This window comes from Dipodomys spectabilis, unplaced genomic scaffold (assembly GCF_019054845.1).
Source record: "Dipodomys spectabilis isolate Male_0828 unplaced genomic scaffold, ASM1905484v1 ptg000063l, whole genome shotgun sequence".
In the NCBI taxonomy this organism is placed as follows: Eukaryota; Metazoa; Chordata; class Mammalia; order Rodentia; family Heteromyidae; genus Dipodomys; species Dipodomys spectabilis.
Window position 1 is genome coordinate 5,986,007 of NW_024870740.1, and position 65,963 is coordinate 6,051,969.

Sequence of the window (65,963 nt, forward strand, 5' to 3'; positions counted from 1 at the left end):
TCAAAGGTCCAGCAACCAGGGGAATCCCCAGACAACAACAAGGGACACATGGGGCTTGGCTCAGTGCTGCTGTATATTTTGAAATTTGCACAACTGATCATTTTTGGTTTGGTTTCTAACATGAAAGTAAACAATGAGAGATATGATTTCAGGATCACCAAACAGGTGATGGCCACACAGAGCGAGAGACATGAGTGACAGGCCCACAGGCCTGAGGTGGTAGACTGAAACACACATGTGGCCAAAAGTGCCCACACGGTATAATTGCTAAGTATTGTTCTTCTTCATTTCTACAAAGTACGTCTCCTTCAAGAGTTTAGTCAACTAGACAGTCACTAAATGGCATAAGATACTCCTCTACACATACATCTGCACATCTGCAAGTGAGTAAATGTGCGCATGCGCGGACACACACACACACACACACACACACACACACACACACACATACACACACACACACACACACACACACACACACACACTTCAGAAAAAAAGGTCTGCGGATGTGATTAAGTTCTTGTTTGACACAGTCATGTATAACTCTGATGCCATCATGCTGAAGGCAGAGACAGCAGGATCTTGAGTTTAAGGTCAGTCAGAGCTATGTACTGAGACCCTGTTTCTCAATTAATTAATCCACTAATTCAGAATCTTCAGCTTAGGAAACTCACTTGGATTACTTAAATGAGTTTCTAAAGGCCATCACAAGCCTCCTTATAAGAAGAAGCCAGAGGGAAAACAAACATGTTGGCGCACACTTATAATCTCAGCTACCTGGGAGGCAGAGGTAGAAGGATTGAGATTTAAGGTCAGCAAGGAATATCCAATTCGAAAAACAAACTGAAAAAGTGAAAGGTCTAGGAAGTGACTCAAGTGGTTCAAACCCCACTAGTGAAAGAAAGAAAAGATTAGAGGGAGAACAATGTTTACCCTACAGAACAGAGACTGTGTAAGGATAGAGTCAGATTGGAGTGATAATGACCAAAGCCAAGGGATACTGGCAGAAGCCAGTGGAAGCAGTAACAGGTAAGGGATGGATTTTCCCCTAGACCTACCAGAGAGCACTTCCCTGTTAGTTGTTTCATTTAAATCCAGCGGTAATCAAATTTAGATTTCTGGCTTCGGGGGGAACAATGTGAGAGAAAAATATCTGTGTGTAAGTCACTAGTTTGTAATAATTTGCTCCAACAGCCGTAGGAAATGAATACAGATTATGATCTTATGCAAATATGATTATCTATAGCTGGGCACTGGTGGCTCATGCCTAGAATCCTAGCTATTCAAGAGGCTGAAATCTGAGGATTATGTGAAAGCTAGCCCATGCAGAAAAGTCCATGAGACTCTTCTTTCCAATTAACAACCAAAAATGCTTCAAGTAAATCTGTGGCTCAAGAGGTAGAGTGCTAGCTTTTGGCAAAAAGGCTCAGACACAGAATCCAAACTCTGAGTTCAAACCTCAGGATTGATACACTACACACATACAAACACACACACACACACACACACACACACACACACACACACACACACACACACACACAGAGGATTTAGGGAAAATCTGAACCAATATGGATGGGACTGCTATGGTACCCACAAAGGTTGGCTAAAAGCAGCAGCAGAAAAACAACAGCAACAAAAAAACCCACAAAAACATGCTCCTCATGTAAAGTAAATATGGTCATGATGAAGGCCAGAAGGTCAGTTTGTTATGTGATACAATGGTACTATAATCAGTGCTCTTTCCAAGTAAAGCACTTCAGTTTGTGTTCAATTTGCTCATTTTTAATGATTCCTTCTTTCTTTACTCTTTTCTTTTCTAGTTTTCCTTCTCCTCCTCATTCTTTCTCTTCCTCATTTTTTTGTTTGTATTAGAAATAGAATCCAGGATATTCCTTATGCTAGACAAGTACACCATTAAAAAAAAATTAAATTTTGAAGCTGGGCGCTGGTGGCTCACGCCTGTAATCCTCGCTACTCAGGAGGCTGAGATCTGAGGACCATGTTTCAAAGCCAGCCCAGGCAGGAAAGTCAGTGAGATTCTTATCTCCAATTAATCACCAGAAAACCAGAAGTGGCACTGTGACTCAAATGATAGAGTGCTCACCTTGAGCTCTTCAGCGCAAGGATAGCATCCAGGCCCAGAGTTCAAACTCCATGACCCACCAAAAAAAATAACTAAATAAATAATTGAGACAGGGACCCTGGTTGGTCCAGCCATTTTTTTTCCATGCCTCTCTTCACCAAGGCATTAGAGCCACCCTGTCTGTATCATGAAGAGAGTTGCCAACATCTGCGAGTGTTTGTACACAGGCAAAGAGGGTTTAGATTCAGAGTTCACCATCCTCCCTCCAGATCCCTTATGCTCCCCCCTCACTTCTTTCTCTGGAAGCTTCTTTCTGCTTCAGGCTGTCTAGGCAGCCTGAGACTCAGGCTTACTGCATCTTTGGATGAGGCCAGCCCTTTCCCGTGTACTTTTGGACCTGTGCATTTGGCTCTTGGCTTCCCCTCAAAGGCCAGCTGAGGTAGGTCACCTTCTCTGCAGTGCAGCTGGCATACTCACTCACGTGTCCTTCACCTGCTGTCTGCCCCATTTTGCTTCCCTGGCTCTTGGTGTTCCGGGAAGACCTGGAAAGGTTCCTTTGGTTCCTCAATTACTAGGAACAGAATGTCTTGTTCCCTGGAAAATGCAGGAGGGCTTTGGGAGGGTGTTGTTTGTTTTCTTTCTTTATTTTGAGACAGAATCTCATTTTATGTAGCCCGGACTGGCCTGGAACTTAGAATGTTCCTACCTTAGCTTCTGAGTGCTGAAATTATAGGCATGTACCACCATACCAAGCTACAAACTATAATTTCGAAGACTTTCGACCTTCTCTTTTCTCTGTGAGCAGCCATCCCATGCCCTGAGAAAAGCACCTGCGTTCAGTGGTTTTTCTGAGTTAGTCCTTCAGGGTGTAGCTAACTGCTTGAAACACGGTTACTTCCTTAAATTCACTATTTGAACCACAGAAAGATTCCAGTTCACATTTGCTGAGCCTCTGATTTCTATACAACCTCAAAAAAAGAAAAATCCCACACATTATGTCTATGTAATCAAGTTAAAAGGCATTTCTAAACTTGTACTAATTATGATCAAATAATCTGTACTTGCACAATAGTGTGTCATACCTGAGAGTTCCAGGAAGCCACATGGGAGGGAAGTTACTCGTGGAAGGACCTGGCACTTGAATCTGCATATTATGTGGTGGCAGCACTTACCTTGACAAATGCAGCCTGTCAGCTTCTCCAGGCTCTGAGAGGATTAGCGCGCTACAGACGCCATGTCTCATCACCTCACGAATGCTCCCTCCAGGCCACTACCAGGGCCTGTTTATAGCCTTGGCCTCAGAAGACAAGGCAGAAAGCAGACATTTTTAATGTGGAACAAAATATTATGGTTCTCAAACTGAATCAAATATGCAAAAAAATGCCAGAAATGAACATTGGTAAACTGGCATTTTTTTAAACAATTAGGTGATAATATCACCATAGCCAATTTTAGAACATTCAAATTTAAGTGACAAAATATTAAACAGAAACGTGTGACAGATTTTGACGTTTTCTCTCAGTAAAAAGTTAATTGCTTTTTCATTTGTCTCTTACAAATTTGAAAGGCTATCAGATACACATTTTGATGATTTCTTTTGCCTGCTACCTGACTTGGTCTGAGATCATTTGTTTTATTTTTTGCCTCCAATTTGTTGTACAAGGGGAGACGACAATTTAATAAGTCCATTTATATGTCCAGTGCACCTTGATCAGTCAGCCCTTCCATCATTCTCCACTCACCTACCCCTCCCCCACAGTCACATCGTTTCCCTCTTTTTTTCATATTATATACATTAAATATTATGACTGTATTCATCCACTGTTCTTTTTTCATTCATCTATTCCTCTCCATTCAACCTTGCTTTAGTTTCCTAATATTCATTTGATTAAGCTTATGTGTGTGTTCATGTGGGGGGGGGGGAGGGGCAGTGCATACATATGCAGGTCCTGGAGCCTGAACTTAGGGCCTGGGCACTGTCCGTCCCCCAGCCTGTTTTGCTTAAGATTGAGCAAAAGAGTACAAATAAAAAAGAGCCACAGCTCCACTTGCAGCGCTTTTTTTTTTTTTTTGGTAGTTTATTGGAGATAAGAATCTCATGGAATGTAGAAGACACTATGTTGAAAAACAAACTTTACAATTTGGGTGGGGTGGGGGGAAGTGTAGTTGTAGTTGTGGAGGCTGGAGGGAAGGGATGGTAGGGGAAAAACAAAGGAGGAGGCAACAATGCTGGATAAGAAATGTACTCATTACCTTGCTCATGTAACTGTAACCCCTCTGTACAGTATTTTCACAATAAAAACTTATTTAAAAATACATACATGAATACATAAATAAAAATAGAGATGACTTGAAGTCATTTTAATGAACAAATAAATTAGTGCACAAATGGGAAAAAAAAATCTCATGGAATTTCCTGCCCAAGCTTGCTTTGAACTGCAACCCTCAGATCTTAGCATCCTGGGTTACTAGTATTACAGGTATGAGCCACCAGCACCCCGTTCCTTTTATTAACCTCTTAATTGTCCCAAAGGTTTGCTTGATGGAGTGTCAGTCCTTTGTAAACTATATTTTAGTTATCTTGATCACGTGCAAAGGCTTATGCCCTTGTATGTGGGTGTATGGGAGGTTGTGGTCACTTTTTTAAAACCAAGCATTTAAATCAAACTATAGAAGATAGGACTAGGCATCATGGTATATGCCTATAATATCAGCATTAGAGAAGCTGAAGTAGGAGGATCAAAAGTTTAACGACAGGCTTGAGATACACAGCAAGACCTTGTTTCAAAGCCACATGTATGAGCACATACACAGTTAGTTTAAGGGAATTAGAGTCAGATGAGCTTGTGAAGGGCTGTATGTTGAGTATATACTCCCTCTAGTGGACAAAGAGAAAAGAAATGATGTGATTCCCTCAGAATTAATTACGCTTTCAATTTCTAAGGAGAAGAGGAGAGATGTCCCTCCTGAAATGTTATACTCAGTTATATTTAATTTACTAAAATTCTATCATTCTGATTTTTCTTTGTAATTTTCTTCACTACTGTATTTTTTCCTGTGCTGATTTTTTTGTCATTGCAGCCTTTCAGCCAACAAATATTTAAACTCTATCATGTCAGATATGGCTGGAGGTATCAATGACACAACAATGATTAAACAAAATAATTTAAAATCTTGCCATGAAGACACTTGAAATACTGCCAGATAATCCGTCATGAGGTGTTTTCTACCAACCAGATTGTGCTTAGAGATTCACAATTAATATTAATGTTTTCTTTTCAGTACTGAGGTTTGAACTCTGGGCCTTGTGCTTGCTGGGCAGACACTCTACCACTTGAACCAGATCTTCAGCCTTTTTGCTTTTATTTTTCAGAAAAGATTTTATGCTTTTTTCCTGAGCCACCCTCAGACCATGATCCTCCTATCTCCTCCTTCAAAGTAGTCAGGATTTTAAGCATTAACCATTGTAATTATTATTTCTCTGAATCATCCCAACAACTTTATATGGTTGAAGACAGTGAGGGATAAGACTGTCTCAGAGCTTCCCAACCACCCAATTGCTGTTCTCCAGTAACTTGGTACCTTGGAGGCCTGTTTTGATTTTTGTCATTATACCTCTCCCACATCTACCCTTCCCCTGCCCCAGCTGTCTGTATTGTCCTCCGATTCAAGTACTTTCTTCATGAGACCAGGGCTGGGTCATCTTCTTCTTTTCTGCAACCTCAATAGTCAAAGCCTTCTATTGCTGTCTTTCCAGATACACTTTACCAAATGATGGGTCAAAAATAAAACACATGAGTGGAGAATTGAACTCAGGGCTATTTGATGCCAAAGTCCCCCTCATCAGTGTACTCTACAGCCTCCACAGGTGGCTGTAGAGGAAGGAAGGCCAGAATTGTTGGCTCAGGGAATTAGTTTAAAACTGTAGGTTCATCTTCTTAAAGAATAGCTTAAACCGGGTGCTGGTGGCTCATGCCTGTAATCCTAGCTACTCAGGAGGCTGAAATCTGAGGATCTCGGTTCAAAGCCAGCCCAGGCAGGAAAGGCCATGATGACTCTTATCTCCAATAAACCACTCAGAAAACCAGAAATGGTGCTGTAGCTCAAGTGGTAGAGCGCTAGCCTTGACTGAGGAGCTGAGGGACAGCGCCCAGGCCCAGAGTTCAAGCCCCTCTTAGACTTAAGAGTAGCTTAAGTCTACAGTGAGTCCAAAACAAAATCTGATTGAGACTCTACACCTTTGAACAAAGTCTCATTTGCCATCTTTCCTAAGTTTCACCACCAGAGGAAACAGGGGAGAGTCATAGTGGCCTTCATTGTGTTTCAAGGACTTGCCTTAGAGGGCTGTTGATTATTTGAGGGTATTGAGGCTGGCAACCCTTTGTGCCACAGATCGTGCAAGGGGCAGAGTCTAATACCGATACTTGGGAGTGTCAGTTATTTTCCAGAGTTCTTCCATCTGCTTTACAGTACTTATTTCCTTAGTCATTATCTGCCCAATACCACTATTTGCCATCCACCAAGTGATTTAGGAACGGGAGCGCCATTGCCCACATCTGTTAAACTTTCTGTGTGTGCTTGAAAGCGATTAAGGGTGTTCTAACCTATGTTGCCAGTTGTAGAATAGTAAATATTCAAAGAATAATCTTACCATGTGAAGTACTTCTGGCTGGGTAAGTGCTTGCTTAGGTTGCAGCACTGCCCAGGTAACTACCAGGTAATAAGGCAGGATCGTTTGCCTGTGTTGGGACAGAATAGGCAAGAAAAATTACTAGATGCAGAGTAGGTTCTATTGGGCATCTCTCAACTTGTCTTAGGTTTTTTGTTTGTTTATTATTCTTAAAGGGAAATGCCAGTGTGTATTCCTCTCACACAAGCCATAAAAGGAAAGCTCAAAAGAGGTTATTTCAGGACAACTGCTATAGATTTTTTATTTTTTATCCAACATTTATTATATCCAGGCTTGCTTCATATACTAACCCATCTAGTCATCATAAGAGTCACATGAGATTACTTTTTTGTGTGAAAATACTGTACAGAGGGGTTACAATTACATGGGCAAGATATCGAGTACATTTCTTATCAAGCACTGTTGCTTCCTCCTTTGTTTCCCCTTCCCATCCCTTCCCATCTCCCCACCCTCCACCCGATCCTCTCCCCACACCAAAGTTATAAAGTTCCTTTTTCGACATAACGACTTGTACATCTCATTGTTGCAATGGGTCCACCTGTATCCCTATTTAAACGATTTGTTTTTTCCCTTCCCCTCCACTAATTATACCATCATCAAATACAGTGAAAGCAGGGGTTACACCATGGGGGAGGAACATACAAAGCAACAAAGAAATCATCTTATAAATATGTTAGAAACAATTGCATGAAAGAAAAAAAATTTGAATACTTATCTTGGGGTTCATTTCCCTAACATCAACTTATCTGACCTTTTCTGCTTGACTCAGACATACACTGGTTATTGATATAGTTTTTTTTTAAAAAAATAAACAAACAAGTAGAGTTTACTGACTATCACGAGAGGATTGTCATCTACACTTGGTTAAAACCATAGTTCAGAAAATGAAGGATGAAGGATGCACATAGCATGCTTGGCATCAATCCTCAATATCTGGTAGAGAAGATCATTGGGTTGCAAATTCACAAGCATCAGTACTGGAAAGAAGAGTGCTTTGGGCTTACAGATGCTTCAAATTCAACCTGAGAGAGTTGTCCTTGCTGAATTTATTAAAAATAAAGATTTCAAGTACGTCCATGTTGGGGGCACTTGACATGAGGCTGATGGGTACTGTAATTGATTGCTACAAGTATCTGAAGCCTTTGTACAACAGCTATCAAAAAATCAAGAGCCAGAACCGAAATGGAGAGTGTGCACTGATGCGTGTGGATGAGTTCAATGATGAACTAGTGCCCAGTAGGAGAGTCTGTGAGATCATTCTTGCTCAACTACAGAAACGCTGTGTGCTAGAGGAGGCTGAGCCACGGGAACCTCGAGTGAGTTTTCTAGAAGATGACATGGATGGTGTGGAGTCCAGTGAAAAGGAGGAAGAAGAAGAGAAACTGGAAAGAGTGCCACCACTGATCGCTGCCAGGCCTGGACAAGCTATGTGGCATCATCCAGAAATTAGTCAGTCACCCCAAAGAAGAAACCCCGCCCCCACCAAGAAAGGCATGGGAGCAAGAGTCCAAGACAGCGCCCAAGCAGGTCCCCAGGTTCCACACACACATCCTGCTCCAAATCCCCTGGTTGTCACCATAGTCACAGACATAGGAGCCCCGCAATGTCTCTTGAAAGGTGCAAGAAAAGCCACAAGACACTGAGTAACAGATTCCATTTGGTTTTAGTCCAAATGGGCCCTGTGGATCTGAGGTTATCTGTTCAGACGGTGAGATTAAAATCTGCTCTCCAGGCAGCTATAAGAATATTTTAAGTTTTTTCTTACCAGGTTTTTTTTTATGTTTTGTCATTTTCTATTTTTTTTCTGGACAAAAATACTGTTTTTGTTTCAAATTTTTTATTGTGATTAAGTGGTTACATAATTTCCCAAATTCCACAGTATTGTGGGATAGTGAAGCTTAGTTAAAGTTACAAACACATTCTGACCTTCATAGGACAAATTGTCTATCATGGTCTATACCATTTATGAGTTCTATGAGCTTTGCAATAGTTATTTCTTCCACATTGGGTGGGATGTACATTTCTTTTGTTTTGCATAGCATCAGCTGTTCCCTCTTTCCCACTTGTTCCCTCCCTCCCATCGCTGCCATTGAGTTGCTTAGTTCATTTTGTTTTGTCGTTTTCTTAAATGAAAGAGGGGCTGAGTTTTATTATCTCTTTTTCAAGAGTAATCAACATCTCTGAGGGATGTTTCCTAAAGTCAGTTTTTGACCAAACCAGCTGGGACTCTGTTCGAACTTAGGAGGGTGGAACGGCTCTGGGGCTTGGGGATATGAATGAGAAGGAAGGGATGTGGCCATCCGGTGGCCCTTTCCCTTTTTGCTATTAAACTTATTTGCCCTTTTTTCTGTTTTTTTGTTTGCTCTAACGTAAGAACTGCTTTGAAAATTCTGGGATTTGTGCTACTGCTGGATGTGTGGCTCACGTGGTAGAATATCTGCCTACCAAAGGCAACAGTCCAAGTTCAAACTCCAGTACTGTTTAAAACAACAACGACTGCCAAATGTAATTAATTCTTAATTGAAAACTGGTTAGGAGAAGTTTTTCAATAATATAATATTCAAACAAGCATAGACTTCTTCCGGACTTAATTCAATTTCATTAAGTAGTTAAAAAAATAGGACTTAGCAGCCTTTACACTTTTACTTACTTTGTGGCTGGGGATTGAACCCAGGTCTTTGTGCTTGCTAGCTGAGCACTATACCATCTTAGCACCCTTTATGCAGTACATTTTTATATAGTACCATTTGTTCACTCCCATAAGACTTGAATTCAAGCTTTAGATGCGCAGTCTTTATTCTACAAGTATTAACATCCAAGCCCAGTTATTCTTGGGTTTTGATCTGAGTTGCTTAACAGTAGTGTCATAACATCATAAAATATTATATTAGGAAGAGAAAGCTTTTTTTTAGAGAGGCAGAGAATGAGGGTTCTGGTGGTAATGAAAATGATGTATTAAGCTTAATAGGTTTGAGACAGCTATGGTGTATGATATAATTGGATAAATCTCAGAGAGTCAGCAATAGGGACTAGAACTCAGCATAATAACCTAAGCAAGACTATGTTTAAATAAATAATATTTATATAAAATAGCTCAAGGGATGTAGGTATATGTGTGTGTGTGTGGAGAGAGAGAGAGAGAGAAAATAGCACCATAGGCAATATTTTTGATAAGAACAAGTCAACTATTTAATACTGGAATGAACCATTCACAAAGGTAGAAGAATTAGGAGTGGGTAAAAGCCAAAAGATTTAAAGCCCTATAGACACTGATACTCAAGAGAACATTAATGTCTTAGCAAAGTTTCTTTGCTGTAAACACAATTCCTCATTTCAAAATGGGGGAAATGGTTGAATGATTTCCTACAACTCTGGTTCTAGGAGGAAATCATTGGATTGCCAGGTGTTCTATTTGATCTAGCTTTTTGAGAAGTCTTATCTGGTCATAGAAAGAACATGTTTGTTGCTTATTACTGAACGATAGACTTTTGCAGCAATATTTAAGCAGATTTTTTAAAAAAATCTATTTGAACTTTCATGTTTTTCAATTATTTCTAATACCTGAATAAAAATTACTGCCAAAAATTCATTTTATACAAATACTTCCTGCTTCTTAAGTCTTTTATATTTGAAGAGTTCTGTAAAATAAGTTTGCTGGTTGGTTTTATGCACATTTTGTTTGTTTGGTTGGTTTTGTACAGGGGATAGAACTTAGTCTCCTGATTTGCTAGGTAAGTGTTCAATTACTTGACCCTTATCCCAGTCCTTTTGCTTTTAGTTTGTTTATCAGATAGGGTTCTGCTAACTTTCCTTGGGACTGACCTTAAACCTTGATCCTCCTGTCTCTTTCTTTAGGCCAACTGTGGGCCTCTGCACAGTACTTTCTAGTATCCAGATTGTTTGTCCTCCACAAATCATAATTGTCATCACTGATAATTATCATCTTGAGAGGTCAAGATTCTAATTTCTTCGTCGCTATTTTCATTTTCAAGTGGACAGAGACACACTTAAGCAAGTTTAGTGTGTAAAGTTTCCATACTGTTAACCCTATCATCAGAAGCAACAGTGCACAGATACCTCCTCCCCATTATCCCACTCCCAGATGGAAGCCATTCATTTTTGGCAGTGTCTCATTATGTAGCCCAGGCCTGCCTGGAAACAAAGCTTGAGAGCCTTCTGCCTCTGTTTCCTAGGAAGCTGAGATTATAAGTGTGTATTACTCCACTGTAGGATATTTAGTATTATAGGAACTAACATGTCCAGGTTTCTATGTTCCAGCGTAGGTATTGTTTGTTTGGTTGTAGTACTGGGGATTGAACCCAGGGCTTCACATATGCTAGGCATATACTTGACTATTTGAGCCATACCTCCATCTATATTGTGATTTGTTTGTTTTTGATATCAGGTCCATTAACTTTGTCCAGGCTGGCTTGAACTCATAATCTTCTTGCTTCTTCCTCTGGAGAAGCTGGAATTACAGATGTTAAAAAGTATGTCCTGCTCCAATGTAATGATTGTTTATCAGGCTCTGGGACTCCTTGGTGGACTAAAATGACCCATTGCTATTTAATTATTATAAGATTAGACATGACTTAGGTTTCAGGTCAGGTAAACACGTGTGACAAGCAACTATCCTAAAAGAGAAAACCCAGACAACTTAGTGACACCACTGAGCCTCAGTTCTGGTTCCTAACAGGGAGAGTTGCCTTGAGCTGCAACTCCTTATGGCTTCTTGAGGTCTTACTGAGATTTGCCGAAGGTCGTCTCACTGAAAGGTACTCTGAGAATGACTAGGAAGAGGAAAACAAGGTGGGGAAACCTGGTTTTTCCAGCAACACAGGACAACAGTATGTCCCCAGGTTTAATTTACCCTGCTCCCACAGGCAGGGCAGACATAGTACCCACAGAAGGGCAGAAAGGGCAGAAAGGAAATTGTGCCTTTGGGAATGTATCAGAAAAATCTAGGGCCTTGTTTATTACCAACAATCACAATCTATAGCCCCTATGCTGTTGTGGATATTAGCCTGCAAGCAATGGACAAGACAGGAATTAATGGAGAAATAGCACAAAAGAGCCAAAGGAGTGCCCACCTAAACATCCGCACAGCTGTTTCTAAGGAATCTTTCAGCTGCCATAGGGATCTGAGTGTAATGAAGGGAAATATAAAAGTAAAATTGCTTTTAGATAGAAAAATAGTTTCTCTCCAATAAATGAGAATAGCTCTCTAATCACATTCACCATCTTAATCCTAAAAATCTCATTGTTCACATAAACACACACACACACACACAGAGAGGTCAGCCACACAGGTTTTCACTCTGCACCAATTGCCAATACTTTTTGTCTACAGAAGCTGAGGGCAACAATTACTCACATATTTGTCTCGTTATCTACCTGCATCTTGCCATGTTATAAAAAGGACTAAGATAATCTGAGTGGATATGTGACAAGAATTTAAATTAGAAGTAGTGGGGAGGTGTCCAAGAAGATACAAAATCAAACAAGAAAAAAGACAGGAGCTGGAAGAGTGACAAAGCCTAATGCCTACAGATTCCTGCTAGTCACCACAGATTTTCCTGTTTACTTCTGACCAAATCAGACTAGAAGCCCACTCACTTCCATAATTTCCATCTATGAAAAGGATTTCCAATCTGAATTAGAGGAAGAGCTAATAAAATTAGTCACTAGGCCCAACTATAGAATCTCAAACTGTAAATCTAAGGTAAGAATGTGGAGTTTACCATTGAGCAAGTTCCTACGGATCTCTGAGACGAAAGCAAAGGAAGCACTCGGGATCAGAATATGACTGTTATTTTGGAGGGTGTTGTTTGGTTGATTTGCTTTGTTCTCTGCAATACTGGACATTAGACCTTTCAAATTTTAATTAGGCAAGTGCTCAATCACTGAACTACATCCCTAGTCTTATGTTTTATGCGGGTCTCATTTACTTTGTTTGGCTGTCCTCAGATTTGTGATCCTTTGGCCTCAAGTCTCCTGTGTAACTGGCATTACCATACATGGCATTGTGCCTTGCCAATGATCATTATTTTTAATATTAAAATCAGAGAGGGCTTTCCAAGAAGCAAGAGTTTGAAGACAGAAAAATCTCTTACAGAGATTCAAGAAAAGTTTCAGAGCTCCACACATTCTGTCACTTATAGTAACCTTCCAAACAGATTATAAAACCTATTACCTAAAAATAAATGTACTCTTCACCTAACTTATGTATCTGTAACCCCTCTGTACATGCCTTTATAATAATCATTTATTTTTTTGTCAGTCATGGTGTTTGAACTCTGGGCCTGGGTGCTGTCCCTGACTCTTCAGCTCAAGGTGAGCACTCTACCACTTGAACCATGGAACCACTTCTGGTTTTCTGGTGTTTAATTGGGGATAAGAGTCTCACAGACTTTACTGCCCCGGCTGGCTTTGAACCGTGATCCTTAGATCTCAGCCTCCTGAGTAGCTAGGATTACAGGTGTGAACCACAGGCACCCAGTTGTTTAAAAATTATTTAAAGCTATTTGGAATGTATTATGTGAGATTTGGTGAAAACAGAGATGAGTGCAAACCATAGTATTTCCCAGAAACTCGAGTTTCATCAGTTTGGCTTCAGTTAAAAGAACTATCTACCAAGCAGAAAATTAAGAACCTTTTAGCAAACTTCTTAGTAAACAGACCAGCAGGCTTCTTTAGACTTTGGTTTTGGAGGAATGTTAATCTTATCCTTTAAAATAGATTCCTCCCCTAGTCTTGAATTAGGGTGGAAGGATGATACCTTGGAGCTGGGATGGATGCAAACTATTGTCTGGGAAAATGAGACTGTTTTCAGCCAAAACCATCCCAAGTTCTCAGTATAGGAAAGTTCTCAGTAGACATGAACATTATTCTATCATGTAGCTCCATTCAATTCAATAGCAGAAGAAACTTGGATTTTATTGTATTTTTGCATCTGTTTTTTCTTTTGATTTTTCTTAAGTCAGTCCTGGGTGGTCTTATCCTTTTGCAGGATGATGTGAAATGGTTCTAGACAATTTATTTGTAGGCAATCACAAAGTTCTTGCTGTCAAATCCTCGTATAAGTGGCTTGAGAGGTTTTATAAATTATATTAAGAACTCAGTCACTCATTTACCAAGATTTACAGAAGATTTGCTGTCTGCCTAGCCTTGGTCAGATGAGAGAGGAAGAACTGTTCTCAAGGAATTCCTAGTCATGCTTCCATAGAGCAGAGGTAGGTATAAGAGAAAGGGAGAGGAGAAGAGAGGAGGGGAGGGGAAAGGAGGGATTTGGAGACCTCCTTGCTGCTTGGAAAATCCCAAGCAGCTCTTTAGGTGCTACAATCCTGCCAGCCTTGAGCTCTGCTAGCTCAGGTGCCTTCAACAGTCGCCCTCAGAGGTCCGGATGTGAGGCCCCTTGCCAGCAGTGGCCAAGTCAACATAATGTTTCCCTAGTATTGCTCCATGTATGACAAGCAGTGTGTCCCTCCCTTGGATCTCTCCTCACAGACCACACTGACTCCACGGTTCACTCTTTCTAGAGAAAAGGTGGGCCAACAGTAGTGTGTGTAGGGTATTTGCATATGTTTTTAGTAGTGGGTCCATTATTTGCAGAAGTACAGAAATGTATCAGTGGAAAAGTATTCTCAATTTTCTATGTTCTATGATTAGTGAACCACTTTAAGAAGCAGAAGCTGGAAGGCAGCTAAAATCTGTTAAATACACATTCTGGGCATCTATGGCTCTGCTTATGAGTTAATCCACAATACAGTCTATGATAAATTCTCGAGTGTGTGTGTGTGTGTGTGTGTGTGTGTGTGTGTGTGTGTGTGTTTTGGTTTGGTTTTTGAAACAAGATCTCACTATATAGCCAGGCTGGCCTCTTACTTATAATCCTCTGGTCTCAACCTCCTGGAACTACAGGCATATGCCCCTGGGCTTGGCACTCCTTGGCTTTAATTTTTTGTAGTGGACCAAACCTACATCCTTGTACATTCTAAACAAATGCTCTCTGAGTTACATACTCAACAACCCCTGCTTTTAATATTCTATTATTATCTATACTAGATTATTAAATTCAAATATTGACTAAAAAGTTTATTGAAGAAAAAGTAAAATGTTTGGAAATAAGCATACTTAACATGATTCTCTATGTGCTGTTTGCCATCTAGTGTTCAGTTTGGGAACTAAAAATGGGTAGTATTTTCTCATCATGCTCATCCAGTGGCAAAGGGCTGATTCAAAATAACAATATTTTTTAATCAAATTGTAAGCCGAGCACTAGTGGCTCATGCCTGTAAACCTAGCTACTAAGGAAGCTGAGATCTCAGGATCATGGTTCAAAGCCAACCTAGGTAGGAAAGTCCTTCCAATTAACCACCAAAAAGTCAAAAGTGGAGCTCTGGCTTAAGTGGTAGTTACTGTGACCAAAAGGCTCAGGGACAGTGCCCAGGACCTGAGTTCAAGCCCCAGAGCCAGGACACACACACAAAAATCAAATTGTACTATACAAATCTGAGATTTCCCCTACCATCACTGTATTTGATTTTGGTACCCTGGTATTATATATACATTTATCAGAATTAGGGAAGGGAAGGGGAACAAAAGAATTATAGACAAAGGACATGGGGGGAAGGGGAACCAATGTAACAGCGATATCCACAAGACAATATATTGGAAATAATTTGTACAACTTGGGGGGGGGGGGGTTAGGGAGCAAGGGAAAGTGGGACAAAAGTGAGGGAAGGGGTAACAAGTTTGATAAGAACTGTACATATTGGGGCTGGGAAGGTGGCTCAGTGGTAGAGCGCTTGCCTTGCATGCATGAGGCCCTGGGTTCAATTCCTCAGCACCACATAAGCAAAAAAGAAAAAGCCGGAAGTGGCACTGTGGCTCAAGTGGTAGAGCGCTAGCCTTGAGCTGAAGAGCTGAGGGACAGCGCCCAGGCCCAGAGTTCAGGCCCCACGACCAGATCCCCCCCCCTCCCCCCCAAAAAAAGAACTGTACAGATTACGTTAGTTATATAACCCCTCTGTACCTCACAAGTCTGAGATTGGTGAAGGTGGGTGAGTGGAGGAATGAGTTGGTTACTTGTAAGAGATTGTTTAATTCTTGAAAATGAAATGTTTTTCAGTTCTAGTTACCGACTAACATTTCCTGGAACACTTTAGAAATACAAATGGCGAAGCACCAATCCAGAATGGCAGAGGTGGGACCTGAGCACATGGAAAGCAAAACTCTTGTACCAGCAAAAACTTAATCTATTAATAACACCTATGAACCTCAGCAAAAGGAAGATGATGAACTGCTCCTTCTTTAATATAGGGATCAAATATGATCAGGAATATCAAGTACTCAGAGTATTGCACGCTGCATTGTGCTAAAGAAATGCCCAAATCATTAACAAGTATCCATTATGATGGAATATATTTTGAGGTATTTAAAAGGAAAAATTGTTTAAGGGATATGAACATTTAAATATTAGAAATTAGAACTTGTAGGGCCTGGGGCCCTATATGAAGTGGTAGTGCCTACCTAGCAAGTCCAAGGCTCTGAGTTCATGCCCTTGTACTGTCAAAAGCAAACAAAGAAAAAAAGAATGTGTTAAAACTCAGCCTCTTCCCCTCTACACTGCAGCAGCACAGGCTGATCTCTACTGCCCAAATTCACCACACCTGGCTACGTGGCTCTCCTTTCTTTTCCTTTTTTTTGGGGGGGGAGGGGTAGGGTGGGGTGGGAGAAAATGGGGGTATATTAGAATTGAATTTAGGGCTTGACACAAGCCAAACTCCCAGCCTACATTTTCTTATCCAGTGCTGATATAAAGCACTTTAAGGCCTGGTTATTTTCCCATTTTCCAAATGTCTGTTACGGATACCTAATTCCCAATTTCTCAGGAGACATTTCACTTACCTTGCTTGGGTTTAACGTCACCTGTGAATCAATTGAGGCACAGGCATACCATTTACAAGCGTGGTGACAGTAGATGTATCCGTGTGCTAGGCTGGTCATGACTTATAAATATCTTTACAATTATTGGGAGGAAAAGATCTATTGTCACTATATACTATTCTGGGCAGACAACATCCCATGAAGCTCAGAGGAGTCTGGTTGGAGTGTTCAGTAGGAAAGTTCAGTGGATTTTATATTTAAAAAAAACCTGGCTATGATATATACCTGGCAGACTAGGAAAAGGTAAACATCAAATGACATGTTCTAATTTGAAAAGAGGGAGGAAGAGAATGTGTAAGAGTAGAAAATTAAATTTTGCTTGAGACAAGCCAACATGCAGCCAAGCTGACTCAAGGACTTTCAGAATGGAGCATCCAGGAAAGAGGTGGAAAGTCAGGGTGATTTTAAAAGGGAGGTCATAAAAACTAAAGGCATTAAGAAGGACGTGCTGGGCACCAGAGGCTCATGTCTGTAATCCTCCCTACTCAGAAGGCTGAGATCTGAGGATAGCGCTTTCAAGTGAGCTGGTGCAGGAAAGTCCTTGACCCTCTAATCTCCAGCTAACCACCCCACTCTAGGGACCGTGTCTGTACCAAAGTCAGTGAATAAAAGAAACTGACAAGTGAAAATTCCAAAGTATGATTTTGAAATCAAAGAGTAGAAAATGAGAATGAGCTGCAGGTTGAACAAGATAGTCAGAAAATACTTCGCTTGTGTGAATTAGGATATCACAGATGACTCCAAAAAAAAGTATAGAAACGTTAGAAAAACAGGATGTGCCCGACTAGAAATCATCCACATTTGTGTGGATGGATTTTTCCATATTTTTAGTGTTTTTTTTTTTTTTTAAATGCTGTATAAGCACTGTAAGGCCATTCCTTAGTTTTGCATTATTTTGTTGCTGACAGACTTTTGATCTGTTTTACATTTAGACTGCTGCTAGGAACACACTGCACTGCCTTTTGTACACCACATGATGCAATCAATATCATTCCTCTTTAATTTGGACATCCATTTTCTGAAAAGACCAACTGCTTACTTACTGCAGTATAATGGCCTCTTTCCTAAAGGAAAGTTGTCTAGTCCTGTATCAGTATCACGGCTTTAATGATGGACTTCAGGTGGAAGTCTTCTAAATTTGTCTTTTACTTTCAGGTGGTTTCAGTTGTTTTTGAATCTATCATTCCATATTTGTTATCAACCCTCTCAGCTAACCTCCTGCTGTAGTGTGGAAGTTGAGTGCTCTTCAAAGGCCCATGTGGTCCCAGTCAGTGGTGGCAATACACAGCAGCAATCTCGGTACCTGTATTGCAAGTTGGAGACCAGCCTGGGTTAGACTGAAAATCTGTCTTAGGAAAACAAAAATGAAGGAATGGCAGAGGAAAAACAAAGGAGGAGGTAACAATGCTGGATAGGAAATGTACTCATTACTCATGTAACTGTAACCGCTCTGTACAGTATTTTTACAATAAAAAACATAAAAAAATGAAACAACCACAACTTGAGGGAGAATGACGGGGGGGGGGGGGGTAAGGAAAAAGGAGGGAGGGAAGGCCAGCAGGCACATAGGTGCACTGGTTCACAATTGAGGAGGTGGGGGAAGCCGTTATAGGTGTGGCATAGTGGGAGGAGGTTATGCCTTGAAGGGGGTCGTGGAATTTGCCTTAATGCTCTACTACATTCTTTCCACTCTTGCTGCTCTGTCACAAGCCCAGAGTAGCAGTGCCACCCAACCATGGATGAGAGCCTCTAAAACTGCACACCAAAATAAGCCTTATCCTTTTATAAATTATCTTAGGTTTCTTGTTAGAAAAACAAACACACTTCCCTCAAACAGTATTGAAATTCTGGCTGGAAATATAATAAATCTATAGGTCAATTTAGTAAAAACTGACACGTGAGCAATATTGACTATTGCCAAGCACAAATATGTTACATTAAGACCTTTTAAACTTTTTTCAGGAATGTGTTACAGGGTTTTTTTTTTTGGTGCCCAACTCTTGTACATCTTTCATTAAAATAAGTCCCTCAGTATGTTTTTTATATACTGTAAATAGCATCTGCACTAAATGCTATCTGATGTGCTACTGCTTAGATAAACATAGCTCCATTAACCTTATCTCTAGTCATATTACTAATTCTTTTATAGACTAGATTCTTTAGTAGACTTTGGGTTAGTTTTCCTTTATTTTACTTTATGCCAGTTCTGGGGCTTGAACTCAGGGCCTGGGCACTGTCCCTGGGCTTCTTTTGCTCAAGGCTAGCACTATATCACTTAAGTCACAATGCCACTTCCGGCTTTTTGTATTTATGTGATACTGATGAATCAAACCCAGGGCTTCATGAATGCAAGTCAAGCACTCTACCACTAAGCCATATTCCCAGCCCTGAGTTAAGTTTTAGTTGTGCCAATCAACCCTTCTACTTTGTTTCCCTGGCCTTTATTTAAGGTTAATGATATCCTTATAAGCAAACCCATAACTTACATCATAGGAATTTTAGTATATTTTCAAACACAGAATCATCAGATAGCTGAGGACGGTCAAAAGTGAAAGAGACTATGGAAAACAAACAATAACTCAGGAAATTGAGGAGACTGAAAGGGAAAATACAAGGAACAAGATAAAATTAGAGACTGGGGACTGGGGGTGTGGCTCAAGTAAGTGGTAGACTGCCCTGTTTAACAAGATCAAGACTATGAGTTCAAGTCCCAGCACTGCCAAATAAAGTGTAACAAAATATACACTGGAATATCAATGAAATAACTATCAGTGAATAAGTTATTAGATGACTTTGAAGATAAAGATATAAAAAGAAAGGTTAAGTCTACCTTACTCAGAACAAGCATTTCAAATTATTGTTGGACAGTTCATTTGTCAAGTAATCTTTTTCAATATCTAAAGAAATTTCACAAAACATCCAAATTGTACTTACAATAAAAAGATATAAAAGCTACTTACAGGAAAAAATATAAAGTGTTAAACTAGGAAAACAACATGAAAACAGTAGAGTATACTTTCTATCACAAATGTAAGTATCAATATTTTAAATGCATCACAAATGACTAACACATTTTAGACCATTAGTTCTAATAATGTAAATATTCAATAATGCTTTTTAAAAAAATTTATTTATGACAGACTTAATTAAAATAAATTGGAAAAATCCACCAGACTTAGTGTCAGAATTACAGTATGTTTCAAGTGTATGTAATTAACAGTACAAATGCAGTAACTGTAATACCCAAATCTCAGTATATTTAATGTATTACATATACAATAAAATAGCCCCTTGAGAACTATATGAGCACTTTTCAAATACAAGGCTTTATCCAATAGGCTCTTACATGCCTATATCCAAATTTATCTGCTCATACATCAAAGGACAAACATTACCAAAATTAATCCTTTAAAATGTCTCTGAACTATTATAATTTTCTTTTGGGGCTTAATACACCAAGGCTATTAAACAATATAAAAAGGCAGCAGCAATGAAGTTAAATAAGGAGTATGGGAAGAAATCAAATAGCTCAATATTAGCAACAATATATCTGATAGCACAACAAATCTGTGTGACATTTTTACAATGTGACCACTGAATTTAGTACAATGTTATACTGCTTCTAGCTAAGTAACTGATAAGAATACTTGGTGAAATTCCTCTTCTTTAATAAGGGAATTTTACCCCGAAACACATCCTCTGGAAACATCCTAACTGCAGAAATGTCAATGATAAGCAACACTCTCTGATATATGAAATGCTATGTTAATAAGAAACAAAAAAAGGACAATGAGATAATTTTTCAAAACTTGAAGCAAAAAATACATTAAGAGTAAGCTCATTACTTTATGTATTAATTAGAACTAGGAACTGCAACTTGAAAATCTTCAACTCAGGGCCTTTACTTTTTGGCTCATGGCTGGTACTCTACCATTTGGTTAACTGGAGATGAGAGTCTAGCCAACTTTTTCTGCCCAGGCTAGCTCTGAAATGCCACCCTCAGATCTCAGTGTCCTGAGTAGCTATGATTATAGATGTGAGGCACCGACTCCAGCTAAAATTTTCATTCTTAAGTGATTATTTTGGATAGACTATTTGACAGATACTGTGCTATATGTACAGTGATGAGTAAAACAAAGTTTTCTGCTAAAAAGCAAAAGTTTTATTAATCTAAGAAATATTTATTATATACTTACAAACGTAATTAAAATATGGCTTTTAGAAAAAAAAATTTCCGCAAAAAAGGTAACGTTCTAATTGAGTGCTTTTGTATATAAATAGTAACACAAAAGTTCAGAGAATCATATATACTTAGAAACACAAAATGTGAATTTGACTATTTCAATGTATAGCAAAGGAATACACATTTCCTGTGTATTTTCCCCCCAAGCATACACTTAGAAGCAAAAACTTTTTACAATAAACAAATACTCTAACACAGTCCATAGAAAAAGATTTGTTTTAAATTAGGACATCAAAGACAATCTAAATCAATCATATCATACATCCGTTTTTTTCTTTTTCTTTTTCTTTTCTCGTGATCTCAGGGTTGGAACTCAGGGCCTTGTGCATGCTAGGCAAGTGTTCCAGCTCTGAACTATATCCCAGTCCTGTGTCATCCACCTAGGACTGATACCAACGAGTCTGAACACAGGAACCATAACTGTAGTTGACTCTGAGTCCATGCTATTAATCTTCATCATCTCTTTGTAAAGGTACAACCTGAATCTCTTTGGCTATCCTTTCAGCTAACACTTTGCTATTTGCAGCAATTATTCTTCGTGACATCAAATCAAATGGTCCACCTAAAATCAAATATGCAAAGCAGTTATATACTGTATAAACATAGTTTTGAAAAGAAAAACAATCATAGCAATATGTTTTATGGTCATTTATGGTCAAACATTTAACTACATTTTGTTTTCTTCAAAAGTCAGAAAACACCTGTCACATAATTCCAGTGTTTAAGCTTTGGCAGTATACATCTGAGGTGCTAAGCTGCTTTTTTCAGTAAATACCGAAGTGGTGCTCACAAGACACACCAGGTGAGAGACATCATTTTCCTTTTTGTTTTTTCTTTTGTGCGCTCTGGTTATAAGCATCATCTGTCTCCTATCATGAGCCAAATGATTTCAGGGGCTGGGCCTTAAATGGTGTGGACCAGACATTTCCTATTCATGACAGATCTTCCCTGTAACCTCTCAGGAGTCCCAGATACATGTGAGAAAGCTTAGCAGTTTTTCATTGTTAGTCCTGAATTTTACCAGTAGCTCTTATTATTCCCTATCTCCTAATGCTTATTCTGATTCAGAGAAACTTTTAAACCTTGCTTTTGCTTTAGAAGTTGAAGCTATGTCAATTAAAAAAACAAAACAAAACAAAAAAACAACACAACACAGAGAGACAAGTCTCACAGATAGGGAGAAAGCAATACTTTACTCCCCAGTGACTTTACCGGTTACATCCATAAGGACTCCTCCAGCTTCAGTGACAATAATGCCAGCTCCTGCCATGTCCCAGCAGTGAATTCCCATTTCATAATATGCATCCGCCCCTCCAGTTGCCACCAGGCACATGTTAACAGCTGCTGTTCCAACACTCCGGATTCTAGCATGAAGAATAGGACCAGAAAAAATAATCCTGAGAGTAAATAAAGTATTCCTCCTTAACTTCTGCTTATCTTCAGTTTGAGTTTTATTTCTATACAGTTTTCAAGGATGGGAGGCATGTCTCAAATGGTAAAACACTGCCTAGCAAATACAAAGTCTGAGTTCAAACTCTAGTACCAAAAAAGAAGGTTTTCACAAGTGTATTACAAAATTAGAGTTATAGTCTGTTAATAAAAATCTCATTCAAAAGAAAAACAAAACATATTCCTTTATAACGTGAATTACCTGGAACTTTAGGTAGGAAATGAAAAAACTTACCCATGAATGGGAATGGAGAAAAGCTTTTCCATGTTAGAGAGAACAATTCTTACAGTCTCTGGTGTTCTGGAAGAACCTAATTCTGTCACCAATAGTGATTTGGTTATATCTGAAGAGAAAATGTTTTAAATAATCAATAACTTTTATTAAGAATTGTGGAGGGAAATGATGTAATTCAGAACAAAATAACCCCTTTTTCTAGTTTATCAAATTTGTTTCTTTCTAAGCCTTAAACGTTAAAAACTGACAAACTAGCCAGCAGTCTAGGAGGTTGTGAGTTCAGCCTGGGCCACATAGTAAAATTCTGTCTCAAAAACAAACGAAAAGTAATGAACTTATAATGCTCAAGTAAAATTTTTATTTATTTGAGACACAGCTTCATGATATAGCCAAGGCTGGCCTTGAATTCAATGTGTCAAAAATCTGGTCCCAAACCTGTGATCTTATCTCTAGCTTCCAAGTGCTGCGATTACACAAGTGCACCACCACACTTGGCCTTCAAGTGATTATTATTTTTAATTGATAAGCATGGTCTTGAAGTGATTATTTTTATAAGTATTAAAAAGTCCAGCTTCTCAGAATATTACCCAAAAGGTGTACAACATAACCAGGCTGTCTGGGTGCATATCATGTACTTCAAATGTAGAAGAAATGGAAGTGCAACTGTGGTTCAAGTGGTAGAGTACTAGCCTTGAACAGAAAAAGCTCAGAGACAGTACCCAGGGCCCTGAGTTCAGGTCCCAGGACCAGTACGCACGCACACACGCACATGCATACACACACACACCAAAAACACATACTCATACAAATAAAAAACCAAAAACAAACTAAAAAAAGTAACAAATTAAATTAAGTCAGGAGTTTATGCAGGTTTAGAATAAAACAAGTTAAAGTGGTAGGTCTCTGTCTGTCCTGTCCTCTATCTACTAAGCTGACAGACTGTCCAATACTTTCCATTCTCTCTCCAATACCATGAGTGAAGTTCCTGACACCTTCAACAGTACCCATCAGCTGAGAAACACACTGACCAGCTGCTTGTCCCCACCATCTTTGTAACAGTTGTGCTACTTTTAATTGCTACCTACACTATGAAACATGAAAAAATGATCATGCAAAGGCAGAGAATTGTCTCTATGAAAAGCGACCACATTTCTCCAGCTTTAAGATGCACATTTTTTATGTCAGTATCTCGAAGTTATATTATCCAGTCTCTGGAATCTTAAAGACATCAATTTGGAGTCTTAAGAGTTCAATAAAAAAAGGAAATAAATTAAAAATTTGCTCTAAAGTCTTTAGTTAAGGAAAAAGTATGTCTAGGACTCCAAATTCAGACTGTTAGCAAGTTCCTGCTACATAAAAATAATCTGAAAGTACAAAATCAAAAGTGTTGGATGTGGTTTATGAAAGGTGACTCAAAACTTCAATAAGAACTTCAATCAAAACTTCATCACAAGGAAATAAAATGTCAGCTATCTAGGTCTCTCTCTCTCTCTCTCTCTCCTGACACACACACACGCACATCTGGGTTCTGTATGTACAGGGTCCTTAGCCTCAACCCATCTCAGCTTGAAAACACTATGCCCCAAAACTGCACCTTATTGAACATCTGCAGACCTTTTCCTCCTTGTTTTTATACTCTAAGCAATAAAGTATAACAACTATTTACATAACATTTCCATTGAGTGCACAGATGATTTAATAAATCATCCTGTATAGGGGTATATAGGTAGGTTCCATGCAAATACAGCAACAACTTCTCTAAGGTATTTAGTTCAGCAAATGTGGATTGCTGTATCAGCAAGGGATACTGAACCAATTTTCCACAGATACTTTTAATATGCTTTATCTTTAATGCATTTCTTAATAATTAGTGTGGTGACATAAAATCAGAACACGAAGAAGAATCTGGAGTGCAGTGGCTATAACACTAAATGAGATATTCCATGAGGGTAGGAATATAGCTATGTATCTACAGCTTCCTCTCTCCATCACTTAGTACAGCACTGGGCCTGAAGTGTCTGCTCAGTTCTATTCCCCTGCTTCCAATACTATATTCCAAACTAAGGCCAACATATAAATGTAAAAAGCAAATGAACACAATTTATGACTCCATAGATTAATACTAAAAAACCATACTGCACCAACAACTAACGGACAAACCTACCTTCTTGCTGCGAAACCTGTAGTTTTTGGCCATTACAAAAGGCACCTTTGCCTTTCCTGCCAGTATACATCTTATCTTCCACACAACTGTATACAACACCAAATTCCATCTGCAGAGGGAAAACAAGCTTCTTATAGCCAACCTAAGTACTTTTCTTCATTAAACAATACTTTTCAGACAAAGTAAGAAAATTGTGTACTAATAATATATTACTAATAATACCAATAATATTTAGAGAGCTATGACTCAAAATGTGAACCTCCAGCCTTAATAGAGAACATTTCACCTGATATCCTTCACTCTCCTCCCACACATCTAACCTGACAGTACCCAATCTTGCCTCTCTTAGCCTAGGTTAGAGATAGCACATTCATGTTTTCTAAGATGACCATGTTCTCCTTTGTTGTAAGTCCTACTGCTGCATCCATCTTCTCTTAAGACTTCTCTTCTGGTACCTTTCCACCAATGTCCCCCTTTTCCCTACTGGTATGGTTTGAATGACTGACCCTTCTAAAATTCTTATTGAAATTTAACTGCCACAGTAATAGTATTGGGAAATGAGGCCTTTAAAAGGTTAATTAATTGGGCTATGAGGACTCTGCACCCTCAAAGGATGGGTTTACTGCCTAAAAACAACAACAAAAAAAAAAAACAGAGTTTTTTGTCATGTAAAGATTCAGCTTTCTTTCCCTCTGGAAGACACAGCTTGCAAGGTGCCACTTGGAGATCAGCTTCACAACACAAGGAACTACAGCCGCCTTAAAGTCAAATATTTCTATTCATTATAAATTACCCAGTCTTAGGTATTCTGCTGAAGTAGCACAATGACACAACATTTCTTTCCCTTCTGTCAAGGAGTAGCCTAACTTGGCATCACCTCCTCTCCTATGAGTATGTTACAATTTGGGTTCTTCCCTGATCACTCACATTCTGCTGTAACTCCCAGGCAGAGTATCAATGAACAATGATCTCTTAGTGACAATGATTTAGAAGGAAACCATTGGCCACCATCAATACTTACATAGTACTTAATTTGATACTTCCATGTTTCTGACAGACTTGCTCAGTTGTGCCTCACTTAAGAATCCATCTCATTTCCTTGTCTAGCTCTTCATAGTTGAGTACCTTAGGATCTTTTTCCTCCTTCCACATTGTTTTCATTTCTTTTTGTGCTCCAAAACTCTTACAGGTTGGTCCTTAACTACTGTAAGTAATTTTGGCTCCCATCAATCTCACCATCACAGGTAAAAAAACATCATTGGGCACTAGTGGCTCATACATGTAATCCTAGCTACTCAGGAGGCAGAAATCTAAAGATCATGGTTCAAAGACCAGGCAGAAAAGCCAGTGAGACTCTTTACTCCCCTCCTCCTCTCCAAATAAAAGTTCAAACTCCAGGACCAGCCCAAAAAACAGAAAAAGAACTAGTGCTTTAGAACTAAGGTTGTAAAAACCTCAAAGAGGTGAAAAGTACTTCTTCAATGTTTTATTTTTATTTTTTACTGGTACTGGGCTTGGAACCCAGTGCGACATGGCTTACTTAGCAGGAACTCTACCACTTGTGCTATGCCTCCCACTGTTTGTGCTTTATCCAACTCCTAAGACCTCTTCTATTAAGAGAATTGTTTATATTCTCTTCTGTCTTTCACATCTGTAATGGTTCCACTACATATTCTTTTCTTTTTGCAGGATACTGGGCTTTGAACTCAGTGTCTTGAGCTTGCTAATTTTTTTTCTAGTATTGGGCTTGAACTCAGTGCTTTGAGCTTGCTATACAATTGCTCTACCACTTGAGAGACACCCTCAACCCATCCATTACATTTCTTTACATGCTCTCATATGTAATTGAGTTCAATGTCGATGGTAGCATACAGCCTAGAGCTAGTTATATGCTAAATGCTCATTAGCTCAGTTTGGATAGTCTCACTGATTAATATAACTTAATCAGTAAGCTTTCATTTGTACTAATTGGGTTTCACTTGTTTTCTTGGAGATTGAACTCTACTACTGAGTGAAACCCCCAGCCTTAATTTTGTGTTTATATTTTCAAAAATATAAACTGGCTGATCAGATATTTCACAAATTCCTTGAAGACAAGTATGTAGATGTTAGTAATCAACTTGGTTAGCAAGTGTAAGACCCTGAGTTCAATCTCCAGTATTGAGGAAAAAAAAAAAAGATGCCCATGTGCTAGTGAACATCCTACACTACTTGGCCAGCCAAATAACCAAAGCAAGGTAATGTAACAGCTATGGATTTGAAGTTTCTGAGCTTTAGATATAAAAATTTGATTATGTTTAGGTTCCAAATAAATTCTGTACTTTCCAGCTATGTTCTCTCTGATACTTTTATATCTTTGACTGTCTCTCTTCACTGACAACTTACTAAAACATTTCTAGCTCAAATCCCATCTTTTCCATGTTAACTTTTATTATTAATAAATGCTTCTAGGCAAGTGCTTTACATCCCAGGCCTTTTATTAGTTATTTTTCCAGACCTGGTCTCATGCAAACTTCTTCTGGGCTGGCCTCAAACTACAATCTTTTAACCTACTTTGGGTTGGCTCGATTATGAATAATAGTATTTACCATCACACACAGATGGTTTTTGAGACAGTCTTGCTAATTTTTGCTTGAGTTGACCTCTCTCTGCATCCCAAAAAGCTGGGATTATGGGTATGCACCACCATATCTAGCTCTCCTTGAAGCATTTTAGGTTAGATCAACTCCTGTCATGGTTAACTCTACATATAGTAGAGAATGAGTTTTCCTTTTTACTGGTGATTATTTAATTTTTTTTTTTGCAACTCTTGCTTCTAAGAAAACATGAAATTTTCTTCACTGGAAATACATCATGAAAATTGTAACAGTATTTATTGTCTTCTATTTAAAATAATGCAGTTATGTAACTACAGAGACATCTGAAATCATTTGGGAGACTTGTTTCATCTTTGTCAGAAAACAACCAAGACATTTTATGAACCATACATTTACAACATACCTTTTTATTTACAACAAAGCCAATCGAAACAGCTACAAAAGGAAATCTTTAAAAAAAGAGAGACAAAACCCACAAATTTACCAAGACAGAACTTATTTTTAATAAAACTCATTTTCTCATAAGTGCTTATAAAATTTTCAGTCTCACCCTTCCTCCCTCCCAAAAGTAGGATGCAACAGAATATACAGTATTGCCAGGGGGCAGGAGATGGTACCCACCACTAACACATGTGCCCCCTAACAGATGCTTCTATAGCATGAAAAAGATCTGAGGATTTGTAAGAAACTGGCAACTACTGTCCCTTTCAGAAATACATCCATTGTAAGGGGAATAAATGCTAGGTAGATAAATTGCAATGCATGCCATTTTACTTCTTTTGAGTGTAAAACACTGAATATAATAAATCTGTAAAGATTTTTACATAAAATAAATTGATAAATTCTTAAAATTATCATTGTTGGTAGTTGAGATATAGAGATTGAGAGGATCTAATTCAAGGCTAACCTAGGCAGAAAAGTTAACAAGACTCCTTAACCTATAACTGCGCATATCTATGCCAATCTACATGGGAGGCTGAGATTGGCCTGATATCCTAATGCCAGGTCAGTCTAGCCAGATATGTCTGTGAGACTCTGTCTCCACAGACATGGTAGCATGCACCTATGAAAGCCTAAAAGTAGGCAGATGGTGGCTTAGGCAGGAGCCAGGTCAGAAGTGAACCCTGTGCTAAAAACAGGAGCTAGTGAAAAACAGGGCTAGAGGCATGGCTCAGAGTTATCTTGCCAACCTCACAAGTACAAGGTCCTGTCAAACTCCCCAGTACAGCCAAAAAAAAAAAAACAAAACAAGCATGGTTATTCATGAAAAGACTTTTTATCCTCCTACAATCTGGACCTGTGATAAATAAGTTGGTGACTGTGACTATTCCAACACCAAACTCATAACTTCACATGTGAAAGGTAAACTATTAAGAGTCAGTGATTTCTAGACTGCACAAGTTTGAGCACAGAACTCATAATTTCTGACTCACAAGAGAACCATGATCAAAGATACAAAGCAGGTTCAAGCATAACTACTAAAAATTAAAACTTTGTAATATTTAACATTGGGTTTTCATTTAGCAAAAAAACAGGATCAAGCTACACATAACTATGTTTCAACAGATCACTAATAGCTTTCCACATTTAAGACACATTTTGTGGGATAAAGATTGTATACCTTAGCTTTACAGGCCACAGTAAATATAAATGCAGTCCAGATAGGGTAAGCAGCATGACGACTTTAAATTAACATTTCTAAACAATCCCACAAAACTAGGCATGCATTTTAACTCTCCATAGCAATTCCACCAGGCTTTCATCTAGTGAAAATACTGAGTTATAATAAACTTAGTCTGTGGTAGGCACTATACTAAGTTCTCACAGAAATATACTAGTCAGGGAGTCCGATAAGAAACTATTTTATGGGACAGGTGCTATTAAAATAGCCATTTATAAAGATTAACTAATTGTTCAAAGTCCAACAGTCAATAAAAAGCCCCAGCAGACTCAATTCTGTAACTGTTGAACCTAAAACCCAAGCCCTTCCTACCAGTTTTCTCTCTTGTGCTGAGTTCGTTCTATAGACAACACTCTAATAGTGATATTTTAATTTACTAATCTCAAAGCATTACTGCTGCTCTTTTACATTTTTATGTGATGAACTTTGTGTCTTAGGTCAAGTCCATAACAGTATTCTCTCTCATCTTTCCTCCATACCTGATCAAAGATCTGCATAACATATTTAATTCTATTATGTTTTATGTATTTTCTTTTTTTTTTTTGTTGTTGGTCGTGGGGCTTGAACTCTGGGCCTGGGCGCTGTCCCTCAGCTCTTCAGCTCAAGGCGAGCGCTCTACCACTTGAGCTACAGCGCCACTTCCGGTTTTCTGGTGGTTTATTGGAGATAGGAGTCTCAGGGTCTCTCCTGCCCGGGCTGGCTTTGAACCGCGATCCTCAGATCTCAGCCTCCTGAGTAGCTAGGATTACAGGCGTGAGCCACCAGCGCCCGGCTTATGTACATTTTCTTAGAATAAAGAAGAATCAAAAGCACACTATTGTCTAAACTTATACTTTCCTAAGCAGAGCTCTCCACAGGCCCATCCAGTTGATACACAAGCAGTGATTCTGTAAACATCTAAAAGCATACCTGTGTACAAAGTTAGTTGTGCCATCAATTGGGTCAATGATCCAAGTGGGGTTGTCGGTTAAGACACTTTTTTCCCCAGCTGCCACAGATTCTTCACCAATGAAACTAAACGAAACACAAAATCTCTAAATTGCTTCTGACAATTTTCAAGGTACAATACTTCCTTATACTTTCCTATAAAACATAGACAAAGTCTACAATTTTTGTTGCTGCTTCCTGCAAAAACTGATTAAAAAGGCTTTATTTTCCCCACAGCACAGATATATACAATGTAACAAGACTTCAAAATTCAAAATGGCAACAGGAGGATTAAGTAATGCCACACGCATGTACACAATTTTGTCTAAACTTATACTTCCCTGAGCAGAGCTCTCCACAGGCCCATCCAGATGCATCAGAAAAGGGCATTGGTTATAAGAGAAATGATCAAGAAAATATAATTCTAGGTAAGACCACAAATTTTCTAATATTCTTCCTTTCAAGATGTAGTTCCTCATGGACCCTGGTGAGCTCAGCAAATTGTCTTGTTTCTAACCAACAAAATAAAGAGGCTTTGACAGTGTACGGTTTTAGAGACCAGTTCACCAACTGGCCTGGTGTTTTCCATGTTGACACTGCCTCTTCCTTCCTGACTCACGAGCTTGGGGAGACTACCAGCAAACAACCCACAAGCAACTGAAGTCTGCCAACCATCACAGAAATGAATGAATCCTTCAGCTCTAGTTGAGCCTTGACATGACTGAAGCCCTGAACAATACTTTGGCTAAAACCTCATATTCCTAACTCTAGTAAAACTGAGGTAATGAAAGTTTGTTGATAGAGCTCTAAGCTTTTAGGAGAAATCTGCTTTGCAGTAATAGATAACCAACACAGAGAATATTAAATAAGTAATGGAAATGCAAATCACCTACAACAAAATTGCTGTGTATATGGTATCTGAGCTTACTGGCTTTTCTATTTTCCTATTCTTATTTTGTATTTTACATTATTCACTATTCACCACTGAACCATCCTAATTACCATTTTTTGTGGTTTTATTTTCCATCTTTTTCTCTTAGTTATGTCTTTTTAGCTTTCTATCTAGCTATAGTTTTAAATATTTTTATTTCTCAATAACTAAAAGACTGGCAATGGCCAATGGCTGACTAGTAAGTACTGAATGACAGAGAAAAGACTTTTAAATACAATAACAATACTTCTCTATTTTTTTTTCTTTTTGGTCTAGCTGTGTAACCCAGGTCTGAATTAACCTTCCTATTTTCCTGCCTCTATCTCCTAAATGCTGGAATTAGAGATATGTCCAATCAAGCCCTGCTGATGACAATGTTTCTGCTAAATTTCTGTGCCTATGAGAGCATATATTTTAGATTTTCTGTCAGATTCACTAAAGCTACTACTTCTTTACCATACAAAGACAGCAGCAAAACAGAATATAACTGAGTTTTCTAATCATGTCTACCAAACATTCCTTTTTTTTTTTTCTTTTAATGGTACGAGGGCTTGAAGTTTTCTCAGCTAGTACTTTACCACTACAGCCATGGCTTTTTTAACTTAATTTTTGGAAACATTATTGAGGATTGAACTCAGGCCTCTTACAAGGTAGTCAAGTTTTCTGACTACATGAGCCATACCTCGAGCCCTTTTGTACTTTGTTCTGAGATAGCATCGTGCCAACTTTGTAGAGATTAGCCTGTACTTTATCCTCCAATAGGTTTGAGTTCTTCCCTCGCATGGTCTTGATCTGAGCTTTCTAATACATTCACAATAAATTCAAATTGTATAGGTTTGGTGCCTAATACACTGACCTAAACTAGAGTTCATCTTATCCCTGGAAATGGATATAAAAAATACCTATGAGATGGGTATTTTTCCTTTATAGAAGACAGAAGCATTTTTTCAACCTTTTGATCCGTAGCAGTTACCAAATCAGCTGGAGAACTTTTAATCATAACATTCATTTCATGTTTTAGAGCTTCACAAATCACCTAAAAAGATAATTTTTTGGGGGGTGGGGGGAGGAGGTAAACAAATAGAAAAGGCATAAGTAATTTTAAATCAAACAAAAAGAATAATACAAATGGCTTAAAATATTCAATCTGTCTTATATGATATGCTTAAAATTTTCTTGCAAAACTCTCCCTATAATAAGACATTTAGTGCTTATGATCTTCTGGGCACAAATTATATAATCCTATATTCTATTTTAGATCCATAGCTGTCATTAGAGTTTAATATAAAGTTGAAATAAGGAGCTTGGGTGTACAGTTATAAAAGTGGTTGCCTAGCATATGTGAGGCACTAGGATCTACTCCCCAGTATCAAAATGATAATAAAAATAAATAAAAACAAAGGGATTTTCACTGTATTTAAAATGGCACTATCTACACCTACCACATTATAGCCAAGGAAATTTTAGTTCATACCTCTCCAGCTTGTCTTGCCAGGGTTACTGCAAAGTCCATGCATTCTTGCCAAGGATCAGCCATCTTCTGAATCTATTTCATATTTTTAAGTACAAGGTATTTACAGATTCATCAAAATGTTTATTACAGAATAGTCAGTTCACAAAAGCATCTCAATGATCAACAGACTTTTACTCCAGGAATCACCCTTTTCCTAATACAGAGTTCAGTACTTCCCTGTACTCCTGATTTTCTTGGTGACCTAGTAAAAAATCATTTTGCACCTAATACCTTACTTCTATTATAAAACATTCTATAACAGAAAAATTCTATAAAAATGTCACCCAAGATGTCCATACGAAGACAAGTAGTATTTTAAATATAGGTGTATTGCTGAGTGGAGAACAAAGTGTAGATAGGAGAAAGAACCCGGACATTTTAAAATAAAGGAAACTTCCATTAAAAAGGGCAAAAGAGCATGTACAAATTATTTAATGCTTAATACATGTGATTTTTTAAAGTAAATTTGTAAAGATGAAAATTTCAGACTGAAAGATAAGAAATAATTTACATAATGTATAAACAGATGACAGTCCAAATTTTAAAATTCTGATTTTCAAGTCCATTTATTCTTCTATATAATATTCTGAGGAAAAAAATTTGAAGTATAAAAACAGAGTAAGAAAGCAAAGATGAAATTTACTTCCTGAATTTCAGAGAGGGGGAAAAATACAACATAGTTTTGTGCTCTTCCTCTGCCCCGTCAGAACTTTCCACTAACTTGTGAAGCCTCACTGCTGGTTTGACAGCACTCCAGTCTGTGCCCAGCACAGAGAAACAAATGAAGCTGTCATGCTCTGAAAACTGACATTTTTCATAAAGCAACCTAATTCTTTATCCTATATACTTCCAATAACTGACATTTTTGTCTTATAGAATATTAAGAAATCTTGATCTTATTGCTCACAAGATCAGGGGAGAGGGCAAAGGATGAATAAAGTGAATTTCTGCTGGGGCTTTTCTTTCTCCTTGGTAGTTTTTGTTATTATTATTGTTGTTTTCTTTAAACTGTTTAGTCTAGTGTGAAACTTGGGATCCTCCTACCTAACCAACCAAGTGCTTGGATTACAAATGTGTACCAGCATGCTGGGCACTTTCTCTTCTTGAAATAAGCATTTAAACAAATTTTAACAGGAGGCTACTCTTCATAAATCTTTGATGCTCTTCCAGAAGTTTCCAAACTTTTTCCATTTCTGCTTCTACTCTTTTTCACTCTGAAGTAGTGTTCTTAGATTGCATTTGCTTTCTTACTAGAGGCTTTGCTTAAGCTACTTACTCTCTACTTTCTGAGAGTACAGTACAAACTCCTACTATTTCATCAAGGCCCATTTCAGAAGCTCTCCATTTCTAGAGACCTTCTAGCCAGAAGCTGTTTATCACTCAACAAGAATTTGCTGATACTTATTATATGCTAGACACAGCACTACCATGTGGAAAACTGAATTAGTTAAAAAAAAAGAAAAGAAAAAAAAGGAAACACACCAAAAAAAAACTCCACTGTTCATATATATATAAAAATTATAAATGTAGTAAAGGCTAAAAAAGCAGTGAGAAGCATTGTGACCAGAGCTATGACCAGACCTTGGTACTGGATGTTTCTCTGAGGATATGATTAAATTAAGTTGCAAAGAATAAGTAAAAAGTCATTAACCAAATTGCAGAACTAAAGAAAAAGAGGAACTTAAAAGACCCAAGCAGGACACCTCAGAGAATGAGAAATGGAAAGGGATAAGGCTAGAGGAGATACTGAGGCCAATATTTTAAAGGCCTGAGGGCTTCTTGCTAGGCAAGTGTGTTCCTAAGCCCTAGAGGTAAGACTTTGATTTGAGAACAATGGGGAGTCATTTTATTGTGGCTATAGAATGGAAGAGCAAAAATTAGAAAATTTAGATTTGGTATGCAGAAGTTCACAGAGACCCAATGGTTGACTTAAACCTAGGGGGTGAGGAGGGGGGAAGCTTAGGCAGAGAGATGATTAGGGAGTAAAGTAGGGAAACTTGGTAGCAAATCAAACTTGAGGCAAGAGAAGGAGTTCGTTGATGCCCACATCCCTCACTTTGGCACTGGCAAGGATAATGACCACACCTTCTGAAAAAGGGAGGAACAAAGGGGTAAAGTTTGGGTAGAAGAAGATCAAGAGCAGGTAGTTCTGTGAAATCAAAATACAGTGTCAATTAGACAACTGAATATATATTGATTCCAAGCTTGGAGACAGGTATTCCTGCTGATATAAATACGTAAGCAATTTAAATAGGTAGCAATGGAGTCTGAATGTGAATGACTCCTGGAGCTTCAGCCTGGAAGAACATTATCATTTTTATGACACTCAGTAATGCCTTCTTTACGGTTTAGTCATTTGTGTGAATGCTTTATCTTCTCAACCAGCGAGATGATATTTGTTTTTGTGAAACAAAAACAAAGGGAAATTCTTAGCTGTTACAAGTATGACAGGCCTAGAAGAGGAAAAGGATTAAGAAAACTAATCAGCTTCCCCCTCCTCCCCGCACCCCCCCAAGGTGTGAAACCAACAAAAAGACTGTTTAAAGATACTCTAGGCCCCGGGGGCATTGTTTTTCAACCAGTGCTTAGCTTTGCTCCTGGTGGTTTTCTTAAACTTACTCCGGGACCTGGACCTTTTCCTGTCCAGGATAGCTCTTAAATGGCTCAATAAATGTTTTTATTTCGGGACATTTTGTTTTCTCTCTTTAACTGCGGCCATATCCTTTTCACCTGCACTTCTCCCCAACGGTAAGTATCGGGGACTTTTCCAGCCGGTCTCCCTCCACACCGACGGGCCTTCGGATGGGGGCCGCGGGGCCGCTGCAGTCCTCACCCGCCCCCGACGGCGCGGGCCCAGGGCTCAGCCCGACCTCTCCGACCCCGGTGAAGGCAGACGGGGCAATTCCACAGGGACCGCCGCAGGCTGGTGCAGGCTGGTGTGAAACCGCTGGTTTCTGGAGTCGCAGGGCAGGGAGAGGGCACCCAACCGTGGCCCGGGCCTCGGGCTCTGGCCTTGCGCAGCCCACCGCGCCCACCCGCGCCGCCCAGGCCTCAGCGCCCAACCTGCGCGCCCGAGGGCCGCAGGAATGAGGGAGGAAAATGGTTCTCACCTCGGGTTCGAGGGTTCGATCCTGCTCGCTCGCTCGCTCGCAAGCTCGGTCAGTTGCCGGAGGTAAGTGAGGATTCGCTCTTCCGGAGGTAACGGGACGCCGGGACAGGAAGTCCCGCCTCCACAAAGGTCTTCCCTCGAGGGGCGTGGCTATGGGGCGTGGCTCTATTGGACGTGGCCACGCCCCCTTCGCTGGAGTTCCGCCTCGGGGCGTGCATTGCAGCCTGGCTCCTTTTCCTGGCCTGACCTGATGCAGGACACCTTCTCTAGTTCTTCTAACTTCCTTTCTCCCGCTGGCCTTTTCTTCTTTAAGAATCACCTTTTTTCTTTTGCTGACGACTTCTTTTGTCTTCCATCCGTTCATGTTTTCCCAGTTCCCTTTTTTCCTTCTATTCTCTTATTTCTGTCCTTGTGTTTGACAGAACATAATATTGGTGCTGTGGTTCCAGTTGAGCAGCTCTTAGTTGCTAATCCTATTCTAGGTAAACATAGATTTAAAAAAATTACTGGTTACCAGAAACTACTGTCTAGTCTCAGTAATTCATTTAGATGCCATTTATTGAAGACTGAAATGTACTTCGGGCAGTTGTACTTGGCATGTGCGAGGCAAGCACCTGACCATTAAGCAGGATCGCCAATACTAGTTTTTTGTTGTTGTTGTTGTTTTTGTTTTTTTTTGTTTGAGACAAAATCCCACTACGTAGCTCAGGCTGGGTTGAAACTCCTGATCTTCCTCCTTTCTCTCCAAAGTGCTGGGATTACCACCTTCACACCACCTTCACACCAGACAATTGCTGTATTTTTATTTGCAGTGTTTAACTGAAACGTTGCAACAGTTCCATACAGGTGTGATTCTCTTTATATAAATGAAGAAATGATAACCTAGAGAGATGATGTTAAGTGGTTTGTCCCAGATCACATAACCGGAGCAGAGAGTGGCATACCCTGACTCCAAAGTACACAGGCAGGAAAGACACAGGCTGCAACAGATTGCATCCCATTTAGTACAAGTCTATTGTCCTTAAAATAATTCCTTCTCTCCCAATGCCAAAAGCAATGCACAGTTGTCCTAGCCACAACAGGATCAGAAAGTAGGTTGAGTCTTTGCTTCTAAGTGGTTGTTTCCACAGTTTAATCAGGAGACAAAAAGTTATTGCCAATGTAAAACATATTCCAAACATGAATGGTGCTGGGTTTGCATGTCATACTCAGATAATCCTAATTACTCAAGAGGCTAAGAAACAAAGGATCTCAGTTTGAATACAGTCAGAGCAGAAAAGTCTATGAAATTTCATTTCCAAAATAACCAGCAAAACTTGGGCTGTATGCATGGCTCAAATGGCAAAACTCCTGCCATAAGCAAGAAAGCCTTGAGACCTTAAGTTTAAGCCCTGGTATGGCATAAACAACAACAAAAACAAAACAAAACATGAAAGCCCCAAAACAACAATAAAAAAGGATTACTGTGAACAGTGGACTCAATTCTTTTTCTTCTGAAGAATGATGACTCAAGAACGATTTGGAAGCATTCCCTTATCAAATGATACTTTTGGTTTCTTCATTTTATATTTTAAAAAGTCTCAGTAAGCTGGATGCCTGTGGCTCACACCTGTAACCCTAGCTACTCAGGAGGCTGAGATCTGAGGATCGTGGTTCTAAGCCAGCCTGGCAGGAACGTCCATGATACTCTTATCATCAGTAAATCACTCAGAAAACTAGAAGTGCCTTACGTAGTAGAGCGCTAGCCTTGAGCTGAAGAACTGAGGGACAGTGCCCAGGCCCAGAGTTCAAGCCCCATGACCGACGAGAAAAAAAAAACAAAAACAAAAAAAAAACCCTCAGGAACTAATTTTTTTTTTTTTTTTTGGTCAGTTGTGAGACCTTAGCTCTGGGCCTGGGCTCTGGCCCTCAGCTCTTCAGCTCAAGGTTAGCCCTCTACCATGTGAGCCACAGTACCACTTCCATTTTTTTCTGTGTATGTGCTGCTAAGGAATGGAACCCAGGGCCTCATGCATGCAAGGCAAGCACTCTACCACTGAGCCACCTTCCCAGCCCCAGGAACTAATTTTTTCATTCTTCATTGTCAATCACAATAAAATTAATGTATTGACAAGTATTGATTTGTAGCCAAGTAAAAATTTCCAGACATTTACAGAAACATTTTAAGAGACATCTTTGAACTTTTTATAAGAGAAAATGTTCCACTGATTTGGCAAACTGCTAAAATCAGTTTAAGTGATTTCAAATAAGGAAAGGTCTCACATATTTTACTCCTTTAATTAAAAATAAAATTAAAATAAAACCATTGTAAGCTCCCTATATCAAAAGTCTAGTTTATTTATTGATTAATTTTTTTAAGAAGCTGAGGCTGCTACTTAACAATTATTCTCAAGTAATTCTTTTTTTTTTTCAGTCCAAAGCGAAGACTCTGCTTCTAAGTGCTCTTTAGAGTGAAGTGGGGAATGAGCATAGTGTCTGGTGTTCAAATTTCATTGCAGCCATTGCAAACAGATGTACTCAATTTACCATAGTGTTCAACTTGCTGAGAGTTCTCAGCTCAAAATGAGGATAATTCTGAGAAGTAACAAAGCAAAACAACAGCAACCACTCCACTCCTAAACTCATGCTCAAATCTTTGAAGTCTGCCAAAGTCCTTTAAAAGTTAACTATTAAATAAGATTTAAAATATTCAAGCTTACATATACAATATGCACTTGTTCAAAGATGAAGCCTACATATTATCTCCAAAGAGTCTATGTTTTAATGACATAAGTTAGAGTTGCAAATATTGATTAAGGCTTCTCACATGGCCCTCGTGAGAAGTCCAGGTATAAGAACAGATACCAGTCCAACACTTGATGGCTCACTCCTATAATCCTAGCTACTCAGGAGGCTGAGATCTGAGGATCATGCTTCTAAGCCAGACCAGGCAGACAAAGTCCAAGAAACTCTTATCTCCAATTAACTACTAAAAAATGACTGAAGTGGGGCTGTGACTCAAGTGGTAGAGCACCAGTCTTGAAGGAAAAAAATCTAAAGGACAACACTCACTCCTTGAGTTCAAACCCATATATTAACACAGAGAGAGAGAGAGAGAAAGAGAGAGAGAGAGAGAACCACAAGAGTTACAATAGAGTCTAGAACATGTTAAAGTTATTCCGGCCAGGTGCTGGTGGCTCATGCCACTGTTTTTAAGCTTCTTCATTTTACCCAGACATGCTGTCACTGAAATCAGGTCCTATGACATCAAATGAGATGCTAGTTTTATGCCAGAATCAGGCTTACAGTTGGTAATGATATTAAACCTTAGCTACTCAGAAGGCTGAGATCTGAGGTTTGCAGTTCAAAGTTCCATCCCAGAAAAAAAGTTTGGAAGGCTCACCACTTAACCAGCAAAAAGCTAGCAGTGGAGCTGTGGCTCAAGTTCCAGCCCAGCCTTGAGTGAAAAAAGCCAAGTGAGGGCACAAAGCCTTGAGTTTAAGGCCAGCCTTAGACCATGATCCTTCTACCTCCCAAATAGTTGGGAATACAGCTGGCCTGATATTTCCTATTCTTGATAGCTACATTTTCTGTGGAGAATAGACTGGCCTTGGATATTAAAAGTTTCCCATGAAAATGTCAGGCTATTTATTTTTTTCAGTGTTGAGGATTGAAACCCCAGCTTCAAGTATGCCAGGCAAATACTCTATCATTGAGCCACAATCCCTGCCCAAATAGTGATATAAATATCTTCATTTTGGTCCTAGTTAGTGCTTCAAGATCTATTTGAATAAGCACATAACACAGAAGAAATGTTGTGGTAGATCTTGCAGAGAATGCAATTCTCATGCTCAAGGATTTACAGCAAATGAGAATAAAACAGGAAGAGAGATAGCTGTATAACAAGACAGGTCAGTTTATACAAACAAAGGCATATTTGTGAGATCCTAAATCATCTGCTTGGTTGGAGCAAGGTCTTGTTAAAAAGAAATAAGAGCAGCTAGGCCAGTGACACACCCCTGTAACACCAACACTTGAGAGGTGGGGGCCAGTCTGGGCTACACAGGAAGACTGTGTATTAAAAAAAAAAAAAAAAAGTTGGAGGCTAAAGTAGAAAACTAGACCTTGATTAAGGTCAGAGAGAAGAGAATGAAAGTGTCCCACTAAGGAATAGAAGACAAAAAGTCTTTCTGGAAAGATAGATAAGACAAAAATTAGATTTCTTGATTAATTTGACAGGGATTGGAAAGGTGGACAGAGGCTAAGCACCAATTGGAAAGGCTAGGAAAGAAGCAATACAAGGGAACAAAAGTGATAGAATTGAGGAGGAGGCTGGGAAAGACAGTATTATAGGAAATTTGGGGTGTAATTAAGTTACTAAAATAAAAAGAGAAAAGAAGAGAGAACTGCTCCAGGGTAATGGGGGGTGGGGAGTAGACAGCAAGATGTGTGTATAGCTATGAAAGCAGAGGTACTTCATGTAGGTTAAGACATAATGCTTCTGACCAACTAATGAGAGTGCTAAATAGGAATTTCTTTATTCATTCACTGAGTGAGCATTTGTCAAACAACCCTTCCTTAAATACTTAACATATGTTAAAATTACTACGTATTTTTACATGTTTTCTCATTTAACAGATTATGATCGAGTATCCTATTTACATCCTACTCTATAAAATGTTCTCCAATTAATACAGTTAAAAGATATCTCCTTCTGAACTCATTTTACTCTGGGTGCTTAGCATGTATGATCTACCTTCATGTGAAAATTTTAACCAGATCGTAAGTGGCTTTGAGATCACGTATTATTTCATATTTTAATTTTTAAATGTTATTATCTGTAAGTAATTTACAAAGGGGATTCAATTCAATATGTCAGTTTTTGAGTACAATGCATTTTACTCAATGTAAATGATACCTCATCTAGAGAGGGATTCAAGTAACTGTGCTTTAAATTTTAGACTGAGGGAAAATTTTGATTTTCTATGACAAAGATACCTCTTTTCTTAGCCCTGTAGATCAGAAGGATGAGTAACATTTCACAGCCAGAACACATGGCTATAGTAAAAGGAGCCACAGAAGCAAAGTTTGCCTCGGGCTGTGAAAAAGAGAACTGTATAATGGCAAGGGCTAGGAAACTATTTTGCATTCCACTTTCAAAGGCAACAGTCTTACAGACAGGAAGGGGCAGCATGCACAGGTTAGAGAAGGAATACCCAAGCAACAAGCCTAAGGCAGGAACTAAAAGACCCAAAAGAAGCACTTCTAGGTGAGCTGATTTTAGCAGCACAGATCCCATCTGGAAAGTCAAGCAAATCCCTATCAACATTAAAAGAAAACTCAGTGGTCGGATGATTGTTTCTAAAAGATTTGCTTTTGCAGGTGCCCTCCTCTTGATGATTATTCCCACCGATACTGGTATAAGTATGAACAGAAGTGTTGACACAATTTTGAAGACAGGAATATGAAATATACCCGATAAACCTAGTAGCCTACTGTATATATAAGAATTGATAGGCATCATTATCAGGGCCATTGATGTTGATGTGCAAGTCATCAAAATGGCCACAGTGACATCTCCCTCTAGAAGCAGAGCAAAGAGATAACCACCACCCCCTCCTGGGCATGTACAGGTCATAATAAACCCAAAAGCTTGTGCCTCAGGCAATGCCAAAATCTGAGACAAAAGAAAGCCACAAAATGGCATAAGAAAAAACTGTATAACTGCCCCAATAATTACTGGTAAAGGTCTCCTCCATACTGACTGAAGCACCTGGAATTCAATCTTGCAACCAAAAGCACACTTATTTAACAGGATCATGGGTAGAATCAGCATTAGGATATTTCTATTAACATGCACCGGAGCCTGGACAGATCTCTCTTTGCTCAGTTTCTGCACTTTGACTCTGATATTCTTTATTTCTTCAATTAGTCTTTTTTGCCTACCTTCAGAGTCCCAGAGTTGAAGGGTCAGATTTGTCTCTCCTTCTTGATGTATCAGTAGGTTTATGGTAAAATTTGTAACATCCGATGTCATCTTGGTCACATTCACCACTTGGAGCACTTTGGGGTCTTGTAATTTCACAAAAAGGTAGCTGGAGTTAGGCTGTTTATCTTTATAATTTGATCTGATGATGACTGTTTCTTCAATCTTTTCAAAAAAAAGTATCTCCATCTTTATATCCAGAAAACTGAGAAATGACTTCTTGGCTTCTCCCAGACTCACAAACAAAAGGAAGATCATGAAAAATATTCTAGTCATTTTGAATGCTCAAATAAATGGTGAATGTACAAGGTTGTTTGGGTTTTTTTCCCTCTTACTGACTCTGTAAAGCTGTTAAGTGACTATTGTCGGTTCAAGGTCCAGTAGGAGGGGCTGCTGTACTTTTCAAATGAATACAAAACTATCTAGAGTGACATAACTTGTTTAACCTGTAGTTGAAACAAAAGTTATGCCATTTAACAGGTTCAATTTCTCACCAACAGAGCCTAGTCTTTTTCTTCCTGCTAATGAAAAACAGCCCATTTACCTGAACTTAAGATCTTGGTGGTGTTTTTTGTTGTTGTTGGGTTTTTTTTTTTAATTTAACTTTATTTTATTTGAGAACATACTGTACAGAGGGGTTACAATTACATGGGCAGAATTTAAACCACCCAACAACAAATCCTCAAAGAAACAACTGCCCAATAAATAAGTGGGCGAAAGACTTAAAGAGAAGCTTCTCTGAAGAAGAAAGAAGGATGGCCAATAGACACATGAAGAAATGTTCAACATCCCTAGCCATAAAAGAAATGCAAATCAAAACAACATTGAGATATCACCTCACTCCAGTTAGAACAGCAAAAATCAAGAACTCTAACAACAACAGATGCTGGAGGGGATGTGGACAGAAAGGAACCTTACTTCATTGTTGGTGGGAACGTAAACTTGTTCAACCACTTTGGAAAGCAGTATGGAGGTGTTGTTGGGTTTTTTTGTTGTTTTCTTTGCCAGTGCTGGGGCTTTAACTCAGGGCTTGGGCCCTGTCCTCAGCTTTTTTTGCTCAAGGCTAGCACTCTACCACTTGAGGCACAGCACCACTTCTGTCTTTTTCTGTTTATGTATTACTGAGGAATTGAACCCAGGGTCTCATGCATGCTAGGCAAGCGCTCTACCACTAAGCCACATTCCCAGGCTTGGTGGTTGTTTTGTATTGTTTTTGATAGGGTCTACAGTGTGGCCAAGATTGGTCTAGAATTCACAATACACCTGCATCAGCCTTTCAAGTAGAGGGATTAGAGGCATGCAGCACCTAACTGCCTAGTGTCTTTTTTGTTTTGTTGATCATGGGGCTTGAACTAGTCTGAGCTCTTTTGCTCGACTAGTACTTTACCACTAGAGGTACAGTGCCACTTCCACTTTTCTGGTGGTCAATTGGAGATGAGTCTTATGGACTTTCCTGCCTGGGCTGGCAGGAAAGAACCACCATCCTCAGATCTCAGCCACGAGCAGCCAAGAATACAGGCATGAGCCACTAGCACCCGACTTTTTTTTTTTAAACTGTTCACTGTTGCTTTTTAAATATTTTTATTTTCTTTAAGTAGTTGTACAAAGGATTTACCATTTAACAAAAAAGTTTATGAATACAATATCTCTTTACCAATGTAACCCCTTTTAACATTCTTACCCACCTCTTTTCTCACTTTTCTTAGTTTTTAGTTTATGTATTGAATTTTTGCCATTTGACAAAGAAATTTATGTATATAATGCATCTTGATTCTGGTGTCATTTTTTTTGGTTCTTTTCCATGCTTAGGAAAACTTATACTAAAAGTAGCAGTATAAGAAATCTAACACAGACTTTGAGGAGGCTTTGGGAATCAACGACATATTTTGAGTCAAAACTTACTGCATATTTGCTTGCTGGAGCAAGTTATAACATGGTGATCAAGCCAGACACCATGTTTGCTTTCTTGGAATTTATTCAGGTGGCCAGCATTGTCAGGCTGCATGGCTATTGCCATTAAGAAAACCGTAGAGTCCTTACACTGGCCTCAGTAGTATCCTTAGATTGCTAACAAGTTTTCCTACAACTCTAGTGTGATTGATTCTATTTTTCATGTCCCTACATAGGAAAATAATGGCTAGATTGTTACCACATAATTTAGGAACATTAGAAAAGTAAGTGATTGGCATTGTGGTCAAAGGAAGTTCCCTTGAAAATTAACTGAGACAGATTAGCTCCATTCCCTCACCATTAGTACAATGTGTCTTGTTTTTCTTATTGTCCTACATAAAACAAAAGTATGGGACCTTAAGTCTATAAAAAGAATATAATTGCATAAATTATTTAAACAACATAATTGTATAAATACCATTTGATTAAAACTTGTCAAAATGTCTGATAAAAATTATTTTGACAGAATTTAAGAAGCAATTATCTATAGTACTCAATGTAAATGTTTTTCAGATTTCATCATGATTACTGTAGGATCTGCTGCAATTGTCACTTGGTAAGGTCACATGTTAAGAGACTAATGACTGACAAGTAGAATGCAGGCCCAGTAGTAGACAGTGGTGGTATTTTGGGGTTTTGTTGTTTCATTTTGATGCATGGTTCAGAACTTCCTACTCATGATTGGAAAAAAACCACAATTGTTTGTAGAAGTCTAAAAATGCTCTGATGTGTTTTCTTATCCCTGGGCACAGGTATATGACCCTGTTCAATACATAAAAACACAAAGAAAGAGCTGAAATAAGCTGGGCACCAGTGGTTTATGCCTGTAATCCTAGCTACTCATGAGGCTGAGATCTGAGGATAGCGGTTCAAAGCCAGCAGGGGAAGAATGTCTGTGAGACTCTTATTTCCAATTAACCACCAGAAAACCAGAAGTGGCACTGTGGCTCAAAGTGGTAGAGCAATAGCCTTGAGCTGAAGAGCACAAGGAGAGAGTTCAAAGCCCTACGACCAACAACAACAAAAAAAAAGAGCTGAAAGTGACAAAATAGACATAATGAGTTTATTCTTTTAATTACAACAATTGTATGTCCATAATATTAGTACAATACAAAGAACAGAAATAATTTCTATTCCATTCATATAATAGTACTTTGATAGTATAAACAGAAAATATTAGTCAGGAGCACTAGTTTCACTTTACTGGTAAAATGTGCTTATTTTTTAGCACATTTTGCTATCATGAAGTTGATCTATACCATCGTTCTTATTTATAACAGATTCATATAAATTTTTTAAAAGATGAGTCTTAATGGAGGGAATTATTTTTGTCAGAAGTATACCTCAGCATAGCTAGGTTACACCAAGAAAGTAATTTTCCCTTTATAGGCCTGTGATTGCTTATCCAAAAATTTAGGAGACTGGAGGTGTTGAGATGGGCATTGGGACAGAAAAAAAATTATAAGAATGAATGAGAGGGAGGCTTGTATACATCAATGGAGTTGCAAGCAGACATCGTCAATGGCTGCTAATGCTCAAGGCCAGGCAGCAAAGCCTGGTACATGCTGTAACAAAACACATCTTGGGGGGGGGGGGGAGAGGGGGAGAGGGAACTCTATGAGATGATCTCTAAATTTCTACAGTTCATTTATCAATTTATGCATTGTGATATAGGCTATACACTCTGGTCCATTAATATTAAGCTTGACCATGGGACCTGCTAATAGCAAAAGTTACAAATATATCTTTTAAGAGCCAACTGCCATCTGCCATCTCCTTCTCCCTCTGCCATAAAAACTACAAAATCACAGAAAGGAGGGATGAAGATGACAATAAAAAGTACCACAGCCAAGCAAAGCTGATACCCATCAACAGGGAAACATGTCTTAGTTTTAAAGCAGAATCTAATAAAAACTGGGTGAATATAAGAATTTAATAATAATTAGGTATCAATATACAGTTAAACTTTAAAACACAAAAATTACAACTTAGTAAAAAACATAAAAGACATAATGAAAATAAAAAGCAACTTTAGAAAGTAAAAACAAGGCAGGCACTGGTAGTTCATAGTAGGAATCCTATCTACTCAGAAAGTTGAGATCTGAAGATCTTGGTTCGAGGCCAGCTCAAGCAAACAAAGCTGAGAGATTGTTATCCCTAATCAACCAGCAAAAAGCCAGAAGTGTATGATTCAAGTGATGGTACAAGTCTTGAGGGAAAAAGCCAAGCAAGACTGCAAGACCCTGTGTTCAAGCCCCCGTATCGGCATATAAAAAGAGCAAAAACAAAAACAGTATCTCTAATAAAAGTAATTTTCTTAAACATTTAAACATGTATGTAGAATTTTTATGTGTGTGTGATTCCAGCTTGAATCCTTCAATGACTATTCCAAGTAAGATTCAATATTTTTTAAAGACTGTTCTTCAGCATCAAGATATTCCAAAATAATATTTCCACCATTATATAAAGGATAATCCTCTTTAGTAATCCACATTTCCAATGTATCATCCAAGGGTAAGGCTTCTCCTGAAGTACTGTGACATAATCTTAATTTCTGTTGAGAGAGAAATATATCATACCATAATAAACACGCTTACTTAAGAGTGTCCTAAAACTCTGAGGGAAAAATATTGTAACTTGATGTTACCTTAGCTGTTAACTTGTTATTGTCATTTTTAAGACTGGCTAAGGAAGCTGCAGAGTCTACAACCTTCCCTACGCTCCACCGGTGGCAAAAAAACATGGGTTTGCTCTTCTCTTTCCTCCCCTTTGGTAAGAAAACTTGAAAGTAAACTCTTTCTGTCTGCAAAAAAGAAAGTTAAAACACTGATTTACATATATGCTGTTAGACATTTGTTTGGTAATATCTCTTCCTCTATTCTTCAAGATATTAATGATGCATCTTTTATTGGGAAGACCACTTTTACAAGTCCAGTATCCACCTAAATGTATAGGCATAAAACCCAAGGCCCTGGGGAAGGTGACCTGTACAAAGACTGGAATGTGACCAGTCAAGCCAATCAGGGTCTTTTGCTAAGATTTTATGGTCGGAAAGTGAGTAGCTAGGATTATAGGCCTGAGCCAACAGGTGCTTAGCTGATAGCAGAAATTTTGGGATCAAAGAAACTAGTGCTGCTTTCAGATCAGTTCCCACAATTAAAAAAAAAAAAAAATGGATACAACCAAGGCATCTTTCTGCATTGTCAAGTGATCACAATTATTTTAGACTCAACATTAATTTCTGTCTCAGAAGAGAGACTAAGGAGTTCAGTGAAGTGTATTACTGTAAATAACCAGTACATAGGCACAAAAGAAAGAAAAAAAGGAAGGAAGGAAGGAGGGAAGGAAGGAAGGAATGAGGGAAAAGAAGTCACCATGACTAATGAGAGAGAAAGAGAGAGGGTGAGAGAACAAAATTGGAAAAGTCCACTCTGGGCCAATTCTATCAGCCCTTGTTCAAAAAACAAAGTAGTAAGGGTATAAATATAAAAAGAGAAATTTAGAAAGATATAGTATTATCTTTAAAAATGATAAATGTATCTGAGGATCAAAAATGAAAATACAGGAGAATCATGACTCTGAGACCAGCTTGGACTACAGAAGTTCTCTCTCAAAAAAGAATATATAGTCTGTCTGGTGCCAGAAAAGGATTCCATAGATTGGACCATGAGTGAGTGGGAACTAACATCATTAGCACAGAGGGAAGGACACAGTTTCTCAACAGACTCACTGCTTATAAAGAGAAGCTCTAAGAAAGGCGATTAAAGAAGTGGCTACTGAATGGTGACTTATGTCCATGTAAGTTAATTTTCAAGAAAGCAGAAAAGCATAGATAGAATCCTGAGAGTGAACTAAGTCAAGGCTCTTCATCTTAGTAAATGCATCTATCATAATCTGAAAAATCTCTGTAGAGCAGAAGCACAAACTTGAAACCTCAAGTTTTAATTTGAAGTAGATGCTCTGGGTGAGTGGGCCAGGGGGAAAAACATAAAATAGGTAGAAAAGAACTGATGTGCAAGGAGAGGGATAGAAAGATAAATGTACTATCCAAGAATTATATTATTAGAACATTTAACAAGCTGGGCACCAGTGGCTCATGCCTGGAATCCTAGCACCCCAAGAGGCTGAGATCTGAGGATGATGGTTCAAAGACAGCCTGGGCAGGAAAGTTCTTGATATTCTTATCTCCAATAAACTACTCAGAAAAAACTGGAAGTGGCACTGTGGCTAGAGTATTAGCCTTGAGCAAAAAAATCTTAGAGACAGAGCCTACGCCCAGAGTTCAAGTCCCAGTACTGCAAAAAAAAAAAAAATGTCTGTACAAATCCATTTGGTATTAACATATGACTTTAAAAAACAACTAGGAGGTGAAACAGAATAGGATATTTAAAAATCAAGTCCATATATAATATTTTGATATTTCAATTCAGTTGAGCAATTCAACTGAGCAATGATGATTTATTTAACCATCAGTGATAGAAAAACTAAGATTGGTCCAGTTCAAATATAAAAATAAAAATCCAAGGACTAGAGGCATGGCTCAGTGGTAAAGTACCTTCCTAGAAGCCCTGAGTTCAAATTCCAGTTCTGAAGAAAAAAAAACCATCAACTTTGCTGGGTACTGGTTACTCAAGTCTATAATCCTAGCCAGTTATGAGATTGAGACATGGAGGATGTTGACTCAAAGCCACCTTAGGCAGAAAAGTCCCTAATATTCTATCTCCAAAATAACCATCAAAAAGCTGAGTTGGGGGTGTGGCTCAAGTGGTAAAGTGCAGGTTAGTGAGCTGAGCAAGCTCACTAACTGAATTCAAACCCTAACAGAGGGGGGAAAATCCTGATAGATTAATGAAAACTGAAAAAGTTTTAAAAATTCTGGTGAAAACCAAAATAGGAATTAAATGATTTTAGAAAAATTGAGAACATTGATAGGTCAATGAGAAACGTAAGCAAAATCAATACATTTGATAACTTTTGATCAATTTTAAAGGACGTTTCTAAAGCAGATTGATTATAAAGGCTTACTACCTGTTGTAGTCTGTTTCTATATGTTGACCATGCAAATAAAAAGATAACTCAAATCATATCAAAGGATATGCATGGTTTAATCTTAATTGTCATCTTGATCAGAGTGAGAGACTCCTCTAGAATTAGGAAAGCTCTTTGTCTGGATCTGTCTGTCGTCTCCAGAGATGACTGGTATGTGGGACAGACAGCAACTGAAATCTACTACTACCGTCCTTCCCACTCCACCCCTGCTTCTCAGTTGCCATGAGAGAAGCTTTCTCTGAAACACAGTTGCACCACCATCATGCTATACTTACAACATAGAAGAGTATTAAATGAGATTAAAAAAATATAGAACCACAAAATAAGTAAAATGAAGTAAATAAGTAACAGTCCAGCTACATACATCATGGAATATGATCCAGCTTTTGAAGAACATGATGAAAACTGGGCACAGTAGCACAACTGTGTAATCCTCCCTTATGGGAAGCTGAGTAGGAGGATCACGAGTTTGAGGAAGCCTGCATTATATATCAAGACCTATATAAATACACACATGTATATACACAGACATGAATATGTGCATGTATTTTATGTGTGCATGTGTATATATACCTATTACCTAGGAATGTGAATATATATGCATGTACACATACAAATGCATATCCCCAACAAATCTATTTGCATAACACAGACAAGCAATTATGATAAGGAGAGTAGGTTTTATTTATAGACTTGTACAGTGTTTCATACACTCTCAAGCATATTCAGAAAATGGTCTTTAAAGTAGAACTGCTTGGTTTTCCCCTTACCAGCTATGCTGCTATGAAGTTACTCAGTTTTTTGTGCCTCAGTTTTCTCATCTGCAACAGTACAGACGTCAGTCTGTTGCAAGGATGAAATGTATTAGAGGGCTGCTAGAACGTAGGTGCTATAAAAATTAATAATGCGAACAACATTAGATGCTTTAAGGTTAAGTGTTCTTGACTTGTTCAGTGCTAACATCTTTTGGGGGGGACATTGTTGGGAACTGAACACAGGGCCTCAAGTGGTAGGCAAATACTCTACCATTGAGTTATACAACCAGTCTAGTTGGACATTTTTGCACCAGAAAACTCTGATGCCAGCACTGTCCTCCACTTTGTATGATGTTTAGAGTATCCTTGACCTCTATGCATTAGATCTCAGTAGCACTCCAGCTCCAGCTGTAACAATCACCTGCAGTTGAGAATCACTGCTGGAGAGGGAAATGGGTGTGGTACATATGAAGGTATGTTTGGAGGTATTTTATTTGTTGTCGGGGTGGTGATTATGGGGCTTGAACTCAGAGCCTGGGCACTGTCCCTGAGCTCTTTTGCGCCAGGCTAGCACTCTACCACTTTGAGCCACAGCTCGACTTCCGGTTTTTGATGTTTAACTGGAGATAACGGGAACTTTTCTTCCCCCGGTTGGCTTCAAACCTCAATTCTCAGATCCCAGCCTTCTGAGTAGCCTAGGATTACAGGCGTAAACCACCGGAGCCTGGCACTGGAGATTTTGTTTTGTTTTGTTTTTCTGGGGTCTGGTCATGGGGCCTGAACTCTGGGCCTGGGCGCTGTCCCTCAGCTCTTCAGCTCAAGGCTAGCGCTCTACCACTTGAGCCACAGCACCACTTCCAGCTTTTTCTGCTTATGTGGTGCTGAGGAATCGAACCCAGGGCCTCAGGCATGCAAGACAAGCGCTCTACCACTGAGCCACCTTCCCAGCCCGAGATTTTTGTTTTTTAATGCAGCTTTTAAAACTATATTGAAGCCTTGGCAATTATAAAAACAGCTAATGAAATTTTAAAAAGGGAAATATTAAGGATAATTACTAAAATAAGAAAACTATAATCAATGTTATCTAAATCAGTAGGATGAAAAGAAATAACAAAATTCAAATGAAAAAGATGATAGGAAAGAGAGAAGCAAAAGAATAACAAGTAGAAAAGGAAAGAGCAATTGAATAAACTAGATAAAAAGTACTGGCATGGAAAAATGCCAAGATAGGGAAAAAGGTATGATAGAACATATATGTAATCACTATCATCTGTGTAAAGTTAAAAAAAAAACAAAGCACCACAAAAGTTTGTTATTCATGAAGACCATATACCACGTGTTGCTAGGAATGATACATACCAAGTTTGTGTTAACTGTTATTTGATGAGATGGAGGAAGAATCAACCATGGAAATTATTTTGTTTTTCAAAATGTCTCAGACCAACCTGTGGCAATGACTTATCCCCATCGGCATGCATCTTTAATTTCATCAATGCAACCTTTGCGGCTGTCTCACTATTTTTGGCACCCTTCCGTCGTTTATTTGCTATCTCTCCTGTCTTGGAATCTAAGAAATAAGTGTAAGCATGTCAGCACTTATACATTACATTATATTATAAAACATTTATAGAATAAAGTCCTGGAACATTATACACACTAGAGATGTACATAAACCACATTGATTTTTGTAAGTATCATGTTCACAGACTAATGGAAAAATGTAATTGAGGTTGATCTAAGCAATCTCCACATTAAAAATTCACTGTTATGTGTCCCTTACAACTTAAGTCTATTTAATCTAAAGTGGCTACTAATGTTTCTGCAAGAAAAACTTTGGGTTTGGTTAGGAAGATTTTAATGAAGGCACTTTCCTTAATAGAGAATAACTGGCAGAAAGACTAATCTAAGTCACAGATAATATTGTTGTCTGGTAACTCTTATCAGTCGTAGTATTCATAGTATAGCTAAATAGGCTTATTACACTTCGTTCATTCTTTTTATTTCTTTTTATTAAGTAGTTGTACAAAGGGGTTTCAACTTCATAAGGCAGGTTATGAGTACACTGTATCTTGATCTATGTCACCCTTACATCTTCCTCTCTCCTATTTCCCCATCCCATCCCTGTCCACAAATTAAATGGTATCATTTGTGAAAAATAAACATAGAATAATGACTGTATTTGTTCACCCTTCCTCTCTCCATTTGTGTATCACCCTGTTATCACCCTCCCCCCAACATGTATAATGTTTACAGAAAACAGTCCAATCTATCAGTCTTATCACAGCAAACGAAACCATCTGGTTGGATACTTCCATGTATTTCTAAGTTTCATAGCTAAGATAGGCCTTATGAGGAATACCACAACAATGAATTTAAAATGCAAGCTACTGTCACTGAGCATGTTAATGACACCTATAATTGGTAAACAGATATAAGAGGCAAGGGCCCTGGAATTAACAGAATATACAGCAATAAGATAACAAAAGACATTTTCTGGTGACTTACCAATAATGTCCTTAACAAGTTTCTGAGTGGCAGCCATACGAGGCTTTGGGATTTCCAGTTTTTCACACTCATGATCTGACTGATGACGATGTCTACAATCAACAGGAAAGTGACAATAAAATTCATGCGTTTGTACACAATTCAAATAGAGATACAAAGCTGAATGGTCTAAGAGATAACCTTAAGCAAAAATTCTTCTCACAGAATGGACATATGACTGCCACAAGCTCCTTCTCAGTACAGTCCTTGTAGGAACACGGGTAAGATTTATGTGTATTTGTCTGAACTCTCTCATTGATTATAGTTACCTGAAAATGTAAAAAGGAGGAATATGCTATTATATTCACATTTAAAGCAATATACTAATCCATTTAGGAAGCTACCATTCCTATTACATTTGTTTGAACTTACTAGATCAAGTTGTAAACTCTTATAAAAAATTATAGAGCTGGGGGCCAGGCTTAAGTAGTAGAGTACCATCTGTGAGCAAGGAAACCAAATGGGCTCAAGGTCCTGAGTTCAAGCCCTATTACTAGAAGGAAAAAAATTATAATGCTTGTGGGAATTATTCTGCTGACTGTTCTACATTTTTATAATCTTCCTAATATGCTATATTGATCTTCTAAATTAAAACAACTATTTATTATATAGATGTATATGTGTATGTGTGTGTATATATATATGTATATATGTATATGTATATATATGTATATGTATATGTATATATATGTGTATATATATATATATATATATATATATATATATATATATATATATATATATATCCCAGGTTGGTCTCAAACTCACAAAACTCCTGCCTCAGCCTCCTGAGTGCTGGGATTACATGGGATTACAGCCATAAACCATCAGCCAGGTGTATTCTTTGCTTTAAAAACTTCTTTTTTTAGCCGGGTGCTGGTGGCTCATGCCTGTAATCCTAGCTACTCAGGAGGCTGAGATCTGAGGATCACAGTTCAAAGCCAGCCCGTGCAGGAAAGACCATGAGACTTCTACCTCCAATAAACCACTAGCAAGTGGTGCTGTGGCTCAAGTAGTAGAGTGCTTGCCTTGAGCTGAAGAGCTGAGGGACAGCGCCTAGGCTCAGAGTTCAAGTCCTGCGACCAACCAAAAAAACAAAACAAAACAAAAAAAACTTTTTTTTTTAAAATGAAACTAGGGATTGAAATCAGGGCCTAGTGTATGTTAAGCAATTAGTCCACAACTTGAGCCATTTTCTCAGCCCTTTTGTGCATGTATATTTGTAAACAGATGGCTTAATGCTATTAGTGGACCTCCTAAAGAGAAATGCTAAGGAATAAGAATTCTGAGGATAGAGCAGGGCATCAGTGGTCCATACCTGTAATCCTAGCTATTCAGGAGACTGAGGTCTAAGAATTGAGGTTCTAAGCCAATCTGGGCAGAAAAGTCCTTGAGACTCTTATCTCTAATTAACCACTGAAAAGATGGAAATGGAGTTCAAGTTACAGAGCTTTAGCATTGAGCAAGAAAGCTCAGGGACAGCAGCCACAGCCTAGTTCAAACCTAAGGATAAAATCTGAAAATACTAAAGTAGACAATTTTTTCTTTAAAATAGAAATAAATAATGTAAGCAAACCAAAAGCCTCTTTGCACAATTAATTTAGGGTGTCAACTTTTTTTTTTTTTTGGTCGGTCATGGGGCTTGAACTCAAGGCTTGGGTGCCATCCCTGAGCTCTTATGCTCAGGACTAGCACTCTATCACTTAGAGTCACAGCCCCACCTCCTCTGGTGCACTGACTAGTTTTATTTCTAATCAAATTCTGAATCAAATTACATGAACACAAACATTTTATCAGATAAGAAAAAATAAACATACCTCAGGACAACCATGAGAGTCCTTGCTTCTGTGTTCAAGGCTTGAATAATTTTTAAAAAAGTGTTTATTTAAATGCAATTAAACAAAGCACTTAAAGATAAGCTGAACAATCTGAGCTTTTTAATGACTGGCATCCTCAAGAAACATTACACTCACACTACTGTTTATGCAAGAATGAACTAAAAGGCCAGATATGTTAAAGATGGAGTATGTACATCTTCAGAATTGAAACACAAATATTCAACTTCAGTATGTGTAAAAGCAATTCACCACTCTTAATTACCTCTGCTTTGAGTCATTTCAAGTGTATAAAAATACAAATAAGTCTTTCAATCCCCATTATTCTTTAAAGAATCAATAAAATCATCAGTAGTAAAACATCAAGGAGTGTTTCAATCTTGAGTGATAAAAAATACAGTACTTTTATTTACTTCTAATGTATCTTCCTCAATTATATTCTGAAAGATATTTTTTCTGTGTCTAGTTTAATAAGTGAAATGCTAAATGTAAAGAAAATAAGTTTCTCCAAATGCTTTGTTAGGGTCCAGATTTTACTTTGCATGGTGTTCAAATCCTCTTAACATATATGTTGGGCTCTTTTCATTTACTGATGCTAAACAACAGTAATCATAGCCTGATTCTTTTACCATATTTTTACATTGTAAATATTTTCTCCTTGTAATAAAGGACACATACATGTATGTGATAGTCACATATAAGTATGATCAGAACCTATGACAAGTCACTTTGCCTTTTTCTTGATTACTTTATTGAATAGTACATGTCCATGGCTAAAGTTAGAATTACTCCAAATCACTATTCTTTTCAGAAATTAACCCTGTATTACAAACACCAAAAGTAATTTCAAATCCTGTATAAAAAACAACTTACCAGAAGATTCCTGAACAACCATCACAAACGAATGGAAGAAAATCTAAAATCAGGGGGAAATGTGGTAAGTACTGGTCAGTATGTGATTTTTTCATTTAGTTATTTTAAGTAAAATAAAACAGAAGAAAACAAAGAACACCTTAAAAGTTCTGGTCACATAAACAGGACAACACTTTCTGACTAATATTTCAATGTAAGAAGTCAACATGTATTTTTTTTTGGTCACGTCAATAATTGGCAAAACGTAACTGAATGAACAAGATGTTACTTGTAGTAGCTTTGTTAAATTAGAAAAAGATTTTGGTATTACTTTCCTTTTTCTGTTTTGCTTCTAAGATTTATTAATTGTTATTTTCTAGAATATACACTGCAAAAATTCTGCATTTGGAGTGAAAAACCTGGGTTTTAATTCTGATTCCAATGCTTGATAATGTTAAATATGGTACTTAATAATGAAACTCCAGTGATCATTCTCTGAAGGTTGTCTTGAAGAATTCCAAAATGAAAGAAAACAGCTTTCCGAAACAAAACAGAACAGCTTATCAAGCAGCCCCTCAAGTCAGAATTAACTTGTATTTATAATCCTAATAGCATATCTGAGAAAACTTGTGAAATTAAATACTAGAAACCAAGTACTAGAAAATGTTTTAGGCAGCCTATTCTTTAAAAGAAAATAATAATAAAGCGTTTTACAATTGCCTCCTACAGGGTGGGTATTTTAATCCAAAATAAAAACAAGAGTTGGTAAGCAACCAAAAGAGACTCCTATATAATTACATTGGTAGAAACATATGATGAACTGTCATTGCTGTTATTATGAGCTTCCTTTTCATACCAAGTAATTAAAGATACAAGTGTCAGTACATGAAAGAAACAGAAGCATGCAACATTCAGCAAACTTTTATGTATTTTCAATATGGAAAACATCATACATATATGCCATTTTGAGATTTCTGGTACACAATTAAATACTAGATGCAAACCAGGAGGGCCCAAGAAGAATTAAGATAACTTGATACCCTCTCTTAAGTTATTCTAAATTTTAGCCCTTTTGCTGTCTTAGATAGGCCCTGTCTCATCTCAACTAATGACACTAAAGATGTGTGAAGTTGGAAATGACAATGAATTATATCACAGACACAGGCTAGATGATATTTTTAGACTCACTAGAGAAATCAGACACATCAGATGCAGCACAGTCAAAACTGGGATGGCTAAAATTCCATAAGAAAGGACTACAGAACCATGTCCTGGTGGCTTACACCTGTCATCCTAGCTATTTAAAAGGCTGAGCTCTGAGGACTGTTCCAAGTCAGCCCAGGAAGAAAATTCCATGAGTGCTAGCCTTGAGCATAAGCAGCTCAGGGGCAGTGCCCAGACCCTGAGTTCAAGCCCTAATCCCCCATCTCTGTCTGTCCGTCTGTCTGTCTGTCTGTCTGTCTGTCTCTCTCTCTCTCTCTCTCTCTCTCACACACACACACACACACACTAAGAAATAAGAAGCAGAAAACAAGTTCTTGCCTGCTAAGTGGCTGGTTTTAAAGCCAATGATGAAAGTTACAAATTCAGAGTGCTGTAAGTAACAAGAACCTAACAGGGATAGTGTCACCACAGCAGGTTATCATTAATAAATTGTGGCACTTACGTTAAATCTGAGGGCTACCCGGGAGGGAGTCTCTTTCAACAGAGCCATTCCGAAACTTGCTACCAAGAACAGAAGCTTCAGGGGGAGTCTAACTGTCAACCTATGTGCATACATATCTGGAGTACCAAAGTCTGAGCTGCCCATGTCCGCTAATGCTTCAAGAATTCCTGGTTCCAGGAGGGTGAGGGGCATCCTGAAGCCCCTGACACACTGCCAGTGGGTTATCTGTGTCCACCTGTCCAACAGACTCCATCACCGTATTAACACTTAGTACTCTGAAAACTCTTCAGTGTTAGCACTAGCCCACATGTACCCAACACCAAATCAAAGCTCGGGAAACGCCAGCTCCACCGATAATTACGAATGAAAAAAAAATGGCTAGGTGGAGAAGAAGATACTAATAATAATATACTGATAACAGGAGTAATTTTAGAATCAGTAGCCTTTTGGGAATCTGATATGAAAGCCTTCTCCCACACGCTCGCTCATCGCCGGAGGAGCCCGACTCCTCAACTCCTTCACCTGTTGGCTAAAGGAGCAGGCCTGAGAACGCAGCTTGTCCGCGGTGTGCGCGGTGGCCGCGGCCAGCGTGGAGCTGCGGTCCCTGGAGGTCGGACCCCTCGCGCCCCTGGCCCCGCCCTCGCGCCCCTGGCCCCGCCCTCGCGCCCCTGGCCCCGCCCTCGTGCCGTGGCCCCGCCCCCTCTCCCGCCAGTCACCGGGGAGGAGCGAGCGCGCGGGTGGTTCCCCTGAGGAGCCGCGGGGAGCCCGGCCGCGGCGTCTCCCGGAACGGCTCGGAGACCGAGGAGAACACGTGTGCTTTGTTTTTGTTCTACCCCTTAATACTCAGGAGCAACCACCAAAAGCACGGACACCCCCGCTCCACAGACCGGCCCTCCCCAGCCACCGCCTTCATCATCTCTGACGTCACGGCCGAGCCCCGAGGCTGGAGAAGGGGAAGATGAGGGGGGGCGCAGGGGTGGGAGCAGGGATCACCTCGCTGCCGGCAGTGCTCCACCTGACAGTGCTGCCCAATGTCCAACTCCGCCATCTTTCTAGCGCTGGAAAGGGCGGGGCGGAGCCCAAGGGGCGGGGCAAGCCTGCGCGCGCAACTCGCGCCGGGCTCGGGGGGCGGAGCCTGCCGGGGGGCGTGGCCACGCCGGAAGCCGGGCGTAAGTGCTGGGGTTGCGGTGGCTGAGAACTACGTCTCCTTTTCCAAAACCGAATAGTTCTCATCGGTTTCTTATGAACCCCCCCTCTTTCTCTCTTTCCCTCCCTCCCCCTCGCTCCATCCCTCTCTCCTTCCCTCCCTCCTCTCCTTCGTTCTATGTCTTTGGAGCTTTTTGTAAGTCAGAGACTGTAGCGCAGGTGTTACTAGGATGCTGGGAAAGAGAGGCCTGGGTAACGCAGTTCCCGACTAATCCCAGACCACGGTGTCTCGAAGGTAGTTAACGCCCTTGTGAGCTATAGAGGGTTTTTCAGCATGTAAGAAAAAGAAAGTCCAAAGCCTCTTGGGGTCTCGGGTGTGTACCAAGCCCAGGGGGCCCCTCCGTTTAAGGAGCACAGTCTGAAATCTCGTTTTCAGGGCTTCCCCGGGTTGATGGGAGGCTGTGGTAGGCTAGAAGAGCCGGGCTTCCGGAATGTAGGGGGTAAAGGAATGGAATTCCACCTACGTGACACCAGACACCACCCTAGAGTGGACAAGTGGCAATCAGCCATACTCACGACAGGAGCTGAAGAGGTATCCAACACCTATGTGCGTTTTGGGAGTCCTAAAACAGGATTTGTTGAGGAAGGAGGAAGGATGGGATTGAGAAGAAAGAATTATCTCAGGATGTGCTCTTGAACAAGTCCTCTGAAGACTTTCAAGAAAGAATTGGCTTGTATATCTGGAGAAACTTTAGGTTTTTGTAAGATAGATATTCGGGACTCTTTAGCTACCCCCCCCCCCCGCCGCCCCCCCCCCCCCCCCCCCCCCGCTCAACTCCCATACTGGAGACTGAATTTAACCTTGCTCACAGGTACTCTACCACTTGAACCATCCCTCTAGCCCTCCTTTTTACATTGGTTATTTTCTAGATAGGTTCTCACTTTATTTCCCTTTGGTCTGGGCTGCCTTTCTCCTATTTGTGCTTTCCCAAGTCTCTGGGGACAACAAGCTTGCCATTGTGGTTCTCCCCATTGCTGGGGTAACAGATGTCCACTATGCTCCCAATTGTTGCTTGAGATGGAGCCTCACAAATTTTTGTGCCTTGGCAGACCTAGAGCCACGTTGAAAAAACTTGATAATGAAAGCTAAATGATTTGGGCAAGGGCATGACTCAAGTAGGTATTGCCCAAGAAGAGGCCCTGGGTTCAAACCCAGTACCAGCTACAGTATAATTCCACTTTTATATAAAATTCTTCTTAAGATAACTTTTTTCTTGTTCTTTCTCATAGGGCAATCAAGTCCTGTTGCTATTACATTCTGTCTTTTCAAGTTTATACCAGTTTTGATGTTGTGTTTGCCCAATTATTAACCGTTGTTTGTCTTCCCCTTCTAAGTTGTATGCTTTAAGGAGACAAGAGCTCCTGTGTCTTTTGTATTATTATTACTCTGAGTTTGTGTTGTTAGTGAAATAAATACATCTTTGCTTAATAAATGATTAAAAAGACTACTTTTAATCCTCATGCATTTGCCAATTTGAATTAGTACAGGTTTTCTATAACTGCCCCTAGTTGCCTTACCTCTGTCTGCATCGGTGCTCTGCTTTGGAATGACTTCTCACCCAGTTTTACAAATCAATTCTTACACATCCTTGAGAGTCAGATTTAAATGGCATCATTTCTCCAAGGCTTACTTTCATTTGTCCCACTTTAAAGGTGTCACACTTTTTTCTGGGCCACAATTATGTTTTATCTATACAACTTTCATAGCTTAGTTATTTTTTAATAATATTATTATAACTAGTCTTATGCATATTTCCTCCCTTACTGGACTAGGTAGTACATACATATTATATACACACATATATTACATACATATGTAATTATGGCCTGATGGTTGATGTTATATGCATTGTGATAATTCTGTCAATCTGTTATAGTGTCATTAAGGCGAATAGTAAGGTGTTGATAAGTCTACGAATTAACTGATGTTTACGCTTATTTTCACTTCCAATGAAGACAGTAATTTTTCTCAGGGTTTACAATGGAGAAGTGATCATAATCTAACTATCTAAAAGAGTAATGTGACCATATACAGGACAGAATGTAAATTCAGAGGAGAAATGCAAAAAATACTCAGATCAGCACTATTTTCTATAGCTCAAACTGAAAATAAGCCAAATGTTCACCAACATAACAGCAGTAAACATAAACAAATCATGAGACAAACAATGTCATCCTTTACCAAAGGGAAATCATCCTGACTCTACCTTCAATAAAGAACATAAATGAAACAAAATAAAACAGGATGTGGAAAAACAGAAGGCAGGCGTTCTATATTTCCATAAAAAACCCGTAGGCTCAAGTTGTCATTGCTAAATTATTTAGGAATTGGTGAACAATGGTGTCAGTCAGTACCTGTGGAGGCAAGGAAGGGGTTTGGTGGAAGGCACAGAAGGTGGCAGTATGGGCTTTTCCAGACCCATTTTTAAGAGTCAGGTTGTAATTATACTCATGTTCTCTGTAAAACGCTGTTAACTGTCATTGTATATTTATCCACTTTTCTGTAGATTGGTTATGTGTTGTAGTAAGATTTTTTTTAAATAATATGCTAGATAATGGGAAATTATTCTAGTTAAGGGTTTGGTATATTTAGACAAAGGAGAAGAGAATGATATATAACTACATTTAAAGCTACTCTCTTAGTATATGTGTGTGTTACTGAGCATTGAACCTAGGGCCTTTCTCATACAAGACAAGGACTATACCACTGAGCCAAATCCCCAGTCTATTTTATTTTTAATTGGTTAAAACAGTAATTAATTCTGGCTTGCATTTATCTGGTAACATCAATAGAATATAAACTTAGCCAGGTGCCAGTGGGTCATATCTGTAATTCTAACTACTCAGGAGGCTGAGATCTGAAGCATTGTGGTTCAAGCTGGCCTGTGCAGAAAAGTTTGAGACTCCAGCTCCAATTAACCAGCAAAAACAGTGTGTCACAAGTTGTAGAGTTCCAATCAGGAGCAAGAGAGCTAAGGGACAGTGTGAAGGTCTGAGTTTAAGCCCCACAACAAAAAAAATTCCACAAATTTAGTAATATGATTAATATTAAGATTACTTAATAACATTACTTAATAACTTAATTCACACTTAAATGAAATGAAAAATGCCTAAATTATTGCCATTATTTGAAAAGAATCCAATATTGTTTTTTATTTCTAAAATTCTATATTATAATATCTGGCGTGTGCCTGTAAGCCCATGTATTTGAGAGGCAAAGTCATGGAGATTAAAGAGTTCGAGGCCAGCCTGAGCTACCTAGTGAGACCCAGTCTCAGAACACCAAAGACTGAGGATGTAGCTCAGTGATCAGCTGTGCAGAATGTGCAAAGCCCAGAGGTTGATGCCCCTCATTGAAAAAAAATTCATACTACACTCAGGTAAATATTTATCCAAATTTTATGTTCTATAAAACATTAACAAATGTGGATAAAATAGGATCAGTTATTGATTGAAGCTATTTCTTAATTTCTTCTTAATTGAATTCTTTTATTTTGTTGTTATATAAAAATTTACAATTTGTCATGAACCAGCAGGTGTAACAGTTTGAATTATTGTTTGGCAAATATTTACTTCTTTTCCCACTCACTGAGGGCGGGGTGTAATTTGTCACCTCATAAATTCTGGATATAGTTATGTGAATTGCCTTGACCTACTAGAATGTTGAAAGGTTTGGTTCACATACAGTCATAAATGTGCTTCTATGGTTTGACTTGTTCTCTTGAGAGCCACTAAGAGAAGAAAGTGAGCCGTGAAATTATTGCTTTTCAGTGTAGGCCCTAAATTAACACATCTATGACAGACCTCAAAGCCACTTAGAACCTGAAGAAGAGCTACCCATCAATCCCTTTCTACCCCAGACAGACAGATCTAGCTGTAGGTATGTGAGTATTCATATATAATATTATTGACCAAATTCTGGATTTTGAGGGTGTTTTGTTACACAGCATCACCATACTGATAGCTGAATAATTCACAAAAGTGAGATGCTCCCATAATTTGCATGACAAAAAATTATTTCTTCTATCAGTTTATTTTACCTGTCAGGCCCAGTAACAACTCCTTTTTATTTTATTTATAAAATGTTATTATAAAGGTGATGTCCTGAAGAGTTACAGTTACATAAGTCAGGTAATGAATACATTTCTTTTTGGACAATGTCACCCCTTCCCTTGCTCTCTCCCAGTTTTCCCCTCCCATCTTCACCTACAAGTTGTATAGTTCATTTTCAATATAGTGTTTATCGAGTGAGTACTACTGAGTTGTCTTAACAATGCTTGAAATATCAAATGCAAACTTTAATAATGCTCTGGTTAGTCAGTATGTGCCCAGCTAGATATTTTATTTCATTTACTCCTTAAACAATATTGAAATAGTCTGGATTACAAAAATGGCTGAATACCTGTCAGCATCTAAAGCTCCTCTTCTCCTTCAGCCCACACTGGTCTTATGATTCATATAGTTACCAACTACTACTCTCTTTCCCAGCCTTATGGACCAGTCCATTAGCTTCAAATACATTGCTCCTTCCTCATCTTTCACTTCTCAAGAGAGGTTCTTAGGATCTGCTGCAGATTAAATCAGCTCTTTTGCTTCATGTATTGTTTTTCTGTTGTTCTTAAAAGTTAAACGAAAGGTAATGGCTTAACAACATCATAAAATTATCATCTTCAAGTTCTGTGGGCCAATACATCTTATGTATTGACAGGATTGCATTCCTTCTGAAGACTCTAGGGACGAATCCAATTCCCTGTGTTTTCTAGCTTGTGAAGACCTTTTGTATTTCTTTGCTTCCAACTCCTTCTTTTATCTTTAAGACTAGCAAGGAAGCACCCACAAATCTCTCTTCCTCTCTGCATTCCTCCAGATTCTCTTTCTGCCACATTTCCTTCTCTGGTTGTAACCCTTCACTGTTGTTTTTCAAGGATCCTTGTGATGATTACATTAACACACATGGATATTTCAGGGAAATCAACCCATCTTATGAGTCTTAATCACACCTTCAAAGACAACTTTGGGGACACTATTTTAACCAACCAATATACATTCTTAGTTTTCCTTATAATATTCGTCTTGATATCTAAATTTATATTTGCTTGATTATTAATATCTGTCTTCTGTGGACAACTTGAGGATAAAGACTGTGTCTTACTCATGATATCTATAGCTTATTCACCAGTATCTGACAACTGGTCAAAGTTTCAAAATGTGTCTGAAGGGTTAATTCCATTTTGAGGCAGTGACCATTTGTTGCTTGTTTATCTCAGCTAGCAGAGCAACACGTGGTGGTAATCCAAACACCTGGTTATGTGCCTTTATAAGCCCTGCAAATCCTTAGCTTGGAGCTTTCCTCCTAGGCTCCTCTGTGTCGGATTGTAAGACTAGGCCCGAGCTGCAGCCCATCTAAATAAAACCTTAAAACAGCTGTAAAGTCTGACTCTCAGTGGTCTTCTTGGTGGGGTCCTGCGACTTGGGCACAACATATTTGTGTACTAAATTGGTGAATGACCAAGTCAACATTGACAAACAGCCACCTGCAAAGCTGTTAGGCTATGGATGAAGATTAATAAAAAGATTATCTTCAGAACAAAGAGCATGACTTATCATGACTACCATTTTAGTAGACATGATAAGCATACATAAAATTATTTTGAAGTGATGTCTTCAATTGCATTTTGGCATGAGCTATATATTCAATTATAATTAGGGTAATTACAGAAAACTTAGATGATGCAATAACAGCTGCTTCTAACATTATTCCTTAAAATTTGTACCAAAGAAAAGGAATGAAATATTTACAAATATGAATTATTTTCTAGAGATAATATTTTCAATACGAGAAAATGTCAGCTTCTTTCTCTAGTATTGGGTGCAATGGATAGCCAAAGTTTTCCTTTGGCCTAGTTAAGATGGGTCAGATATTTGTGAGAACTTTTGTAAACTGATCTGATGATGATGATGAATAGAACTCTAGGTACCACTTCTGCATTACCAGGATGATGATACAGATCTGTGTCGCCAAAAATTAGTTTCAAATATTTTTAATGTGGTACTATCAATTAGAGATATTATCATCTCTGTTGTATTTCTTCATTTGTTTGTTCACTTGTCCTTCTTTCCTTCAACAGCTATTGATAGAGTGCTTACTGTGTGTAAGGCTTTGCCCTGGAATGAGAACACATTAGTGAACAAAACAAGCACAATCTCTGCTGTCCTGAAGAGCATTTGGGTGCAGAGGGGAGGTAAAATCAACACAGTAAAAAACAATAACAACCAAAAAACCAACCCACCAAACCTGCTATATAATAGATGGTAGCTGTGTCATGGAGGAAAATAATGCTGGAAGGAGCTAGGAGCTCTGTGGGTGTTTAGGTGCTCAAGGACAGGATTGCTCTTTTAAATACAGAAGGGCCAGGTGAAAAGGCAGTAAATCAAGCCGGGGGAGTGAGCACAGTGGGTACCCAGGAACAGGAGTCTAGTGAGGAAAGTGTGGGCAAAGACTGCAGAGAGAGTGTGCTGGCCAAAGGCAGAGGGGTGAGGGCAAAAGGGTGTGGGCAGGAAATGACAGGATGCATGGACAGGGACATACTGTGAAATAAAAGTACTGACAAAAGAAGGCATGACAGCAGATAGGAGCATAAATACATTTATGACAAAGCACTTTTTAAAACATTTCTTTATTGCAATAATGGAAACTGAACTCAGAGTCTCATTTGCAAGCCAATGCTCTACTACTTGAACCACACTCCTTGAGCTTTTAAGTTCAGGGTTTTTTTTTTTAAGGTTGGATAATGGCCTTTTGCCCAGGGCAGTCCCAGACCACAATCTTCCTACCTTTGCCTCCCAAGCATCAGGTATTTTAGATGTGTGCTCCCATACTTGGCTCTAAATATTGGCTTCTAACTGGAAGGAGGTAGGAAGTCATTGCAGGGTTTTGACCCTGGCTGTTTTATGAAATGAATGTGGCAAGGTAAAGATGTTTGTAGACATCCACTGAAAGAAATCTAGTTGAGAGATGACTGTCACTTAAAACATAGTTATTAGTACTGGCTGTAGCAGTTAGAATTCTTTAATAGAAAACTCCTGGGATTTGCAGTAGCTAGGATGTGGGACCAAGAGGACTATAAGGATTTTGAACTGAGATAAATGAGGTCTGAGGAGGAGGGGAGCAGGAATGAAGAGTGTTTCTTGATTAGATAGAGGTATCATGTGATTGTACTCATGTATAACAGAATTCTAAAAGAAGGTATAAAACATCACCTTCAAGCATGCTGTGTAATAACAGTGACATTGAAGTAGAAGGATACAGCTCATTCTATATCCATTAAATGAGTGGAGAGGAAAACATTTTCAGTAAACAAAACAAAACAAAACACACCACAGGTTCTTTCATTTCTTTCTGATTAGGATTAGACAAAGGAATGAGAAATATGGGTAAAGAACTATCCAAACAAAACTCAGCCACAGGTACTGTATATTCTCATTGTGTGTCAGGGAAAATTTTTATTTTTGCAAGATTATTTTTTTAATGACTACTTTTGTACTCATTATTGTTATCAAGCGTTCCATATTTGTTTGTAAGGATGGAAAGAATGTGTACATGCTTGTTGAGCAGCTTAATAAATAACTATTTGATGATTATTCTGCAGTATGTTTAAAGGACAATTTTTCTTCTGTTGCTTTGGAGAGCTCATTTGGCATTCTAAAAATGGATGCAATTTCAAAGGGTGGCCAAAATGTATCAATTAGTTTGACATCGAGGTCTTCTTAACAGATTTATAAATTTCCAATTTCCTTTGCCATCTTAACCATGCTAAATCACCCAGAACAAGATCATTCTTTTAACAACAGCCTCCTTATTAGCCAAGATCAATTGAGACTAGAAAATGAAAAATACACTAGACACTGAGAACTCTTATGAAACCACGGTTTTGAAACGTATATTGAATGAAGATTAATGTGTTATTTTCATCTTCTAAATCATTGATTTAAAATTTTATTTTCTACATCCTACTGCTGGATTAAAAACTAATATATATTTGGATGGTTTACTTGCTTGCAAGCATTATCCTTTCCCAATTGATTTTATGCATTAACAGAACGAAATGATTTTTAATTTTAAATGAATCTCCCTTTGCATACTTTATGTGGTTCTAAAAATGCTGCCTACTAACTTGGGTAAAACATTTTTCCCATGGAATTATGAATTAGTGGGTAGACTATTTTAACTACTGATTTATTTTTATGTAAGGGATTCTTGGCATTGTATGGCCCTATGGCCCCTGTATGATCTGGACTCTGCTTACTTTTGAATATAATCGCCTCTTCTTGTTCCTCCTTCTCCTCCTCCTCCTCTTCTATATCCAGGTCCAAGCCATAATGGCTTTTCTTCAAACTCCAACACTTATGCTCAGGATTGAACTTATTTTTCATAATATGAAAAGTCAAACATTCTCCACACAGCACATTTAGTACATTACTTTCTTAAGTGTCTTCCCTTAACTAGAAAGTAGACTTCAAAAATACATGGATTATTCTCTACCTGCTATTAAATCTCCACATCTAGAG

General features: G+C 38.7%; 3 protein-coding genes and 1 pseudogene across 5 annotated transcripts; 1 reads left to right on the forward strand and 3 right to left on the reverse strand.

Moving 5' to 3' along the window:
- The first annotated feature begins 7,667 nt into the window (after positions 1-7,667).
- LOC122108685 lies at positions 7,668-8,529 on the forward strand (annotated as a pseudogene).
- A 12,159-nt stretch (positions 8,530-20,688) lies between these two features.
- Impa1 (inositol monophosphatase 1) lies at positions 20,689-35,699 on the reverse strand. Its single transcript, XM_042680680.1, has 9 exons — positions 35,575-35,699; positions 32,426-32,497; positions 31,854-31,987; positions 30,003-30,107; positions 27,816-27,861; positions 24,816-24,924; positions 22,652-22,760; positions 22,180-22,331; positions 20,689-21,529 (listed from the first exon to the last, which is right to left on the reverse strand). Exons 2-9 carry the CDS (start codon positions 32,486-32,488, stop codon positions 21,414-21,416), a joined length of 834 nt encoding a protein of 277 aa, XP_042536614.1. The 5' UTR covers positions 32,489-32,497; positions 35,575-35,699; the 3' UTR covers positions 20,689-21,413.
- Positions 35,700-40,509: 4,810 nt separating this feature from the next.
- Positions 40,510-41,841, reverse strand: Slc10a5 (solute carrier family 10 member 5). The gene has a single exon (XM_042680696.1). The coding sequence runs from the start codon at positions 41,812-41,814 to the stop codon at positions 40,510-40,512; it is 1,305 nt and encodes a 434-aa protein (XP_042536630.1). The 5' UTR covers positions 41,815-41,841.
- Positions 41,842-44,537: 2,696 nt separating this feature from the next.
- On the reverse strand, positions 44,538-57,258 carry Zfand1 (zinc finger AN1-type containing 1). Of its 3 annotated transcripts, XM_042680711.1 has the most exons (8): positions 57,183-57,258; positions 54,545-54,587; positions 53,654-53,693; positions 51,978-52,105; positions 51,798-51,889; positions 50,738-50,859; positions 46,136-46,291; positions 44,538-46,042 (listed from the first exon to the last, which is right to left on the reverse strand). In XM_042680711.1, the coding sequence occupies exons 1-8, from the start codon at positions 57,235-57,237 to the stop codon at positions 45,872-45,874; spliced, it is 807 nt and encodes a 268-aa protein (XP_042536645.1). In that variant the 5' UTR covers positions 57,238-57,258; the 3' UTR covers positions 44,538-45,871. The 3 variants fall into 3 exon arrangements, with proteins under 3 accessions (XP_042536645.1, XP_042536647.1, XP_042536648.1); XM_042680713.1 differs by lacking the exon at positions 51,978-52,105; XM_042680714.1 differs by lacking the exon at positions 53,654-53,693 and having other exon boundaries at positions 52,000-52,105; positions 57,183-57,227.
- Positions 57,259-65,963: the final 8,705 nt, after the last annotated feature.

Bases quoted from the DNA above. Each gene is read 5' to 3' on its own strand.
- Impa1 (XM_042680680.1), bottom strand. From the start codon at position 32,488: ATGGCTGATCCTTGGCAAGAATGCATGGACTTTGCAGTAACCCTGGCA. The intron at 22,761-24,815 runs GTAGGTTTGTCC...TTTTCTCTTCAG, and splicing joins ACAGGTTTCGCAGCAAGAAG to ATATAACCAAATCACTATTG. The intron at 21,530-22,179 runs GTAAAGTCACTG...ATTTGATTTTAG, and splicing joins AGTCCTTATGGATGTAACCG to GTGGACCATTTGATTTGATG.
- Slc10a5 (XM_042680696.1), bottom strand. From the start codon at position 41,814: ATGACTAGAATATTTTTCATGATCTTCCTTTTGTTTGTGAGTCTGGGA.
- Zfand1 (XM_042680711.1), bottom strand. From the start codon at position 57,237: ATGGCGGAGTTGGACATTGGGCAGCACTGTCAGGTGGAGCACTGCCGG. The intron at 54,588-57,182 runs GTGATCCCTGCT...CCCTGATTTTAG, and splicing joins GGAGCACTGCCGGCAGCGAG to ATTTTCTTCCATTCGTTTGT. The intron at 46,292-50,737 runs GTTGGTCTGAGA...TCTTTTTTGCAG, and splicing joins GGGATAAGTCATTGCCACAG to ACAGAAAGAGTTTACTTTCA.